The 72,089-nt window shown below is 37.7% G+C and overlaps 1 protein-coding gene and 5 pseudogenes across 1 annotated transcript; 3 read left to right on the top strand and 3 right to left on the bottom strand.

Moving 5' to 3' along the window:
* The first annotated feature begins 6,514 nt into the window (after positions 1-6,514).
* Positions 6,515-7,570, top strand: LOC102517842 (annotated as a pseudogene).
* A 7,392-nt stretch (positions 7,571-14,962) lies between these two features.
* On the bottom strand, positions 14,963-16,120 carry LOC102517593 (putative olfactory receptor 2B8). Its single transcript, XM_006193218.2, has one exon. It carries the CDS (start codon positions 16,045-16,047, stop codon positions 15,118-15,120), a length of 930 nt encoding a protein of 309 aa, XP_006193280.2. The 5' UTR covers positions 16,048-16,120; the 3' UTR covers positions 14,963-15,117.
* A 15,698-nt stretch (positions 16,121-31,818) lies between these two features.
* LOC116661794 lies at positions 31,819-33,007 on the top strand (annotated as a pseudogene).
* A 9,593-nt stretch (positions 33,008-42,600) lies between these two features.
* LOC102519193 lies at positions 42,601-43,975 on the top strand (annotated as a pseudogene).
* A 691-nt stretch (positions 43,976-44,666) lies between these two features.
* Positions 44,667-45,645, bottom strand: LOC102519431 (annotated as a pseudogene).
* Positions 45,646-54,512: 8,867 nt separating this feature from the next.
* On the bottom strand, positions 54,513-55,896 carry LOC116661687 (annotated as a pseudogene).
* Between the last annotated feature and the right edge of the window lie 16,193 nt (positions 55,897-72,089).

The following is a 72,089-nucleotide window of genomic DNA, read 5'->3' on the forward strand; positions in this document are numbered from 1 at the left end:
TGCCCATTTTTGGAATGGGTTATTTGGGTTTTTTTTTTTTTTTCTTGTTGTTATTAAGTTGTATGAGCTGTTTGTATATTCTGGAAATTAAGCCCTTGTCAGTTGCATCATTTGCAAATACTTTCTCCTATTCCATAGGCTGTCTTTTCCTTTCATTTATAATCTCCTTTGCTATGCAAAAGTTTATAAGCTTGATTAGGTACCACTTGTTTAGTTTTGCTTTTATCTCTATTGCCTTGGTAGGCTGACCAGGAGAACACTGCTGTGATTATATAAGAGAACGTTTTGCCTGTATTCCTTTCTAGGAGGTTTATGGTGTCTTGTCTTATGTTGAAGTCTTTAAGCCATTTTGAGTCTATTTTTTGCCAATTCTTAGATTGGCAAATATAGATAGTGAACTAGAGAGAGAACAGACAGATAAATTTAGATGAGAAATAAATACAAACATTTGGCAACAAACTTTATGGAAGACTGTGGGGAAATGGGCACTCTCATACACTGCCAGGGGAAAACTATAATATTAGCAAAGTTGCACATTAAATTTCCCTTTGACCTAACAATCCCACTTCTAGGAGCCCACTCACGTGATGTGCTGGTAAAAGTAGGAAAAAGCATATGCACTAGGCTACTTATTGTTGCATTATTTTCTTCCAATAGCAAAAGATCAGAACCAACTCAAATGTCTATCAACAGGATGCTTGATAAATAGGCAATGGTACAGCCACACAATGGGTTACTACGAAGCTGGAGATATGAGAGAATATCTATTTTAAATCAAGTTTGACTTGAAAACAAATTTTATTAATAAGAAAGTATGTAAATGTTATTAGAAATTAATTTTTCATCATAAAATGAGATTTGAGAATAAAATTAAAGAAGCTAGATTAGAAAACAAGATTCAACTATATACTGTCTAAAAGATTTCCTTAAGGACGCACACAGGCTAAATGTGAATAAATGGAAAAGTATTACAAAGATTTTTTATTAGCTTCTTTGATTTTATTTTTAATGTTTTCTTTTTGGATAAAAATTTATCTCAGGTCAAAAGAATTTCCAAATTAAGTGGCTTTTTAAAAAATTGTGTAAGAAGTAAGATTCTTAAAACCACTAATTTCCCTTTTTCTTTATACAATGGAGAGCTGAAACAAATTTATATGCCATCTCTTGAAATTAAAAAAGAATTAAAGCATGTAATCATGTTTTTGACATTTGAATCTTATCTTTCTTTCCTCCTGTTTTCTTTGTGAATATATACCAGGGGTAAAAAAATGGAATTTTCTGGAAAGCTGCCCTAGATCTCTTCCTGGGTAGGAGTCTTTGCCTTATGAGTGGCAGTCTTCTCGCCCTTCTTATCAAAGGAGACGCAGCATGAGCACCGTACTCAGACAGAAGAGTGTTTTCATTCTGAAACTATTAATGCTAAGTTGTGTGTCCTGGAAAAGTTAAACAATTCTCACTCATTCACTTAACCTATAAACCAATGAGTCATTCACTTCATCTGAAGCCAGAGGCAATACTGTTATCATCAGAAGACTCAGTTGATCACATGTGGAAAGTACCCCAAAAAGTCTCTGGTGAATAAGTGTTCCTTAAAAAAAATAGTAAATTAGTTTCATGGAGTCCCACTCATTCCTTTTCCTGCCCACCAAATCAGCCTCTCAAAAAAGATCAATCTCACTAGTTTTTGTTATGTGAAGTTTCAGTCCCTCATGACAGATTCTCTCAGGTTAAAACAGAATTTAACTTAAATGTCCATCAACAGATGACTGGATGAAGAAGTTGTGGTATATTTATACAATGGTATACCGCTCAGCCATAAAAAATGATAAAATATTGCCATTTGCAGCAACATGGATGGACCTGGAGAGTGTCATTCTAAGTGAAGTAAGCCAGAAATAGAAAGAAAAATACCATATGATATCACTCATATGTGGACTCTAAAAAAAAAAAAATATATATATATATACACACACACATATATATGTATAAACTATGAACTCATCTACAAAACAGAAATAGACTTGCAGACATAGTAAACAATCTTATGGTTACTGGGGAAAAGGGGTGGGAGGGGATAAATTGGGGAGTTTGAGATTTACATATGTTAGCCACTATATATAAAAATAGATTTTTAAAAAGTTTCTTCTGTATAACACAGGGAACTATGCTCAATATCTTGTAATAAACTTTAATGAAAAAAATATGAAAACAAATGTATGTACGTATATGCATGACTGGGACATTGTGCTGTACACCAGAAACTGATGCATTGTAATTGACTGTATTTCAATTAAAAAATATAGTTTAAATATGGCTACTCTATATAACATGGGAAGTATCATCATACTCTTTGAAAAAACTTCAGGCATCAGCAAGCAGACCTTTCTAAATTGCCACCAAAATCACACCATGAAGGCAGCTTTGGGCTTGTGAAAATAATGCATGCAGCACTCATTACTGACTCCACCATCACAACTAGAAGGGAGAAAAGAATTTCCTTCTTTTACCATTAAAATTGAAGAAAGTGAGAGTGAAACTCCTTAGGGGATGACAGTTCATCAAATCCTTGAGTCTCCTGTGAGTGCAGAAGTCATTGCATCACATTTTCTCTGGGGATGATTTGTGACTCTGAAGCTTAAATGCCTCCCACAAACAGAAGCAAAGGTGGGATGGGCAAGTGGCTCAGAGACAACTACTAGAGTGATTGACTGTCTTTGGATTCTTCTCAGAATATTTGTTCAGCACAGCACATTAAGAGAAGAGGAGACATTCGACCTCTCCCCAAAGGTGAAAAACAGGTCAGTATTTGGGCCAGAAAGAGAATGAGACATGATCTTCTGGCAGTGGAGCATTATTCTACCCAGTGCTCATTTGGGCATGGATTTCCCTGGCACCAGGCTCATACCATCTTAACATTTCAAAAACAGTCGTTGACCATGGGTTTGGCTTTTGGGTGTCTCATTATAAGTCAGAATTCAAAAATTGCTAGAATTGGAAATTATTATAGAGTGTTCATTGCCCCATTCATTTCACAGACAAGGAAGCTTCATCTCACATAGCAGTTCATCAAGTTGGAACAACTAATTTGTAGGAAAAATGGTACTATAATCAGGATTCCACACTCTTAAAGCCCCAGTATTATTCTCATATAAACATGCAAAAGCAGATAATATGTAGAAATCTAAAATATATTTGCCTATGTTTGCTTCTGTAAGACAATGTTTTTGCTGGTCTTTCTAAAATATTAGAGTTTATTATTAACCATAGAATATGTTTCTTTACTCACTGACCATTTCCTCAAGAGTCAGATCACTTGAACTTTAGTTACATGAGACTAAAAAGAAAAATACAGACATTTTCTTTTCTCTTCTTTTGTCTTAGCCAGCTTTGATTTTGAATTTTATAGCCTCATCACTACTTGTTTTATTATTCAATGGAAATGCTATAGAATTAAGGTCATACCTTTCCTAAAAGTTAAGACAGTCCATGATATATCACATTTATGAAATAAGCATTGAATCCTTTTATTTCAGGGAGTCATGAGTACACACTCATCTAATGAATTAAATCACCTTCACTTACACACAACTGCCAAACGTATTAGGCACTTAACACAAGTTACTAAATTCACACCATATGTATATATGTGTACGTGTGTGTGTGTATATAGAGATAATAAATATGTATATATAATATAACCATTTTGCATAAAGTTACTAATCTTATTTAACAAATGAAAAAACCAAGACTCCAAGAAGGTAAGTAGTGTGCTAGAAATTAATAGCAGAAAGTAGCAAAACCTGGATTTGTCTGTTCACTATGAGAAAACAAGCTGGGTACTTTATGATTGGTGAAACACCTTCTCACCCCCTTCATCACTTAACTGGAATATTGAATCTACAAGGGAGGAAAGAATGGTTTTGGAATCACATTTTCAAAATTGAGTGGAATTGCTCAGCCCTGGATCAGTCCTAACTCCCAGGGCTGTGTTCTTACCAGGCATCTCACCCTCCTCTAACTGCTACAGCCAGGGATCACCCTTGTATTTTGAATCTTGATGTCTAGGTCTATTTCCTCATTTATGAAATTATGAATCTGGACTAAAGGAATACTTCCAGTGTCAACAACAGGATTATTTTCCTTCTTGCTAAAGTGGAAGCACAAGTTGAGAGGGGAAGGACTATGGTAGATCCTTTTTATATTTTTCATGGTGAGTTATTTTTATATTCCTATGTGAAGCAGTTGGATGGTGGGGATGAACACAGTGCTATAGATGAAATTGGCAGGTTCTGATTCCACTGCTTGTTCTGCAACTAACTCACTGTGTGACTTCATGAGTTATCTCAGCCCAAGTTCTTGTTTCCTCATTAATATAACCTATGAAATAATGTATGCAATCACATGTGGTAAGAATGAGCTGAAATGAAGTTGAGATAGGTAGTTTGTTCTTTTCTAACAGTTTTATTGCGGTATACCTGATGTACAATACATAGTTTATATTTAAAGTATAAAATTTAATATATTTTAATATATATATATGCCCAGGAAACCATCATCATAATCAACATAGTAAGCTAATCCACCTTCCCTCAAAGTTTCCTTATGCCCCTTGGTAGTCCCTCCTTCCTGCTCCTTTTCCCACACACCTGTACCCCGGCAGTCACTGATCTATTTGTCACTATTGACTAGCATGCAGTTTCTAGATTTTTAGAAATGGAATCATATAAGGTACTCCTGTTTTGAGTTTCATCCCTTGTGTTGCAAGTATCAACTGTCAAGAGGTTTCCAAAGTGTTTGCACTATTTGACATTCCCACCAACAAGGATGAAATTTTCAGTCCTTCCATTTCCTTGTCAACGATCAGGATGACCCACATGTTTTTAATTTTAACCATTCTAACAAACGTGTAGGAATATCTCAGTTAGCAATAACCATTCTAATAAAAGTGTAGCAATAAATTTAATTTGTGTGCTCCTAATATGAATGATGAGAGCATTTTCATACATTTATTAGTCATTCATACATCTTCTTTGGTGGAGTGTCTGTTTAAACATTTGGCCCATTCTTTTGGGGTTATTTTCTTATTATTAAATTTAAAATTTTTCCTATATTGTGGTTACAAGTTCTTTATGAGAACTGTATTTTTTCAAATAATTTTCCCAAGGTTTGTTTTTTCATTCTCTGTTTCCTAATTGACCTAAGGTATGATGGAATGATGCACACATTCACAATATATTAAAAAAGAATTGAATAGGGATAAATATAAGTACTTTACAAATTATAAACTTTCAGACAAATGTATGGTTTTGATTATCCACTTTTAGAGCAGCTTCTCTGTTGCAGGTGCTTGGGTTCTGTGCAGAAACTTAAGGATGGGGGCACCACTATCAATCATCCCAGGATTTAAGATAGCCACGCCCCCATGAAAGATGCATTATACTACTCTGCTTTCTTGTCTTAAGCAGTAAGCCAATTAGAGAAGACACAGCATGACTTCTTCTTTCAGGTTTAGGTAGAGGATGCTACTTATTTCTAACTTACTCCATGTTTGGGTTTGGTTTGATTGGGTTTGGTTTGGTTTTGCTCACTTCCTTCTTAGAATTCTTCAATGGACCAGATATCCCTCCAATCAAAGAGAAAAAAAGTTTACCAAATCCATGCTTCTCTTGCCCACAGAGTTGGATAACACTTTCTCTATTTCTTCTGAGACAGGGACCCTTCAGTCTTAACCCCAAACTGAGCTGTGCAATGATCTGTTGGCTAGGCAGTAAGACTGTCCAAAGACACAGCTGTGTCTTCACCCTGATTATGCTTCAGGCCAAACTTCTGGGTGTTTCTAAAGATCAGGGAAACCAGAGACTAATTCTGTGTCCATGCATAAAAGGCAAGGCAGAAAAAAGGACAGACACAAAAATAAAGATACATCAACTCCATCAAATCACACATTCACAGAAGACAATGAAGTGAAGCAGTCTATACTCAGACAGACCCAGCTCAGCTGTTTATTGGCTGTTGACTGTGCTAAAGTTACTTAGTATCTAGCCTTGTTCATTTCAGATATAAGATGGAGATAATGCTGGCATTTACTTAATAGATTTATAGTGAGGATGAAATTATATAATGTGTGAAAGCACTAAAAATTCTGGCATATAGTTCACATTCAGTTAATTCCTGGTTTTTTAAAAATTATTATTATTCACTACTCTTTGTAATATTTCTCACCCTCTGCTCCAAGTATTTCTCTTTCTGTGTGTGTGTGAATGTGTGTGTGAGTGATATGTTACATGTTAAGACCCCTGTGTCTTTCCTTTTTTATGTGTGCCTATCTGCAGTGAGAGTTAATGTTTATCCATTATCTGCTTTGTTTTAGAAAGAAGAAAGAAGACACTCAAAACTGTTATTCTTTACTAATTAATTATAGAGATAATTGCACAGATCAGGTCAAACATTTGGTACCATGTGATAAATGACAACAGGGCACCAATTTCTTCAGAGAAATTGCTTATTTGACTGGATTGCTGGAGAAGACAAATGACCATCGCTCTTATCAAAGTCATTTGAGTTACCCTATGGGTCACAGAATCTAATTACTGGGAAGCTTTTTAAGAGTCACCCCGAATGATAAAGCAAACCGAGGCACACATAAAATTGGAAAGATGGATAAAGAAAACCACTCAGTGGTGACTGAGTTTATCTTTATGGGCATCACTCAAGACCCTCAGCTGCAGATCATCTTCTTTGTGGTCTTCCTCTTGGTCCACCTGGTCAACGTGGTGGGGAATGTTGGTATGATTACCCCGATCATAACAGACACCCAGCTTCACACACCCATGTACTTCTTCCTCTGCAACCTCTCCTTTGTCAACCCAGGCTGCTCCTCAGCCATTGCCCCCAGGATGCTGGCTGACTTCCTACCAAAGCACAGAATCATCTCCTTCTCCAGCTGTGCCACCCCGTTAGCTTTCTTTCTAGGTTTTGTGGATGCTGAGTGTTATGTCCTGGCTGCCATGGCCTATTACCATTTCATGGCTATCTGTCAACCCCTCCACTACAGCACTTTCATGTCCAAGCGAGTCTGCTTGGCTCTTCATGCTGGGTTCCTACCTGGCTGGTCTGGTGAGTTTAGTCACCCACACTTCCCTCACCTTCAGTTTGAGTTACTGTGGTTCCAGTATCATCAACCACTTCTGCAAAATCTCACCTCTTCTAGCCCTCTCTTGCTCAGACACCTACATCAGCGAGATCTTGCTCTTCAGTCTGTGCGGCTTCATTGAATTCAGCACCGTCCTCATCATCTTCATCTCCTATGCCTTCATCCTCATCGCCATCATCAGAATGCGCTCCGCTGAAGGAGACCTGTGGGTCTCACCTCACTGGCGTCACACTTTTTTATGGCACAGTCATGTTCATGTACCTGAGGCCAACATCCAGCTACTTCCTGGATCAAGACAAGTGGGCCTCTGTGTTCTACACTGTTATCATCCCCATGTTGAATCCTTTGATCTACAGTTTATGAAACAAGGATGTGAAAGCTGCTTTCAAAGAACTAATTAGAAAAAAACCTCAATAAAACAAAAAAGGGGAAAATCTGTTATTGCCACATGTAAAAAATAGTGGTAGATAGGTGGTGGCAGAAGGTGGAAAATGCAAATAACTTTCCAATAAACACTACTCAATGTACCAGCTACCTGCTTCATCAACCTTATTTTTTTTTTAACTGAGGTAGAGTTGATGTATCATATTGCATAATTTTTAAGTATACTGCATAGTGATTCAAAAATTTTAAAGGTTATACTTCATTTTTAGTTATTATAAAATGTTGGCTATATTCCTTGTGCTTGTGCAATATGTCCTTATAGCTTACTTACTCTGCTTTGTTACATTCATTAGTTGTATTTTTAGATTCCACATATAAGTGATATCATACAGTTTTTGCCTTTCTCTGTCTGACTTATTTCACTAAGCATAACACCCTGCAAGTCAATCTTAAATTCTGGAGGGTTTTCAGGAAACTTTAACTCTATGGTGTGAAGCAAATATAAATTAGTATTTCTGAAAGTCATGCAGAGCAAGATGTATTAGTTAATTTTTATTTTTAAATTAAAATTGGCTCATGTGTTGATAAGAAATGGAGACAAGACTTGAAAAGGGCAATAAGTAGCTAATCACTCTAAAGCATATTTGTTTTCAGGGTCATGAGGAATGACAGACACAAATGTTGAAAAGATATTTACTATGAAAGGGAGTCAGAGAAAATTTAATTAAACACGTGGGAATGGGGCTGGTGTGAGCGGTGACTTAATGTATCCCAGAATCCTATCACTCATGTACTCAGCAAAAACTTACAAATGCTAGATTTGTGCCTCCAGAGGACACAAACTTAAGACACACCTGTGCCAACTGACAGGAATTCGATGTGCTTCCAGTTACTCTGTTATCTCTCAGAAGATGCTGCCACCAATACAATCAGGAGACACGCAAAGCCCAAGAATAACAGCTGAGATTAGGCTCTGCTAACTAAGAGTGTGAGTATTGACAGCATCCTTTTTTATTCTGTCCTCAGTTTTCCCTTATGTCAGGTGGTTGGTTCCACCTAATAATCACTGGACCCTTTGGTCTATTCTAAAGGGGTGGGCATCTCATTTTTGTCCACCTCGCATACCTGACCTCCTCCCAGCCCTCAGGGAAGCCCTAGGATTCTAGGACTGTGGAACTTTTTGTAAGAAAGATATAGTTTAGATCCATCCCTAAGGCTAATTTTAGCAAGACTGTAATGTCTACAGGACTGATTGTCCTGATCAATCCCCAATCTCCCCTATGCCTTTCTCTCCCCCTCTTCTAATCTCAATTAAACCCTAGCCTTTTCTATGGCAGCTAAGCATCTTCATGCTTTCCACCATCATCCCCAGGCCCTTCTCAAAGCATAGTTTCGTTAACCCCTGATGTATCAATGACAACAGAGGAGGACATAACTCCTCTTTGCATGGTCTCAAGGCTATAACTCTTGAATTAAAAAACAGGACTGCCAGGTATCAACAGCAGTTAAAGGCAGCAGACTGAGATCTGAGGAGAGCTAAGGTTTTCTCAGAATGTGCTGAAAGTCCATCACACCATCTGTTTCAAATACTGACAATTAATAATGTTTTTGTCTCAGCCTTTCCTCTCGTGCAGTATAGTCAAGGGTCAGGGAAATGCAGTGGCTGGCCCTGAAGTATAAGAGCAACCTCATTCATCATGAAAGGTACTAAAGAGTTTTAGAGATAAAAGACTCAGGATTCACCACACTTTCTAAGTGGGTGTCATTATATATGAGTTGAAATTGACCTGGTTCAAAATCACTCAGTCATATTATGAATTCCTAAAAACATCCCTGATGTCACATTATGAAGAAAGTAAAGGGCTTAACAGACAGGTGTGTAGTGGGCAGTCCTGAAACTAGTCCAGAGATTTAGCCTTCAGGTTTTCAGGTTTTTTAAAAATATAATCCAATGTGTAAATCTATATGCTATGTGAAAAACAAAAAATTAGGGTAGGACTTTCCTTTTTCATTAACTACAAACCAAGTAGTCTATGTCCTAATTGAAAGGGCAGTTGCCTCAGGATAAGGAAGATCTTTGAATCTCACTTCTGTATCTCTACTCACTGACCTCGTTGCTAAAGGACTACTTTTTTTTTCTTAATTTATTGTTGTATCCAGTCAATAAACAAAACACTTTAAATCTGTTTAGGTTCTTACCACAATCATTAGATATAGGTATTATTCTCATTTTAAAGATGATAAAACTGACATAGAAAAGTCAACAACAAACTTGTCAAAGTTAAGTAGTAAAACCAAAAACTGACCCAGGGGCTGCACTCTCCACTCTGACTTATGACAAAACTCAGGCTTTGGACTATTTAGAAAGAAGCCCTCACTCAGATTCTGCTCTCTCTTTCTGTAGGACCTTGGGCAAGTTACTTAATCTCTATAAGCCTAAATTTCATCTTACAAATGGGAATAACTTACTTTTTAAGATTTTTCAAATGATATGCTGTAATCCTTGTAAAGAATCTGTCACATAAGAGACATTTAATAAACAGTAGCTCCTTCTATTTTTCCTTCATTTACATCTTAACTATCTGTCATCTTGGGTCAATGTGTTGTCATAAAATGAGGAAGCTTTTTTCCCCCATGTAATTGGTTTTAGAAGAACAAATATCAACTTAAAATGACAAGAGAAAAATGGATGGAAGTTGGATCACGTTAGTCCTTTGTCCCAGTCCTGCCAGTAATCATGTCGGATAAGTCCCATAATGTCTCTGTACTTTAATCTATTCATCAATGAAATAAGGGATATTATTTACACCTCATCTGTCCTTTTGGTTTGCTCAAATAAGCGGTAAATAAATGTCTGATGTTTGAAAAGGCCTGAATTCTCCTTTATACATTAAAAACTTTAGCCAGTACTAAAAACATAGCAAAAGTAGACATTTCAATCATACTCTCTACAAATAGACTGCAAAAATCTTATGAACTGCTGTTTTCTCTAATCAGAAATGAGCTGGTAACTACTGCACTAGGAGTTATAAAAGGCAAAAATCAGTGCAGATGTGGTTAAGATGGAAGGGATCAGAATGAGAAAAAGCTGAAATTAAATTCTGCTTTTTCCACACTCAAGAAAAATCTCAGGTGACATTTTTTTAAACAATCTGTGTTTAAGACTTAAGACTTGGTGGGTAGATTTATAGATGTAGATGTAGATATCAATGCAGATATAGATGTTCTGTCTTTACTGAGTTGACATGCATAGGGAGATAAATTAAATGCAAATATCATGTATTACAGGAAAACAAAACAATAAATATGAGAAGAGGACTGCAGACAAAGTGCTGTGGGAAGTCACACCTGAAAGGCAGCACCTCCTCTTGGGAGATCAGGGAATTTTATGGAGGAGGGGGTATGTGAGTTGTTTTTGAAGAAAGATCCAGAAATTAAACAAGAAAGAAAACCAATAGGGAATGCCAGAAGGAAGAAACATAGTGAAGAAAGGTACAGAGGCTGGAAACCATGGGACTGTTCCATGGGCCATTTTGGCCAGCTGTCCAGTGGGAAGGTTTGATGGCGAAGCTGGAATGTAGCTCAAGATCTGGCACCAATTTTAGGACATAGGAATTTGTAACTTTGGGAGTAGGGAGATTATCACTCATGAATTCTGGAGAAGATTCCTCTTTGCTACCTGAAGTCCTGCCACATATTCATCCACAGAAAGACCTTTGGAGAAACCAGTGTAGCAACACAGCCTTTAGGTGGGTAAATCCAAGTAGACATTGGCTACTTCAGATAGGTTTAGTGGCGATAAGATGGTATGCTTTTCTTAATAAAACTTGAATAAAACTCTTACCTTTAGCCATAATTATGTGTGGTCTTCTCCCAGGGGAGGAATGTAAGCTGAAGTCTCTCCCTTCAATCTCTGCCATAGAGAGGCTACCTGGAATAATTAGGGTCTAAGATTCCTTGTCCTATTCCACAGTTACCCCTATTCCCTAACACAGAAGCTATAAAATTGCCAAAGTCCTTTGCTTGGCACTCCAAGTCCTCTTCCTTAAACACCCATGGTATTATTTCTCCCTGATCTCTTTGTGCAACAAATTCTCCTATAAAACTATTTCTTGAATGGTCCTTGACATTTTTCTACCTCTGTATTTTTACCAGTTCTCTTCCTATTTCTACTCCCTGCTTCCCTGATTATCCCAACTCCATGTCTCAGAACATCCAAACTTGGCTATTCCTTCAAGGACCAGCTAAATACTACTCCTCCAGTTGCCCTCTTTCTCTGACCTACTGGGCTGGTAAAAAAAACTTACTCTTCTGAACAGCAAAATCATTTCATTTGTAACTTTCTTGTGATTGTGTGTGGATGTTATAGTTATGCACATACACGTGTAAATGCCTAAAATGCAGACACTGTGTGAGATGTACCTGGGTGTCCCTCTCACAACAATGAACACTTAAAGAATGTTTATGAAAAGAAAGGAGTGAGATGAAATGTTTGGTGTCTAGATTGCTTCAAACAACCAGACACCAAAAATGTGCAGCCAGTGAGGGGCTTTGGAAGCTGGTGTGTTGGTATCTGCGTGTTTAGCTCTGTTAGGGCAAAGTTAGTGAGAATAATGAGCCTTGTTCTGGAGACTGGAATGGGAGCCTATGATGAAATCAATACCATGAATGCCATCCATAGATGACATCTGAAATTCTACATTTTCAGCTTCATCTTAGTCATTTCCTTCCACATCCCACCTCCCAGAATTTCAAGTTATGTGCAAACTCAAGTACACCTCAAACTTCCTCCCTTTGCATACTTTCGCTTATACGAGTCTATGCTTCAAACACCACTAACCCACCTAGAAAACACGTGCTTCTGCTTTATGTCACAAATCAACCATCACTTCTTCTAGAAATCATTCCAGGTTGAACTCACTTTCCAGGTTTTCCCATCTGTAAAATGGATACCAGTAATGCCTACAACAGTGGGGTTTCTGTGAGAACTAACCAGCAGAGTGTTACCATGGCCAATGTGTCCCCCTTGCTCAGGAGTTTTTGCTCATTGTCCTGGGATAAGCATCAACAGTGCTACATTTCACTCTCAAAAGTGCTGTAATCCAGATATTAAAATATGAGAAAATCCTAAGGCATGTATTTAAGCGCTTTGGGGCTTAATTAATGGCAGCTGTCCCTTTGGGCTAGATTCACATGTAAATCCGCTATAACATTAAAACATATGCCCCTTATGAGTATGATAACTCACTTCTGCTGAGTCCTAGTCCAGTATTCTGTAAAACAGGGAAAGTGTGCAACATGGTAGAAAGTGGCAGGCACAACTAGAACTGGGGAAGTGATTAGGGAAGCTCTGTAAGTGTCTGGCCCATGGTCTGTGTTCAGTCATGATGTTTTGATTAGTCAGGACTTAGACGGTGTTGTGCTGTGAAGCACTTGATGGAAGACTCACATTGCCTGTGACTGTGGTGAGCTGATTCACAGCAAGTTCAAATAGCCTAAAAGGCACTATTATAGGAATAAATGAAGGCAAGAGGTAAAAGAGATGATAGCAAAGAAGCAGTTCAGCTTTCAGATTATGCTGGAAGAATAGTACTAATGAGAAATAATTAGCTTCACTGGGACATTCCTTCCTTTTCAATATTTTACAATCCTCATACTTACTAACTGGAATGCTGAATTAGTGTTTTTCACTTTAAAGGGAAAGACACCCATTAGGAAAGCTGGTAACATAATGTATGGTTAGAGTGTTTTTTATATCCTCTATACCTACAATGATGACATTAAAACAGTTTCAATATTGCATTATTGTCCTTAAAATTAATCAGCCACATCCAAAAAATGAAAGCAATTTCCAAAGAAATTCTGACAGGTTTATAATATGTAAATTTTATAATCAATTCATAATAAGTCTATTCTAGAGAGGATAGAGATATCTAGATAAAGACAGATGATTGATTACTTGCTTTTTACATTTTAAGTCAATTCTAAGCCAGTGATGTCTACATTACTTATCTCATCAAGGAGACTTCATTTATGTATTTGCTGACTGTATACAACCTTTGTATGTAGTTAGAAGAAATGGTATTTAATTATTGGATATCTACAAGAGGAAATATATTCTTTTTATTTTATTCTAAATCATGAAATAAACAAGTTGGAAAATTTTAGGAATTGCTTATGTCTAATGTAACAATTTAGTCAAAGGCCATATTTAAGCTTATTAAGTAGACTAATATAAAGTTATATTTTCTATTCTCTTAATTTGAAGAAGTAATTCTTTTCTAAAGATACCACTGGTTGAAAAGCTTCAAAACACAGGAAATATTTGTTTCCACCCATTTGTGAACACATATATGTATATCTTTCTCCCACACGGCATCCAGGAAAACCTCTCAAAAAAATAAGTGGTGTCATACCACCCTTCTTTTTAACACTTACACTTTGCTGAAAATACATCCCTGCTCCTGACCATAAGCAGCATTGCCCTGCATGGTGCATCTCCTGTCTGCCTCCCCAGACACACCTCCTGTTTCTCACTAGTTTCCTTTATCCCCTCAAATGAACAAACCATCTCACATTTCCAGTCTTTGTCCACAACCATGCTCCAAACAGAAGCTCCTCTCGATCTGACTCCTACCCCTCCTTCCTTTGTGTGCAGCCTCCTCAGAGAAGGTCATCCTTCCTATGGCTGTCACCACCCATTGATAATCATGCCCCTTATTCCATTCAGTACAATTTGTCAATGGAAGTGTGTATAGTATATGTTATTACAAATATCTATATATGAAGAAAGGAGTTATTTCTATTTTATTTGCAATTATAATCTATAGCCATTCAACAATGTGTAGTGAATGAATTAATTAATCTATTAATACTTGATCAAATCTTCCACTTCTGATCATTGCTATCCCCCTGTCCATACAATCAGCCTAAGACCACCGGGAATAGGCCTACAGTCACATAAAATCATATTTATTGATCCATTGCAAAGAAAAATACCACATACTAGGATTTGGGGGGAAGGGTGGAGTTAAGATAAAATTTAAATGAAGCAACATTTTGAGAGATTCATTGCAAAGCAGGGCTATATATAAAGGGGTCAAAATTAGGTTTAAACCACAAAGTAGATGCAGGGTCCTGTCTCCTTGGAAACTACAAAACTAAGATCGATGCAGAATGTTGCAACCAAAGACCCTTATGTGAAGTTCTGCACCTGAGTTGAATGTTGAGAATGCTTCTCCCCGCCAAAGTGTTTTACATCCTTCAGGCAGGAGTAAGATGTTTCTTCTTACTGATATAATTTGAAGCAATTAATTTCAGAGAGTCTGTGATTTTAGAGAACCAAGATTTCTCAAGGAGTGAGAAATTAGTAGTCACTCAATAAAGGATGTTGTTCTGAAAGTTATGGTTTGCCCTTAGGGGAGACATGTTTCTTGTTGAGTCTGCAGCTGGAACCAAGTGTCTTTTATGAATGATAGGGCAGATGCTAACTGTCCCAGCTATTTTATATTCTATCATTTCATATTGGAAAGTCCATTATCTTAGGTTAACAGTTAACCTCAGTGTCACACTAAGAGCTGTCATGTCCTCTGTTTCACAACAGCTCTCCTTAAAGCTCCTTTTACATCTTGGTTCCTTAGACTGTAGATCAAGGGGTTGAGCATGGGTGTGACCACAGTATAGAACACCGCAATGATCTTGCCCCCAGCCCTGGAGGACTTTGACTGGGGTCTCATGTACATGAAGATGGCAGTTCCATAGAATAAGGCCACCACTGTCAGATGAGAAGCACAGGTGGATAGTGCCTTGTGCCTTCCAGAGGCTGATCGCATCCTGAGGACTGATAGAAGGATTCTGGCATAGGAAACAACAATAAGGAGGAAAGGAATGAAGACAATGATGACACTGAAGATAAAGACAACCATCTCAGTAACTGAGGTGTCAGTGCAAGCCAACCTCAGGATGGAAGGAACTTCACAAAAAAGGTGATTCAGGACATCGGGCCCACAGTAGGGCAAACTCAAAGTGAGGATGTTGATGACCATGGAACTCAGGAAACTACTGGACCAAGAAATGGCTGCCAACTGGATGCAGGTGCTCTGGCCCATAGTGAGAGTATAATGAAGGGGATGACAAATAGCTACATATCTGTCATAAGCCATGACACCAAGAAGAACACACTCAGTCATCCCAAAGGAGAGGGAGAAGAACATCTGAGTAGCACAGCTGGAGAAGTGGATGGTCCTTTTCCCCACCATGTTGGACAGCATTTGTGGGACATTGGTGGATGTATAGCAGATGTCCAGAAAGGATAAATTAGTGAGGAAGAAGTACATGGGGGTTTGGAGAAATGGTTCTATCTGGATAATAAGGATAATAATAACATTCCCCACCACTGTTAACAAATAGAACAATAACATAATAAAAAGAATGAGCCTTATCGTTGGCTGAGATGAGAGCCCCAGTAACACAAATTCAGTCACAGTGAAGTTTGTTTTTATCAGATTCATTTCTTGGTCACCTCCCTCTCATAGAACCATTCACTCACCTAAAGAAAAAAAATCAAATGCCCTATACGTCACAGTGCTGAAAATTCAAGATAAAAATAAGATAGCGAGGAGATTATATCTTGAGTATCTGAGTTGTACTATCTATTGAAGTATCTATTGAAGGGGATATTCCAAAAGAATATTCAAACTCAAACACTGATTAAATTAAACAGATATTCTAGTCTTTACTCTGAGGGGAGGCCCTCTTGGCTGCTCATAATCTTTTCAAATCATATGCATTCTTCAAAGCCTTGCTCACGCTCACCTATTCAGAAAGATCTGATTATGTCTTTGTTCTACACCCAACACAGAACAACTCAAGTAAAAGCCAAAAAAGACACTGTTTGATGTGCTGTTCATGAACCTAAAAATAAAGGCCAGAACATTCGGCTTGCACTTCTGTATCACCCTGATGCAACTTTCTACTTTCTAGTGTTTAGACATCCTGAAGCCCTAAGAACAAAGACTGTGGACACCAACAACAAAACCCATGATGGGTCACACTAACTGCCAATTCTTCCAGCTTCACCACTTCCATGCAATGGGGGTCTTTGATGGGTTTATTATATTTACAATAAGAATAATGATGGAACCATTTTTTGAGGATTAAATTGAATAGTGTGTATAAAGAATTTAAGGCAATGCTTACACATAGGAAACAACCCACAAATAACAACTATTATTATAGCCCTAGTAACACACAGTATTCCTACCCTTAGCCAGAATTCACTTCTTTGATAAAAACCAATTCAGAGAAAAAAGATTATTAAAAAAGATCCAGACAAGTTACCAGGTCTAGTCACTGAGCACGTCTTAGCCCCCACCTTGTGATTGCTTATTTAGTTTAGGGGCAGAGTTAACGTGTTTGGTTAACTGGCTTTCAGCAGATGAAAGCAGGAAGTTAGAAGGACATGGGGTGAGGAAGAGTCCTGGAGGCAGGCAGAGCTGTAAGGGCAAAAAGAAGCTCCCAATCATTCATACATTCATTTGTTCATTCTTTTTTCTTTCTTTCTTCTTTTTATAAACTATATTTTTGGTAATCTAGTATGTACCATATGCTGAGCCTGTTCTATTAAACACAACAGACATTTTGATACTCTCATAAAACCTCACAGTCCAGTGGGAAGCTGAGATGAAGGAAGCATTCTGATTCCTGAAGGAACAGGGACTCTTATGAAGAAGATATTTGAAGAACCAAGTAGATGCAGGTCATGAAAAAGACTACTTCATGCAAAGCATCATTTTTCAAATACTATTAATTTGCATATAATATATTTTAGACAGCTTCCTTATCTTTTGACTTAAACAGGGATTTTTGAATCAAATAAATCATGAACTGGTAAACTAAGTGATCTAAAATATGAAGTCCAGGAGTAAAGGAGGGATGAGCCTGGAGACAGGAGAGAGGAGTTAAGTCACAGTCCTGTTTACACCAAGGGTAGGAAGGAAGGGTGGTTACAGAACTCCCTTCCAGGCCCTCCAAACAATGGCTAGAAAGTCCTGCTGAAAATAATAACTGTTTTGGTAACATTTAGGGGTGATTATGATGACAGCAAGGGACATCCACAGTGAGTTTCTGAGTTGACAACAAGGCGGCACACCATCAGATCATGGGACTAGTGGGGAAGCACGCAGAATCTGGAGAGCTGAAATCACATGCCTAGTTCCACCACATGCCAGCTGGGAGGCTTTCCTTGCTCAAGTCACACGGCCAGTCTGTGCTTAACTTTCTTTATCTGCAGGAAGGGGGCAAGAGTGACATCCTCATACGCAGAGCTGATGGTCGAGGTAAATGAGGTAATACATGTGAAGCCCAATAACCTAAAACTAAAGATCCCTTTCATTAGGGGATCTTTGTTACATGTGCAGAACAGGAATTATTGGCACTCCTCATCCCCTCCCCAGGCCAATGATGGAGACACTAAGACTTTAAGACAGTAAACAACTTGTCCAAAATCACTTGAAAAATTTCTGAATATATATGCAAGCACCCACAATAAACATGTATATAATATATCTATATTTATATCTATAGTAGTAAAACCAGGACAAAAATAAAGTCTTGGTTCCAGAGGCATGCATGCTTATGTAGAATTTGTTCCCATGAAGGAACATAAATTTATTGGTTCAACATTTAAACACTCTGTAGTTTGATGACTCAATCAAAAAGATAGTCTCATGGTTTCTTCAAATGCACAGTTTCCTCAAAGAGCATTTTTAGCCACTTTACAGCTGAAACTCCTCAAAGCCAGCTTGACTCTATTCAATTGTCAGTTTTTCAGGATATAAATCTGTTTTTGTTTCTATAAGAACACACAGAACTTCATCTCCCTCATAAAGACAAGAGGAATAAAGACACATATGTAAATAAATATAATGCCCATAGTACAAAGCAAACCCACCAAATTAAATATGGGTTTGCAGAAGCCCTGGATGTTTTGTAATTACCAGTAGATTCTATATAATCATCTCAATCAAACAGGAATCACTGAGTAAACTGTACACCCTCCATTTCACTTCACAAGATGAAAGCCACTGTTGCCACATGCCTTCTTGTCTGTCTGGAAAACTCCTAATGAATATTTTACATACTAAGCATGCATGACATCCTCTTTGAAACTCTCCCTCATTTAACTCACCCAGAGTTAATCAGAGTCTCCTCTGCTGAACCACTTCCATCCTTTAACATACTCCATTGTTGCACATGTGGGTGTATGTGTATGTGAATAAAAATGTATTAGCCGATCTTGCCAATTGACTTTGGGTTTCTAGGGATCCTGTAGGTCTTATTTATATTTTTTGCATTCCTTAGTACATAGTAAGCACTCTGGACAAGGACAATCAGAATATAATTCTGACTCCATCCGTTTCTCTGCTGGGTCAGTTTGTAAGTTTCCCAACTTCTCTAAGCCTCATTTTCTCACATGTGAAATGGGAACTCTATTAATCCACAGAATTATCTTGAGGATTACATTAGAAAGTACATCTAGTAATTTACCACAGTATCTGACACATAGTGAAAATATTATAGTAACAATATTACATAAATGTCACATTATGCAGTTTGCTAGAAATATACTTGTGCTCTAAGAGCAGAGGAATATTAGACACAATCACATCAGCAGTACTTGATGTATCACTGCAGAGGTGTTCAGAGCCTGCACAAACTCACACACTCCATATGCATATTTAGTATTGCCAAAGTTTGTGATTTCATTGGTTATCAGCTCATCAATCAATGAAACTTACTGTTTAAAAAATCAACGTAAGAACTAAGAAGTTTAAGGACTAAGAGTAAAGAGAGCATAGGGATGATTCTGCTCCCTCCCTTACTAAGGAAGAATAATTGGTAGGACTACCAGGAAGACCCTAAATATTTTTCTAATGAATCCACCTCTGAGTTATGAAAATATGCTAGAAAAGGGATGACCATTTGAAGAAAAATACCACTTACAGTGTTTATAAATTGCCAATGTTCATAGAAGCACTGTTTATAATAGCCAAGACATGGAAACAACCTGAATGTCCATCAACAGATGACTGGATAAAGAAGCTGTAGTATAGTTATATAATGGAATAAACTCAGCCATAAAAAAACAAAAATATAATAATATAATTTGCAGCAACATAGACGGATCTGGAAATTGTCATTCTAAGTGAAGTAAGCCAGAAAGAGAAAGAAAAAATATCATATAATATCACTTATATGTGGAATTAAAAAAAAAAAAAAGCCAAACTTATTTACAAAACAGAAACAAATTCACAGACATAGAAAACAAACTTATGTTTACCAGATGGGACGAGGGTGGGAAAGGATAAATTAGGAGTTTGAGATTTGCAGATGTTAACTAATATATATATAAAAGATAAACAACAATTTTATATTGTGTAAAACAGGGAACTATAGTCAATATCTTGTAGTAACTTCTGGTGAAAAAGTATATGAAAATGAATATATGTACGTTCATGTATGACTGAAGCATTGTTCTGTACACCAGAAATTGACACAATATTATAAGCTGACTAAATTTAAATAAAAAAAAATTAAATTGCACCGTAGATGATAATGTACCACTTACTGTGAATTAGTTTCACAAATCCTCTTGAACAAAAGATTGGGATCTGGTTTTAACAGCACATGGGAGAGAAAGAGGAAACTATGACAGCAGGGGCTCCTGGAAGGCCCTGCTCTAAGAGAGGCCAACAATGCCATGTAGCAAAACATAATAAAAGTTAATCAATTCTGATGCTTAGTAGAGACAATAAAATCATCTTTCCACCCTCTCGTCCCAAGAAAAAACCTTTCTCTGTGGAAAGGAAAAAAAAAAAGTCACTAAAAGAAATCAAATGCTACCTATTATAATTCTCTATTACATGACAAAGGTGTGTAAATACTTTGCTGGTAGTAAATCACATCTTTACAATGACTGCAATGTATTTATATCCATTTTAAATATGAGAAAATTGAAGATCCTAGAGATTATACACCTGTCTCAAAGTCAGGACACATGGCAAAGCCATAATTTCTACTTGAGTTGAACTTTTTCCAAAATGTCCTTTAGTTAAATAACTGATAGTTTTATTTTACTATTGCTGTTGTTTTTGTAATATTTTAGTAAGCAATTGTAATCATAGGCACAAGAGATAAAAAATACCCTAATGTCATAATGATGTGTAGAAATAATCTGTTTCATACCTGTCTTTACCATAGTCATGCAAAAAAAGCCCATGAAAGACAGAATAGACATGATATCCACATGCAAAAAATATATAATTTCATAGAGATACAAATAAATCTTCTCCTATAATAACCACAAATGAGATACTGCTATAATACAACTCAGCCCTTTTATAGATTAAAAAGAGAGTTAATGAATGCATACACAGTAAAATCCCTAAGTCACCTGAGTTTCCTCATTTTTGGATGTTAGGCTGAATTTTAGATTGCTGAGGGACAATGTCCCAGACCAGTAATTAAAATGTAATGAGTTGTTCTGAGGGATTCCTGGCTGATGTGGGTGTTACTTGCTCCCTCTCTTCTCCCTCCCGAGTGTGAACCTTCGCCATGATTAAACCATGCCTTCCAAGTGACCTCAGTGTTCTCATCCTGGAATGTAGAGATGTTTATGATCCTTGTATATATTCAATTGTCCACATAGCAAATTCAATCTCTAGGGTCTCTTCTCCCCAATCACAGCAAACTCTGGAACCATCTTCAACTGCATAGCTAGAAAACACAAACTTTTTATAAGGAAACAGTAAGGCCAGAAGGGGCACTACCAGTTTGGTGAGCTCAAACATATCATGTCACTTTCATAAGCCTCGGTTTATTCATTTTTCAAATGGGTGTTAAAGTATCTAGACCACTGCATTGCGCCCCTGTCGTGGAGCTCAAGGGAAGAAAAGGAGGAAGAAAGGAAGGGAATAAAAAGCAAAAGGTTAATATTAATTAAGTCTTTTCAATGTACAAAGAGGCAGCTGAGTCAAATAATGCATCCAAATGACAGTGTAACTTAATCTCAATATTCTAAAATCCTGGATGCAGTGGAGTTGGTTGCTGTCCCTTATTTATTTAATATCAATGCCCAGGACTTATTCTGAGTTAGAATCTCTGCAGACAGAACTCAGATATATGTATTTTCCCAAAGCTCCCCAGGGGAGCCCTTGAAACCTTATTTTCCCAATATTTCTACTGGAAAAGGACACAATTGTGGTTTTAGACAAACCTAAGACCCAAATCTGTATTCTTTTAAGGAGTTTCATGTTGTTACTTCCATTTTTTCCCTACCTTATTCCAACTTTTAAGAACTGTTGTGTGAAAACAATCTAAAATTTACAACCTCCACCAAAGCCTTTTTGGAACATCCAGTTCCACTTTGCCTTCTTCACGAAGCTGGGGACTCCAGGACTGGATCCCCACTGGGTGTCATCCCCCTGAGGCTGCACTGTAGTAGGAGCTGCTCAGTGGGCAAAGGAGAAACAGCACATGGCAGACATGGCATCCTGTAAGAGACGCTTTCTCACATGAGTCTCACAACTCCGGGAAACAAAGGGGGCTACGCTAGGATGAGATCTGATAGGAGCAGATGACTTGGCCTGTTCTGTGTCATTCATAAATCATGTGAAAAGCACATAAACACTGGTGAGATTGCCTTAAACTAAGAAAACATCTGCACATCTCAGACTACCCTTCTTCTGTGTTAAACGGAGATGACCCATTGCACTCCATGAGGTGCTGCAAGTGCAAATTTGGGTCCTTAATCTGTATCCCTAACACTACTCACCTAAAAGAATAAAACATTCTTGGAGGACAGCTCAATCCATGTTTTTAGAGTGAGAGGACAAATAGTATGTGCCTAAATATTCTGTTGTGTCTAGAAAACATGGATGCTTCTACAAATGATAGAGTCAGAAACAAAAGAAACTAACTTCAAGAGTCTCATGCTGGTGACCTTGTGACGTCCTGGAGATATATATATATATTATTAATTAATATATATATTAATCATGATAATAACCAAAATAATATTTTCAGTTGTAATATATTGAACCAAGAAAAAAAAAAAGCCAAGGATGTCTAGGATTCTCAAAAAATGAAAAATGTACACAGACAACATAAGAAAGGTAAATATAGTAGATCATTTCATTTTGATTGCATTTTTAAACATTTTTTATTGAGTTATAATCATTTTACAATGTTGTGTCAAATTCCAGTGTAGAGCACAATTTTTCAATTATACATGAACATACATATATTCATTGTCACATTTTCTTTTCACTGTGAGCTACCACAAGATCTTGTATATATTTCCCTGTTGACTGCATTTTAAAAGTGTGTTTTGACTAAATATATAGTGCATAGAAACAGAAACTCAAATAAATATAGATACATTAATTTTTTGGCATAAGCAGCAAATCATAAATATAAAGACCCATTTTCCAAGCAGTTCCAGTAAAATTGGAAGCTCTACAAAAAACAAGAACAGTCAGCACTGACAAATGCTACTACTAATAATAATCAGTAACGGTTGTCACACAGAAGAGCCTAGTTGAGACAAAGTTATTAGATAATAGTTGCTAAATGAAAGCTAATTATGCGGACTCAATTTCTGATATAATAGATGAAGATGGAATACACTTATTAATTAATTAGAATAATTAATTAATAAATTATTAGAATAAAGTTCTACAATTATAATAAAGTTATTACAAGATTAAATTATTCATGAGTAATTCTCATGTATTAAATTAATACAAAATAGTAACATAAAACAGGTTTCTTAATGTTGGCTGAGAAATAAAAAACAATTTTAGTGGGAGAAATCATTATTAAAAAAAAGCAAAATTTTGTTTAAAGTGGTGGATATAAAAGTCAGATTGACTTTATAATTTTATTTAAAAAAATTTAACCATTTGATATATTGCTCCTGTTTTATTTACTTTAGGAAGGCTGTTTGATTTTCCAAATAAGAAATCACTGCTAGCCTGTGAAGATTTTTACTCATTTTTATCTTGTAAGTTTACCTCAACTACAGGGAAGGTCCAAATAATATTACTAAAACACAAAAAGATTACAAATAAGCATATAAATATTCTTAGTAAACCACAACAGTAAATAGAGGCATAATGAAGAAATTAATTAAGCCTATGGTACTGATGTTATCCACATGTTTTGCCATCATTTCATCAGGGATATTTTTCTCTTCAGTCAGTATTAAACAGTTCAAAAGAATCAGTCAGACTGAATGCTTAATTGTAGTTCTTGAGGACACACAGTGAATTCCTGAATCTCACATGGGTGCACCTGTGTTGATAACCTTGGTTTGAATAATCCTTATATTTCATTCTCCTTGGTTTACCACTTTTAGAAGCCAATTGCATGCTTTCTAGATTCTTACTAATAGAGATTAATGAAATCTCATAACATTTTTTAGTGTGTATTTCCTCTAAGAGCAAGTATTTGATTTCATCATCTGGGCTAAGCAATACCCAGCTTTCACTACAGAGGCAATGTGGAGGGGTGAGGGTGGGTGCTGAGGAGAATCACGTGAGTTCATAAGGCAACTCCCTGAGTACAGTCATTAGAAGAGTTTTGTACAGAGAAAATCTGACTCTCTGAGGTGGGGGAAGCTAGGAACTGCCTCTTCAGGCAAAGATTTTTGTTTTTAGCTCCATTCTTGTCTGCCTCATGTCCCTAACCCATTATTTTATGACCTCAATTCTTCCCTCCATCAGTTCCTTTCCCTTACCATAAACCATGTGGTGATGTTTGGAGTTTGATTGGTATTGCTTGTCTGCAGTCCTTATAATCAAGCCCTGGCTTGGACCTCAATCATATCTTTCCTAAGGGACCTAAGGAGATGAGAAACTCCTTCAAACCTACTGCTGAGGCTTTCCAAGTGCCCTTTCATGTTCGCAGAAGGATAGTCACAGTTTTCAAGTTCAGAAGACCCCATAATTTCTACAACCAGTATTATGGTCACCATCAGTGCTACAACGAACTCATCTTTCAGTGATTGCTCTCCAGTTGCAGACATGCTATGACGTTACTAATGATCATTTAAATTATCATGATTCTACCACTTGCCAGGGCTCCCCAGTGTCCCATTTCTCTGGCAAGTGATATATTTGCTCATTCTTTAAATGTGCGAGCAAACTAATCCCAGAGACCCAGCTTAAAGGTTTGATTCCAGGGCTACAGCTAATGCTAATTATGTCACCAGTCAGAGGACCAAATGGCCCACTCAAATCGGGCAATCTGAGAATTTAATAAAGGGAATATCTATAAATATGTGAACAGAATATGGGAAAATGACAAAGGATAGACTCATTCTTTGACACAACATCATACTACATCTAGGCCTGAAGGGAGAAGGGGAAACAGCAGTTACCAGAGCCCAGAGAGAGAAGGAGAGTCTGCAGTGAGAGAGATCAGATAAAAGCCTGGGACGGTGGTCTAGGGATTAATGGGGCCATCACCACCTGTGCAGGACAGAGTCTGGAAATAAGTTTTCCAAACCCAGCGTTTTCTCTCATTTTAGTTCTCTCTCCATTGTCCATCTTAAGTAATACAGTTCATTTGGGTTGGTTTCCTGGAAACCAGAGAACAGGTTGGCAAAGGATGGCAGCTTATCTAGAAGGACAAATGGAAGATATCTAAGCACCTCACAGATATATTGATACCTATGTGTTTTTTAATATTCATTTATACATAGTGAACACATGCCTTCTATATACATATTTGGATTCAGCAAAACTCAATACAGAATGTGAAGGAAAATTATGGTTGAATATATCTGTCACTGGGGAAATCTCAGTCTCCAAACAAAATCTGTCTAAGTCTTATTAAGTAAGATTGACCTGACTTTGTCAATGCATAGTTTTGCTTTAATTGCCTTTTTGCCATTCCCCCAAGCTACAAAACCATGAGGAATTCCAAGAATGTAAAACCCTTGGGATCGACTGTTATCAAAGATTCTGGAACTCACCGATTTAAATATTAGAATGTCGGGATGAGGTCTTGCTACAAAGCCTGGTAAGTTGTGTGATTCAGATTTACTGTTGGCACAGAAATCTTTGTTTTACTCCCACAAAAACTCAACAGTCATTTCCATTCTGTTATGACAGGAGCCTCAAAGCTTCCTTTTTATACCTCACAATCATTCTATGGCAGTTTCTGAAACTGAGTAAAAAGGGAGACTGGGCTTTCCCAACTATTTGTGGTGAGAAATGACAACTTACATTAAGGGGAGGAATGAAAAATAAAACTATAATTGACACAAAAAATGCAAAAAAAACAATTGCCATTGAGAACTATTTACCACAGGAATAAGCTTTTGTGACTAACACAAGAGACCTAGGGGACAGCAAACTAAAGAAAGCCATCTACACTCAGGCTCAAAATAATGAAAAGTCCAATTAAAAAAAAAATTTATCCCAGGGGGATAGGAAGACAAAAGATGCATTTAAAATGAATGTTGGACAGCAGCTTAGCATTACTGCCAAGTGGTCATAGCCTTCCAGTTGAGACTGACTGGGAGAGAACTCCTTTCTTAAGGTAAAACTTTTAACCTGTGACTTAGCATCCATGTTTAAGCCTAAAGGGAAACACAGGTGAAAATGTGTGCACTGTTTCATTTGTGTGTGTTTTTGTTGTGGACTTGAGCATTTTCAGCTGAGATCCACAGAATTCAGGATTAGGGCCTGATGCTTAAGAAATCAAGGGTTATTTTCCCTTTCTCTTCAAGATGTGACTAACAGCAAAAATACCTAAAAGGAAGGAGGATTTAAGTCATGGAAAGGGAAAGGCTTAGGAGGGATTTGCTGTGGAAGAAAGAACATAGAACGTGGAGTCAGAGGCACCTTGTCTCAGACTCAGCCATGCCACTGATTTGGTTTATAATCGCTGGTGGCCACTTCGAGTCTCTAGGAGGGTGCCTCTTTCTTCATCGCCTAATCCTGACGTTGGCAGGAATGGAGTAGTGTGTTTAAGCACTCATTAATCAGGCTTGCTATGCACATGCTGATGCCCACAGTGGTAGCTGCCTCCCTAACGCCACCAAGATTTTAGCCACAGCCCCTGACACTTCAAGCATCTTAATGTTGGTCCAGGTGAAGACTTTGCCTTTGAGGATTTTGTGAATGTGGCATGAAAATACCTCTGAAGTCTCATCTAACATCATGCCAACAAATACTGCTGCATAATCCTGATGGATCTGATGGACTTTGACAGTTCCTCCAGCCTCCATTCCATTTCCAGTTTCAGTGCCTTGGCGGCTGTGCCTTTTGGCAGAAACGTCTTCCTCCGACGTGGTAACTGTCCATGCATCTTCAAACTTATAAACATGTTTCTCCCTCCTGTGAAAAATGTCTCATCACACACACACTTCCTTCTTTGCCCCTAGCAAGCTCTCCATCCTGGCCTGCCTCTCACTATCTGGTACAACAGGTAGTTCCACCATAACTTGTTGTATTTGTTTACAAAGATGTGGTGCCTCCCAATAAACTCCACCTTCTTAAGGCCATGCCCCATACTTCAGTTCTATCACTTTCCACAGTACCTGGCAGAGTATCTGGAACAGAGTAAATGCTGGATAACTAGGATGATCTGGGGACAGATGATTAGCACAGAAATAGATTTAATCTTCCCTGTACGAGTCTTACATTTTGTGACTTTGAACAATGCATGTAGAATCATTTCTATGTCTCATATAGCCCACATCTAAAATGGGCATAATGATCATATTTATTTCACAAGATTACTGTGAAAGTTAAAATGCAATGACTTTTAAGCACTCAGTGTGGTGTCTGATGCATACTGAGTACTCAATAAATATTACTTATATAAATAATGGAGAAACTTGACAAGTTGCTTTTAAGGACATTAGCCAATATGACAGGCTTCTTGCCATTTAAAAGTTGGGCAATGAGTTGAGGAAGAGTGAGGCCGGATATGCTTGGTGCAGAGCCTGTGTTTATAAACACTCGGGGTAAGTGCAGTCCGCTTTTGAAGCACTATTATCTCAGCTGAATGGAGACTCAAGCATTAAGTCTCTGAGGCACATTTGGTGTAAGGGGAAGACTATGAATTTTTTAATCAGATCACCTTGGGTTCAAACCCTGACTGCACTTCCCTGGGCAAGTTAATTAACTGACCTGATCTATTTCCTCGTCTGAAGTAGAAACGGCAATTCATTCTCCAATAGGTGTTTGACAACTAAATAAAGACCCCAGGAAGATGTTTTACAAAAAGTAGTTTCTCAAATGTAGTAATTAGCATCATCAATTTTTTAACGCATTCTCTTCATTGGCACTGAGGTTAACACACTTTTTGGTTAGTTGCCTTTCAGAGACTTTCCAAGCTATGAAACCCTGAGGTGCTTAAAGATCAAATACACTGGGGAACTTGAATAAAGATAAGTCATCCGGACCCATGGTGTCCTCCTTTGTTGGCTGTGACTACGACAACTGCCGGTAAGTGTCCCGGTCCAGGGAGAGGTGAACAGAATGTTTCTGTACTTATAGACAGGACTGGCGGTAAATGGAAGAGACACAGGACTCTGATGGGAGATCATTTGGAAGCCATGAGTAAGTGTTTATCTGATGCGACATGTGTGAGGTGCTTACCTGTGACAGCATGAGTCTCTCAGAATTATCCTACCGGTTTTTAGTTAGGGTGTTGTAACCAAAAAGAGAAGGACCCACGGAGCCCACAAACAACTGTTACTCTAATGTCAGATATTAAGGGAGGTGACTTAGTGGTTAAGCGCCAGGTCCCTGGAGTAAGACAACACCACTTACTAATTGTGTAATGACTAACTACTCATGAAAACTCAGTTTGGGCCTCTGTAAAATTATTTCTGTTAATCCTTAAATATACCCATGATGGACAAATAAAATAATGGGAATAAATAAACTAATGCCTATGAAACATTGAGCTCAGTACTTGACTCAGAGTAAAGTACTCAAAATGCTCAGATGTTATTTTTATGTGTGATAACATTCTAGCACAAATGCGAGAATCATAAAACAAATGGAAACAGAAGTTATTAAGTTTAAGGTTTGGTACAAGAGTTTTCAACTTTTTCTCACAGGAAACCCCTTTTAGTTCTCCTGGGTCCGTGTTTTCAAAGACTTCACTCCATCGCCAAACTATTCTCAGTTTGTATTGACGTTACTCAACTTAGAATAAACAGCCCACAAAACGTCATAGTAAATGTACAAATTTAAATGAGATAAACACTGAGCTGATACACATTTTGCATCAAAAGCAGGTGGGAAAGATGATATTCTACTGAAGGGGAAAGAGAATACATTGAATTAACAAGAAATATGTAATACTAGAGAGTGAGCAGCACTAGGGAGAGTAATAAAGTAGAAGGGGGTATAAGAACTTCAGGGAAGTGGAGTGCACCATGGTGATCAGGGAACACCTGGAAAGGGGTAATGCGAGTGGCAACTGACCCCTGAGAAAAGGGAGGGGATTCTCTATAAAGATACCGAGGAAGGGCATTCTATCCACGGGGAAGAGTAACTGTCAAGGGCTCTGAGTGAAACCAGTTTATTCTAGGAGTTGAAAGGAGGGCAGCATTGCTACTAGGGTGAAGTGGAGTGAACTGTGAAGGAGAGAACAGGAGGGGCTGGGAGCAGAAAGCTAAGAAGCTTGTACATCTCTGTAAGGATTTGGACTTTTACTCTGAATAAACTGTGAAGTCATTGGAGTGTTTGAAGAAGAAGAGTAACGTGATCTAACAGGTGTTCTCACAGGATCACTCTGGCAGTCTTGTTGAGAGACTCAGCAGGGTAAGGACGGAAGTGGGGAGGAAACAGGGAAGACCATCACGAAGCTCTGCAGTGATGCAGATGTGAGATAACAGTGGTTCAGTGCAGGGCTGAACCACTGGAGCTAGGGAAAGTGGGTCAGGTTCTGGGTATATTTTGAAGGTAGAATCAAGAAGTCACTGATTAGTCAACTACAGAGCAAAAGACAAACAAGGGTCAAAAATATCCACTGATTATCCTTAAACTGACACGATGCCACTTACTACAGTGGAGAAGTCTGAGAGCAAAGCAGTCTAGGATGGACTATTGGAAACTAATTTTTTCCTGACCTTCCCAGTGGACATCGTGTAAGAGATGTTAAGCAAGAATTTGGATCCATGAATCTGGAGTTCAGAGAAGAGGCATGGTCAGGAAGAAACAGATAGACACACACACACACACACACAAAGCAGGGGGAGGACCTCACATGTGAACAGCACTTAAAGTCATTAGACTAGATGGTCCACCAGAGTGACTGTGGATGGAAAAGAGGAGAGATTCAAGGGTTGATTCCGGGGCATTCCAAAATTCAAAGCTAGAGGCCATAACACCAAAGCTACTGGAAAACAAGTAGCTTTAGAAGTAGAAGAAAACCCGGGCAGGTCTGATGACCTGGAAACCAAGTGAAGAGAGTGTTCCTAGCAGGAAGAATGGATAAAGCACGTCAAAAACTGCTAGTAGATCAAGTCAGATGAGAACCAAAGCACCAACACTGAATTCAGCTGTGTGTGATTTTGAACCCACACAGGGACCTTTAGAAGAGAAGTGGTAGCAAAGGCCTCAGAGGGACAGTCTGATAGAGTCCTACATTTTACTCAGAAGTAGGTTATAGTAACACTAATACTGAGTCTTGGACAAACAGTGTTTTTATAAGTTCAAGATGGCAAGCATACACATCACTGTCATATTCACTGAAAATTTTGTTTATTTAGCTACAAAACAACTTTGGTTGGTGGGAAGTCAGTGTGACTGAACTGTTCCTTCAATGCATGGATGCACAGACACTAGATGTATTCCTGTCTATCCACTTCAAGAGCACAGCTGGAGTCTAGTGTGCAGGGAATCCTGAAGAAAGTGAGCACATTTCTGTGTCATTGGATGGAATGCTGAGTCTTGTGGTCATATCCTAAGATATGTAATTTTTTGCCTAATTGTTATTAATATAAAAATTCTTGATAAAAACATTATAGTGCATTAAAAGTTTTAAATAACTTGTAAGTTAATTCTCCTATAATGCTTACGTACTACATATGAATTGCTTACATCTAAAGTTGACTATTTACATACAAATAAAAATAGATTTCAAAAAAGGTTATTCTGTATAGCACAGGTAACTATATTCAATATCTTGTAATCATCTTTAATGAAAACTGTGAAAATGAATATATGTATGTATATGCATGACTGAGGCACTATGCTGTACACTGGAAATTGACACACTGTAACTGACTGCTTCAATAAATATTTTTAATAAAATAAAATAAAACTGGCTATTTAGATTATTGTCAAATATATTTTTATTGATAGAATAAGGAAAAAATAGTTAATCCTTTGCCTTTTATAATCCCATCTTTGTATATTATTTTCCTGCATACATTTCCTCCACCAAATTGTATACATTCACTTTATATTCTTATAATCTGAGTATTCTCTTATCCCTATAATTATTATTATGACAAGAATTTATAGGGATTCAGGGTGTCACAATATGCAGAAGTGCTAAAAGAAAAATGCTTGATTTTTTACAAAATACATTAAAAATAGGCGATGTTCAGAGTTCCAGATACAAACAAGTAACACTTTAAGCTAAGAAATCACACATTTAGCAGTAAAGTAGACTGGCATGATGAAGAAGGCTAAAATACAAGAAAATAGAAATTATAAGTACATCCTTCCTTTATTTGAACAATCATTCCTAAGGTGGAGGGGGGAACATTAACCAACTTCAGACTTTTGGAATTGCATATCTAAAGTCATTAAACAAGTGAGCCATCAGACTGAGGTGGCTCTTATTTATATCTTGATAATGATTGTAAGCAAAATAAAACATTAAGCCAGAGTTAAGGACCTTGAATCCCAGAAGATGAAACTTAAGAAGCACCAATCACAAAGAGCCAGCTAGGGTTTCCCAAACTTGTCAACCACTTAATCTATGGCCAATCAAATGATTGTTTTGCTTTGATCTGTGTCTTTTCTGTAAAAATATCTCTCCTAGCTTTTCTCCTGGGGTACTCAGAATTAATTTGATAGCTGCCTGATTCAAATAGGTGTTGGCTCAAATAAACAATTGAAACATTAATGTACCTAAATTTATCATTTAACAATATATATAATTGCAAAGTCTAAGTGGTTTATTACAAAATGAAAATGCTTTCTAAAATGAAAAATTACACTGTAGGTCATAGATTATTTCACATATTTTCTATGTATACAGGACAGTGATTTAAACTGAATTCTCATTTTTTCTCTTCTTAGGTGAGATTCCAATAACCATGGAGAGAAGCAATGACACAGTGACTGAGTTCATCCTGCTGGGCTTCACAACAGACCCTGTGATGCAGCTGGTCCTCTTTGTGGTGTTCATTGGTGTCTACTTTGTGACCCTGGTGGGAAACATGATCCTCATGGTGTTGATCTGTAATGACTCAAGGCTGCACACACCCATGTACTTTTTCTTTGGGAATCTGTCTTTCCTAGATCTCTGGTATTCGTCTGTCTACACTCCAAAGATCCTAGTGACCTGCATCTCTGAAGACAAGAGCATCTCCTTTGCTGGCTGTGCAGCTCAGTTCTTCTTCTCTGCTGGGCTGGCGTACAGTGAGTGTTACCTGTTGGCTGCCATGGCTTATGACCATTATGTGGCCATCTCAAAGCCACTGCTTTACTCTCAGGCCATGCCCATTAGGCTGTGTGCATTCTTGGTAGCAGCCTCATACCTCGGTGGCTTTATTAACTCTTCCATCATTACCAAAAGAACTTTTACCATGGACTTCTGTAATGACAACATCATTGATGAATATTTTTTTGTGATCTGCTTCCCCTGGTGAAGCTGGCTTGTGGCAGGAAGGATGGCTACCAGGCTGTGCTGTACTTTGTCCTGGCCTCCAATGTCATCACACCTTCTGTGCTCATACTGGCTTCCTACCTCTTCATCATCACCACCATCTTGAAGATCCACTCCACCCCGGGTTAGCTCAAAGCCTTCTCCACCTGCTCCTCCCACCTGGCCTCTGTCAACCTTGTACTATGGCTCCATTCTCTACATCTATGCTCGTCCACTGATTGAGCTATTCTTTGGACAGGGACAAAATAGTTTCTACATTTTACACTGTGTTGTTTCCCATGTTGAATCCCATGATCTATAGCCTGAGGAATAAGGATGTGAGAGAGGCTCTGAATAAACTCCTCAAATAAATCAAGATCCAGTCCTTTTAATGAGATGCAAAGACAATTTTTCATCAGGTAATTATATTTCAAGAAGTGCAGCCATGACGTTCCATCATGCTCAAGAATTCTCACCATGACTGTTAAAGAATTTGCACCCTTGATACCTGGCCATTCAAGACACCTAAGTGAGAAAATTAAGGCAATTTGGAGGATAAAATTTAAATATAGAAATATAAGGATTTTAATTAAATTTCATGTTACTGTAGACTAGACACAAAGAACTTGAAACCAAAACCTACTTTCTATCTTACTACAGTGAGAAAACAGCACACTCCTTTAGCATATGAAGGTTTTTGACTGGCTGGTAATATTTAGATAGTTTTTCCTAGAAACAGAAAAAGAATGCTGAATTAAATTTTCAGTTTTTTCTATGAATATTAAGTAGTGGAAATCATCAGTTTCCATACCCATAACTAAATTTCTTAAGCATTTTATATAATTTTTCCCCCAGAATCATTAAGACAAAGATCCAGAGTCATCCATGAAATAATCAGTACAACTAGACTTAGCAAGCATGACCTCTTCAATCTACATCTCTTACCCATGTTGCTCAATTAAGGGAAAAAATCAATCAAGTTCCCATAGATACGATTTTTGTGAATCACTGTGTAACCCACTGGGCTATTCTTTTATTTTATAGTAGTGAATCTACATGGACTTCTTCCAAATTGTGACTCTTTGAGCATCAAACACAATAATTTTAATAAATAATAATAATAACTACAATGAGGTGAAAGAACTTGAGAAATAAAAGTCTATGTGTACACATTATTCTAAAGAGAAAAATTTTATAGGGAATATGTAAAGGGAGTGATTAGGCAAGTGAGGAAATATGATGAGATGCATACAATTTTGATTTTTAAAACTGAAACAATGTTAATGTAATGCATTTCAATAATCCTGAAAATGTCCTTATTTCTATAGGTATAAGCAGTTTTAAAAATGCAAGAAAGTAAAATGTCAGCAAGTAGTTCCCCAAAATGTAGCAACTCCACTCAGAGCAGGAAAGACTAATCAGCACAGGCAGGGATATATATTAAACTGAAATTTAAATCCAACATATATCATCACTACTGGTTGTAACACGAAGTAATCCAACAGAAGCTAGGCCCAACAGTATAACCCTGAGATGCTTGATTTAGACAACGTTCTGAAACCAAAAGCTATTTATGCAGACTCTCATTTTCTAAAAGATATCTATTACCTACTAATAATAAAAAACTTTCTATAAAATATATTCTAACTACATCATTCTATGGGGAAGTGTCAGTAACAAAAAGTTACGTTGGTGTAAAAAACCTATTCTTGAAACATCCTAGCATTGTAAATCTTGATATTTAACTACAATGAAGATACTCAAACTACTTGTCAAGATCTCCTACTTAAATCCTTTCAAAAGAACAAACCAAGTCCCGTTCTCCAAATAATTTTCAATATACCCAGATATGGTAAATTTCATTGACCTAAGTGTACAGCCGTAGTATTTTGTATATGAAAAAGTAATCTCAACTCCAAAACCAAGTCTAAATAGCATTACCAGATCCCAGTAAGATGATAAGATACAGATAATGATGATCCTAGGAAGACATTAAAAAAAAATGAGAAAGTAATAAAGCTTTAATTAAATATATGGCATTAGTGTTTTAGAGAATGTTTTATAATATGTTTAAGTGTAAATTTGGCAGTCAGCTTTTTTTACTGACTGTTGGGAATGTTGCATGTGCAGCTTATGGTTGTAAAGCATTCAGAAGAATCTTCAACATTAATTTGAAATTACAGCATATATTTCTAAGAGACTTTTATTACTCAAATTACAAATGAAGTTCGAAGTCTTAAATGAAAGTAGTTTCTAATCTGTGTCTTTTAGATATATGAGCTTTAATAAACATTTTTCTAAGTACAAATGTTTGTGAGTATACTTCAGCATGCAAAAATTTCCTTGGATTTCCATGTGCTATTTTAAAAAATTGATACTTATGGTCTTTCACAGCAAGTGATGGCCAGTAGATATTTCTGGAAAGCAGGACTTTTGGTATCCCCAAAATCACACTATATAGGGTTTTTTAAATTCACATTCAGAGTTGTATCTGGTGAAAAAAAAAAGGAGGTGGGCAATAGGATCCATATGGCTAAAATTTACTTTAACTTCCCATTGTAATAATTACAAAGCAAACCTCCCTCTTTACCTCCCTTCTTGCATGGCTGTGGTCCCTTCACGTTTTCTCAGCCCCTCAGTTGAATGAAAGTTATCTGGTAAGTTGTCCAAATTATCTTACTGTTAGAACTGGGTCTTTGATTGTCTTGTTTTTATTTGTTTGTGGTACTTTTCCTTTGAAAGAGAAGGCTAAGGAGATGCTAGGAAATGCACTACTAAATCCCCTGGGTTCCAGCCATGATACTTCTTGATCGTATTTTACAGCCTCCAATAATTTTTCTCTGGTGACTGGCATCAATCACCCTGCCCAGCAGAGTGGCCCCTATCAGTTCAATGCAGGAGGAGCCCAGCACAACCAGGGTACTTCCTGGATTCCAAAGGGTCAGAGCACCTGAGGGTGTTTTTCTGGGGAAGCATTCCGTCATTGTTCACTCATGTCCTCCCCTTTGAAGACCCTCAATCCTTTTCCCTCAGACAAAGAGAGGAGTTCAATGTGAGGGACTGAGATCCCTAACCTGGCATCTTCAAGTTTTGATGAAAGCACTAATATCAGCACTTGCCCCCAGGGAGGCTACACTGCATTTTGTATACTGCCTTAGCTGAGGAGATCTAGGGGAAGCAATTACAGGAATTTCTACTTGAACTCCCAACAACGGTAATCCTCATTCCATGGGTCAGGGACAGGGAGCTAAAATGAGGGTTTTGTTGTATTGTATGTAGCTGTACCCAATATGATGTCTGGGTCTGGGTAAAAATAATCATCTACATATCTGTTCTGACTGGGCTCAATGAGAGATGCATGCAAGCCAAAACTATCTTTAAATTATTTTACAAGACCCACTGTTAAGTGTGTACCCCTGATGTTTTTCCATCACTGGAGATTAGTGTTAATTCAGAGTCAATATCCAATAACCCACAGAAGATCTAGATATTTACCTTTTCCCCATATAAGATTACTCTCATAAATGGTAGCTAGCCATTCACAAGAAGCCTTGGAATAAGATGTATAGTGTACACATTGGCTAAGTTTCAAGATTCTTCCTCAAAGGATCCATGTTTCCCCATCGGTTCAAGTTTTCAGTGGCTGTAAACTAGCTCAGCCTGGAGAATTATCAATGAGTGGCATTTCCCTACTGGACCATCTTGAGCTAGTTTTTATCCAAGTAAAGACAGATATTTTTTCCTTACAAGAAAAATATCACCTTTGTTGTTTTCTTAGCTACTTCATTCCATAAGAATCACCTAATCCATGAGACATTGCCATGAGTATCTGAACAACAAAATATTTGGTTATGATCTAGGGTTTGTGGCACATTGGGAAATTGCTCCCTTCTTGTCTCTGTAAGTTAAATATTGCAATACGGCTTTCTGCCTGCCTGTTTCTTTTCTTCCATTGGATAGTCCAGATTTAAATTTCAACAAAAGCCAACTTACCAAAAGATATGTATAATTTCTATTTGTATCCCAAGAAATAGTGTACTAACCCTAGAACTAATAACTTTGGAGATTGTTACTTCTCTATTCTTGATGGTGTAAGAACAGAGTGAGGTTATACGCTCTGGAGAGAGAGCTTGGAAATGGGTCACTTGGCAGGAGCTATGGTCTATTTCCAGGGATGCAGACATCTGTAGTATCTTTGCAAACAAAGAGGACAGAGAAAAATCACTCTGACCTCACTTACTTCCTCGCTAGTGACAACCACTGGTTAAACCCATTAAGCAGAGAGAGCACAAAGGAACCTACTGGTACAGTTAAGACAGCTGATCATCCTGAAGCAAAGAGCAGGTTAAAAGTGTAGAGAATGGATTTGGAAAGACAAAAGAAAGGTATTCAACAGATAATAAAGATATCAGCATTACTGAATGTATATGCTTTAATATGCAAATATATGCATATAAATGTATAGTATACACAAGCGTGTGCACATATGTTTATTTTGCCTTCTACATAACTAGAGAGAATGGCAATGGAAATTTTGACATTACATTTCACCAGGGAATTGTAGTCTCAAAAAATACATATTTCCCATCATTGAATAATACCCACTTTGTCAACATGCAATGTTATTTAATTGTCCTGTTAGTTATTAACAAAGCCTAGGAAAGCCTAAGGGGCTGCAGGAAGTACAACCCTGGGTATTCAGAAACTGGCATAAAAGATTCTGGGACAGGCAGATTTGAACCCTGTTGAGGTGATGATGTTGCTGATAATTTTAGGTAAGTTGACCAATTCAGATGCTACAGTTAGATGGAAAATGTTACCTGTTCCTCACAACCTGTCTTAAGATCATTCACATACTAAGATACAATATGTGCTAATGAAAGGGCATCTTTTGAAATATCTTCACCATCTTCCTACTGAAGTTTCTGAAACTTCTGGGAGCTCACAAGAAGAAGTAGCACTTTTCATTATTAGAGACAAAAATATCCATTAATACTACAGAAAAAGACAAGGGATGAAAGAAAAATAATAATAATGACATAATTACACCAGAAAAACAACAAGCAAGCTACTATCAGGAACCACTTACAAAAGAAGCAGCATTGTTAATATCTCAAGGGCAACTGAGGTAACTGGATGAAGCAGCAGTGATTACTAGAGGTTATTTTTCTAAAGGCCAAAAAACATTCAAAAAAGTTCAAATTTCTTTCAGTTTAATATCCTTTAAGATAGCAAAAAGGCATATGGCATTTTTGAGAAGAATTCCAGCTAAGAGAAGCTTCTCTCAAAATATAAAAGGTTATATTTTAATCGTTTTGAAAGAAAAGTGCATTGTTTAATTTGACACAGAAATATATCCTTAGTTAGGAAGCAGAACACGTCAGATGGTTAGCAAACACAGCTGGCTTGTCACAGTGTTCTGGCTCTGGTTAACAAACACAGAACTCAGTTCTTTGAGTCAGTCCCTGCCCAGGGAAATGTGTGCCCCATCTTCTCCTGTGTTGGTGTCAGGATTCAAAGTAGCTCTGTCTGTAGCTTCCCTTTTAAAATGTGAACATGTGACACATCTTTGCATTTGTTAACTCTTTTGAGTCTTCACAACATTCAAATGGAGGTAGGACTCCTGATATGAAGAAAAACAAGGAAACAACTGATATTTATTCCAGCATCTCTCAGACTTGATCCGCAGACAAGCCCTCGGGCTGCTTCAGTGGAAGCTGGTTCCTGGGCCCCACCACCAGCCTGCTGAGTTAGGAGCTCTGGGCTGGGCCAGGTGAATGCCATGGGCATGACATTTGAGAACCACTGGTTACCTGAGTGTCTATGATGTACCAGGCACTGAAATTAGTCCTCCCTTGAGTTATCTCAGTAACAACACACTGTAGGAGGGATAAGTTATCCTTGCTTCTCATATAAAGAAATTGAGCCTTTACAATGTTGACTAGTGATGGAGAAGTGGAATCCTTGTTAATTGCCTGAAAGTCAATTTTTTTCATGGTATCCAAGCTGTCTCTGGTTTAAACAGTCAGCTCTGATTTCTAGAGCAGGCTTCCTATATCCATCGTGGCATATAATGACAGAAAGTCTGTTGCTGACCTGAAAAGCTTCTCTTACACTGTTGACTGAAATAAAAAAAGCACAATGTGAGAGCCGTGATTTTCAGTTTTATTTGGGGACTTAGGACTATTGCCTGAGAGACACAAGGGACACCCTCTTAGATGTCTCTGAGGAACTGCTCTGAAGACACCAGAGGGGAGGTCAGCATATACATGGTTTTAGAGGCATCGTGCAATCAAGCACACACCTTGATAGAAGGTTGCTGCTGGTCACAAGACCCAGACGTCTTAGTGATCTTAGTGCTTCTCTTCCTAAGGGAAGATGCAGGAAATTGCATTCATAGAATTTCCTCCTGGAAATATCTATTTGAAGGCCTGTCCTGACAGTTTTCCCAGAGCACAGTGTCTCATTCCTCATCTCCAGCCTGAACTCTTTTCAGGGTGTGTTGAAGGTCGGCAAATTCAGTGGCTAATGACTTAACCCCCGTAGGGCCAGATGGTGACATTCTTTAGCTGACAACACAGACTCAGTCCATTTGGACAAAGAAATATTTGGTAAGGATATTTTGTAGGCAGATTTCTTTGTTTCTCCCTATTCCTTTCTGCAGGCAACACAACTGGCCAAGGGTTACTCGCACCAGAAAATACATAGAAGATTTCAAACAATTCTGTTGATAGTCAAAGGATAAAATGACATCATTAGAAGCCGCCCAGAAAACTGATACTATGGACTTGTTTCTCTTGCAACTCATTCATTCATTCACTCATTCATTCATTAAATATGTATGTGTGTCTACTATATGCCTGGTAATATTCTAGGTACCAGGTGTACAGCAATGAACAAAACAGAAAAAAATTTCTACTGTCTTTGAGTTTGTTTCCTAGTGGGCTCACATCTCTGCATGACCCCAGAGACCCAGTAGACTCATGAAAAGGTGAACTGGGCACAATATCATCGCAAGTAATCTTACCCCTCAGGGATATTCTCCAGCTGTCTTTTTAGTCCTTCACATAACTCCTAGATAAAATGTTTCTCTGAGTTCTGGGAGTTGCTCTGGGAATTTAATCAAACTCAAGTTGGGGGCTTCTGGAAACCTCTGATTTATAGAAGGTTGTTCAGAAATACAGGTAACAACCTGGGCTTGCAACTGGTATCTGAAGTTGGGAGAAGGAGCAGTCTTGTGGGACTGAGCCCTTTTCCTGTAAAATCCAATGCTATCTCAGGGTAGATAATGTCAGAATTGTGTTGAATTCTTGGACACCCTGCTGGTGTCCAAGAGTATTGTTTGTTTTATGTGTGGGAGAACAACTGCCAAATGGGATTTTGGGTCTCAGAGGACCAAAATGTTATATTAACTATAAATTTCATTTTAGCACCATAAAAAAAAACATTAAAAAATGTTTGTTGTAAAGTGGAAGTTTTTGAATGTGATAGAACTGAGAACTACCACTAACAGATGGGATCAAACTGGGATGTGTCCTTTGTAGAACTGTACATGGCTAGTTATAAAAACTGGAAAACAGTGCTAAATCCTAGGCTTTTAGACCCCAAAAGAGCTTACAATTACTTTTTTTTTTTTTACTTGCCATAACCAGATGGATAATTTGCAGGTCTCCACTGTGACAGTTCACTCTAATGCTCAGTTTGATTCTCTATCTGGGATTTATGATAAATGTGCCAAAGGATCCTGCAGAATAACTGAGGGGAGAATTTCCTCTATGATTGTGGAGGAAAACTGTGTAGGGGAGGCAAAATTTTACTTTAGGGTCTGGGCCTGAAAATTAGACTGACATAAGACAAATTAACAGGAGAAAAGCATACACATTTATTTAGTATAAGTTTTATATCACAGGGAAGCCCTCATGAAGAAATAAAGACCCAAAGAAGTGGCAAAATCTAAATGATTTCTACAAGTTGAACAAAGAGAAGCAATTGTGAAACAGTGACTAAGAATATATGTGTAGGCAAAAGGAAGCTAAGAATTGTTGCAAAAGGAAGGACAGAGCTGGAGGGCTCAGACATCTCAATTTAAAAACTTACTACAAGCTACAGGAATTAAAACAGTGAGGCACTGGCATAAAGGCAGACACAGAGATCAGAGGAATAGAATAGAGAGTCCAGGAAAAAAAAAAAATGCTACAATTGTGGTTTTGGTAGGTAGGATAATGCCTTCCAAAACATTCATATTCTAATCCCTGGAACATGTGAATATATTTGGTTACAAAGGAAGTGGAAAGTAAGGTTGCTAATCAAGTGACTTTAAAATAGATTATACTGGATTATAGGCTGGACCTAACATAATCACAAGGATCCTTAAACATTGAAAACAGAGGCAGAAGGAGTCAGGGGGGATGTGATTGTTAAAGAATGGTCATAGAGACACAATGGTGCTGACTTTGAAGATGGAGGAGAGGGATCGTGAGCCATGGAATGTGGGCAGCGTCTAGAGGCTGAAAGAGGCAAGGAAAGGGTTTTCCCTGAGAGTCTCCTGGAAGGAACACAGCCCTGCCGACACCTTGATTTCAGCCCTGTCGGAACCATGTTGAGCCCACCTTCTAACCCTAACGAACTATAAGATAAGTATGAAGTAACTTGTTACAGGGACAACAGGAAACTGAAACAATAATCAACTGATTTTTGACAAGGGTGCCAAGATAATTCAGTTGGGAAAGAATAATCTTTTCAACAATTGGTGTTGGAACAACTAGATATTTACACTCAAAACAGTGAAGTTGGTTCCCAGTCTCACACCATATACAGAAAACAACTCAAAATGGGTCATAGGTCTACATTTAAGAACTAAAACTATAAAAATCTTAGAACAAAAAGAGCAAATCTTTGTGACCATGGGTTTAGGCTATTGGGCTAGATTATTTCTTAGATAAGACACCAAAAACAAGCAAGGAAAAAATACATAAATTGGACCTTATCAGATTTAAAACCCTTTGTTCATGAAAGTACATCACCAAGAAAGTGAAAAGATAATCCAAAGTGGGAGATAATATTTGCGAGTCATATTGCTGATAAGAGACTTGTATCCAGAATATATAAGAACTCTTACAATTGAACAATAAAAAGACAAAAAACCTAATTAAAAATGGGCCAAAGATTTGAATAGATATTATTCCAAAGAAGAAAAACAAATGGCTGATAAGCACATGAAAAAATGATCAACATTACTAGTCATTAGGAAAATGTAAATAAAAATCACAGTATTATAACACTTCAGAAACACTAGCATTGCTAACATTACAAAGGCAGACAACTTGTTTTGGTGAAAATAAGAAAAAATTAGAACCCTCACACCATGCTGGTGGGATTGAAAAATGGTGCAGCTAATGTGAAAGACAGTCTGGCAGTTCTTAAAAATGTTAAATATAGATTTACTGTGTGACTATGCAATTCTGCTCCTAGATTTCTACTCAAAATTTCTTCATAGCAGCATTGTTCATAATTGCCAAAAGGAAAAACTTAAGTATCTGTCAATTGATGAATGGGTAAACAAAATATAGTTTATCTATATAAAGGAATATTGCTAGGCAATAAAAAAGAATAAAATAATGATACATGCTACAACATGGAAGAAAAAGAAAAAAAGAATTATTTTAACAAGGTCTCTTTGTGCAGAATTCTTCTGGTCTCAACTTCCTGTCTTTGATAATAAGAATGTTTCTTTTCTCCTGGTATTGGGAGGGTGGCTCTCACATGAGAGTTTTTACTCTTGTTTTAAGGAAGTAAAGGGGAGATCAAACTGTACTTGGGTATCTACTGTTTTTTTTTTTAATGCCATTAGTTTAAAATAATTCTTACGCCAAATTGGCATATTGGGATGATATATTCTACCACCCTTCATCTGTCACTACCTTCTAAACCACAGGTCCTTTCCCACATCTCACAGGCTTTGAATTACTTGTCCATTTGTAGCTGGGAAATGGGAAACAGTTTTTTTCCCTCAGTGGTTGAATTTAATTAGCTCCACTCCCAGTTCCTCTTCACTTCATGAGCCAGTTTAATTTTCTTAATATCATCTAGCATTAACTAAAAATATTTCTATACTTTTTTGTTTATGTATTATGTATCTCTCCCTTCTAAATGAAGACTCCATAAGGGTCAACCTTATCAACCTCACTGCTGTATTTCAATGCCTAGACAGCACCAAGGGCTCAAGAAATATTTTCTTAATACAAGAATAAATGGCCAAACAGCATTAAGGCTTCCTAATACTAAATTCATTTTAAAGACATAAATATGTTGTGGCTCAGAAAGTTTCCATCACTTGCCCAACCCAGCCAAGATTCCTGCTCAGATCTTCCTTACTCCAATAACCATGGCCTTGACCATATCTCACAGATTTGTAACAGAGAATGACCTCCTTTGGCACTGGTTGCCGTAAACATCTCACTCTTTCATTTGTAGGTGAGGTCTCCTTAAAGCATGGAGAGAAGTAATCACACGGTCACTGAGTTCATCCTGGTGGGCTTCATGACAGACCCTGTGATGCAGCTGGTCCTCTTTGTGATGTTCCTTGGTGTCTACTCGGTGACCCTGGTAGGAAATACCACTCTCACGGTGTTGATCTGTAATGACTCAAGGCTGTACACACCCATGTACTTTTTCATTGGGAATCTGTCTTTACTGGATCTCTGGTATTCCTCTGTCTACACCCCAAAGATCCTCATGACCTGCATCTCTGAAGACAAGAGCATCTCCTTTCCTGGCTGTGCAGCTCAGTTCTTCTCTGCTGGGCTCAGGTACAGTGAGTGTTACCAATTGGCTGCCATGGCTTATGACTGCTATGTGGCCATCTCCAACCACCTTCTGTATGCTCAGGCCATACCAAGGAGACGGTGCATCTGCTTGGTTATCTACTCCTACACTGGAGGTTTTGTCAATGCAATAATACACACCAGCAACACACTCAATTTGAGTTTTTGTGGTGACAATGTTGTTGATGACTTTTTCTGTGATGTCCCACTTCTGGTGAAGTTGGCATGTGATGTGGAAGAGACCTACCAGGATGTGCTGTACTTTCTCCTGGCCTCCAATGTCATCACACCAGCTCTGCTCATCCTGGCCTCCTGCCTCTTCATCATCGCTGCCATCCCGAGGATCCGCTCTCCCCAGGGCCGCTTTAAAAGCCTTCTCCACCTGCTCCTCCGACTGGCCTCTGTCACCTTGTACTGTGGCTCCACTCTCTACATCTACTCTCACCCAGCTAGTCCCTCGAGAGGGACAAATTGGTGCCCACATTTTACACTGTGCTGTTCCCCATGCTGAACCCCATGCTCTACAGTCTGAGGAATAAAGACGTGAAAGAAACTCTGAAGAAACCCTTCAAGGTAACATAATGTGAAGTCTAAATTACATACATTTCTCAAATCAGTGCTCAGTGCAAATAAATTGCTTCAGGAGAGGCATATGGAGAGGCATTAATAAAACATTTGTTTATCTAGTCAAAAAAATCCAGTGAAAAATATTTTCTTTTGTTGCATTGCTTTGTTTTACTTTAATGATCATGCTATAATCTATTCTACAAAAGATGGATTCAATGTAGTATTAGTGTATTTTTCAAAGAACAACATCAAGGTTTAATGTGATATAGAATATTATGTATTGCTTCTGGAATCCCAAATGGTTGAATGTTAATTTACTATCTCCCCTGAGATAGATCCAATTTTTTCCACCTACTTAATGAGGTATGAAGGAAATGTGAAGAAAATATTAAATTGATTCTTGAGATTTGTGGACTATACCCCAGATCCTTCTTGTTCAGTACCCACAGAGTGTCTGTGGTAATGGAAAAGAAAGGAATGTGAAGAATATTGTGATGGAAAAAGAGAGGGCAGTGGCGTGTTATTTAAAAGCTCTGCTAAGATTCAAAGTCAAAGTATGTGCGTGAAACCCTACCAACTCCTCTTTTCTCTTTCTAAAACCTCTCACAGATAATCCAGCTGATAACTTGTATGAAAATCGAGTACTGCCAAGAAGCAAAATACAACACTGTAGAACATCAAACAGCTTGGTATTTTGGATTTAAAATAGTTTAATCACAACAAAATAATTAAAAATGGTTTGATCACAATGTTTCATCTTTTAAGTATAACCTATTGTATTTACTTGAAATGTTGCAACATTTACAAACATGTTTATAAGCCAGTAATGTAGAAAGTGCAATGAGAGCATGCTGCCAAAAGATAAACTTCATCTCTGGCAACTTCTGGTCTGTGTTGCTTTCCAGAAGGCCTCCTTGACATCTTTGTTTCTCAGGCTACAGATGAGAGGGTTGAGCAGTGGGTTGACCACAGTGTAGAACAGGGCAGCCACTTTGTCTTTCCCCAGGGAGTAGGTGGAACTTGGCCTTGAATACATGAAGAGCAAGGATCCATAGAAGAGCATGACCAAGATGAGGTGTGACACACAGGTGGAGAAGGCTTTGCGCCTTCCTGAGGCTGTGTGGATCCTCAGAATAGCCAGGAGGAGGTTGAAATAGGAAATCAGGATGGCAAGAATGTTGGAGAGGACAGTGAAGCCCACCACTCCCAGGATGACCTTTTCATAGACCTGGGTGTCTGTACAAGACATTTTCACCAATGGTGGTGCATCACAGATGTGGTCGATGATATTTTTGCCACAGAACCTCAGTCAAAATGTGTTGGTGGCATGGGTGATGGCATTCAAGAAGCCTCCTGTGTAGGAGCCAGCAATGAGTCTGGTACAGAGAGCTAGCTGGACATAGTGCCTGAGTAGAGTAACGGGTTACAGATGGCCGAGTGGCGGTCGTAGGCCACGGCCACTAGGAGATGGCACTCACTGTAAGTCGCAACACAGGAAAAGAACAGCTGGGCTCCACACCCAGCCAGGGAAATGTGCTTATCTTCTGAGACACAATTGGCCAGGATTTGGGAGTATGCACAGAAGTGTACCAGAAATCCAAAAAAGACAGATTGCCAATGAAAAAATACATAAGTGTGTGCAGGGCGGGAGGCCGACCTGGATCAAGATAACTAGGGTCATGTTCCCTGACAAGGTGGTCAGGTAGAGCACCAGGAATATTCCAAATAGAATCAGCTGCCACTAGGGGTCTGAAGAGAGACCAGTAAGATGAACTCAGTCAGGACAGTGTGATTTCCTATTTCCATGTCCACAGAGGGGAAAGTCCTGATAACGGTCATGAGGAAAAAAAAAAAACTAGTGATTTTTGTTTTGAAAGAATTAAAAGTATATGGATCAAGTCAACAATTCATGAACCCCTACTGTCTAGATAAAATGGTAAAAAATTCAGTCTGTGACTTGGAAATACCACTGGAATGGGAGTCGGGATCTGATTTTGAAATTAGGGCTTTTACTTACTAATTGTTTCATGCAGGGCAAGTCCCTTAGTCTCATCCAGCAGGTGAGAAAAATGATAGCTATGACAGGTGGTCTGATGGAGTTAAGGAGACATAAAGGAAAGCATCCAGCCAAATGTCAGGCCCACGGTGAGCACCCAGCATGTGAGTGTCCCGTGTGTGTCAGTGAGTGTTTACTGTGTCAGGCACATGCTTGGTCGCTTTACAAATGCCAGTTCATTGTGCTACTCCTGCCACTGTTAATACAAACAGACTAGTACAAACATGACTCACTGTGCTCAGAGTATCCTCAGTTCTATACTTAACCACCTTAATTCTTTCCACAATGTATATGGTAAGTATTATTATAATCCTCACACAATTTAAGAAACATTTCCAAGGTCCCAGAACTAGTCAACAGCAGCTGATATTTGAACCTCAAATTTTCTTTATGAAAAGTATGTGCTTTCAGCTTTTAAGCCACTTGCCTCTCTTATTAGTAAATATATTGTTTCTCTTGTTCCCCAATTAAGGCAATCCTATAATCCTCTGACAACCTGAATTTCTTCACCTATGAAAATAGATTTTTTTTAAAAGTGTTTTTATTCCATGTTTTTCTCTAGTTAACGTGAGATTTATATACATATATATATATACACACACACATACATATATGTATATATGGTTTAAACATTTTTTGATACAGTAGGTGGTGAATAGTAGGAAGAACCAAATTTTTGGTGTTAAAGATATATTGAGAAACCATGAATCCTTCAAAGTTTGTATCTTGAACTTGCATGGCTCTCAGAGAGAAGCTAAGAGAAGGTATCTAATGTCAAACACTATAGAATTAGTGCTAATGCCCCAGTGACCAGCTTACTTCCCCCCAGGCAGAGACGCAGTGAGAGCAAACTAAAATTAAGAAGATTGTGCTTTACTTAAATGTTAAAACACTTATCTTTGAGCTAAGCCAGAAACAGTGTTATGAGCTAGAATGCAAATCCAAGTTTCCTACTTCAAGTTCTATTGTTTTCACTTGTTACTTTGTGAGATATCTCTCAGAGATTGGGTATCCTAACCTTTCAAATGTAGCTAATAGGTTCAGAGAGGATGTGACTTGACTGATGACACTGTGGTTAAAGAGGACCATTCCGTTTCTTTACAGTATCTAATGGATCACGTCTCATGAACACACAAAGCACAGATGCTCTAGTCATACATCCAAGGTTCTAGAAAGTGGCTTTAACTTAAACCTCTACAAATCTCTTCCTCACCACTTGTTTTCACCTACTAGGAACTTCCACCAAACTACATCACTCACATGATTGATTCCCACACATCCCAGGAGCTCCCCAGTTACAGTACTATGTTGTTATTTATTTGTACAACTTCCTTCTGAATATGCTCAAGCTTGAGTAGAATTATCTTGGCAGGAATTTTTGGTTATTAAATTGGTAGCAGATAAAATGGTGGGTCATGGACACCACCTCAATGGTTACTATAAACTATTTCTGCTATGTTATCACTTGTCTAAGGAATTTTTTAAAAATCTGGAACTTCTGAGGCTCATTTTTAATACAATATAATTTGGGGTGGGAACCTAAAATATCTGGACAGAGCCAATTACTACTGTAGTAGTAGTAGACTACTGACTTAGACAAATAACTGAAAAAAAATTAATGTTCTGGGTTTATGTGCATATATATCTAAGCTTAAAGTCTTCTCAGAAGAAAAGATGTATAAATTTGATCTGAAAAATGAACACAATACAGCCCATTGTTGGGGGGAATGAGAAGGGAGAGCACATCCATGAGAAGGAAAAACATGTATCAGATCCCTTACATGAGAGAGTCTGGAGAGTTGAAGATGCTGACAGGGGCTAAATAAAGATGGCAAGGAAAGAGGAACCAGAATGAGCCATAGAGTTATCAGCTCACAAAATTCACTGGAATCCAGATTAGGGATTTTGGCCTTAAAACCAGCACAAACAGTAGTCATCACCATTATGAGAAAGGGACACAAGCTGGTTAACATTTTCAAGGTTTACTCTTGCCTCAGATCATAGAATGGATTAAAAGAGAGGAAAATTGGTGGGAATATAGTTTGGTGCAGCCATTATGGAAAACAGCATGGAGATTTCTCCAAAAACTAAAAATAGATTTACCATATGATCCAGCAATCCCACTTCTGTGTGTATATCCAGAGTGAACTCTAATTAGAAAAGACACATGCACCCCAAAGTTCACAGCAGCACTAGTCACAATAGCCAAGATATGGAAGCAGCCTAAGTGTCCATCAGCAGATGACTGGGTAAAGAATTTGTGGTATATTTACATAGTGGAATACTACTCAGCCATAAAAAATGAAATCATGCCATTTGCAGCAACATGGATGGACCTGGAGATCATCATTCTAAGTGAAGTAAGCCAGAAAGAGAAAGAAAAATACCATATGATGTCACTTATATGTGGAACCTTAAAAAAAAAAGACACAAATGAATTTATTTACTAAACAGAAACAGACTCACAGACATAATAAACAAACTTATGGTTACTAGGGGGATGGGGTGGGGAGGGATAAATTGGGAATTTGGGATTTGTAGATACTAACTACTATATATGACTACTATATATAAAATAGATAAACAACAAGTTCCTACTGTATAGCACTGGGCACTATATTCAGTATCTTGTTGTAACTTATAATGAAAAAGAATATGAAAATGAATATATGTATGTATATGTATGATTGAAACATTATGCTATACACCAGAGATTGACACAACATTGTAAATTGACTATACTTCCACTAAATTTTTTAAAATTAAAAAAATAGCTAAATTAAGAAAAAAATAAAAGAGAAGAAAAATCCCCTCTTACATACAGAACTTCTCTGAAATCCTTCATCTCCATGACCTGTTGAGGCCAGTTTCTGATAAAGGTAGGACAGATGTACTCAAACTCATTGAATTACTAGGGATTATGTAAACTGGGAGCTTATCCTGATAAACAAGACTCAAAGATTCTCAATCTCAATTTCTCTTCTAACCAGGAATGTGTATTTATACAGTAATTTAACGTTATACTAGAAAAATATTAAAGACAAGATCCCTTCAAAGGATTGGTTGGTAATGAAAGCATCCCCTGTGTATTTTGGTAAGAAAACTACAAGAAACTACAAAATCTTGAAAAGAGTGGATAAATAAAATTGATATGCCTTAGAACATTCTATTAAAAGCCTGAATCGTAGTCACCATTCTGACTTCTGTGTGAAACATAACTGTATCACAAATTAATCATATTATATTTGGTACCAAACCTCTAATATGGAAAAGAAGAAGTGATAAATTAACCACAAACCAATGATCTACATGATACATACTTCTTAAGTGACTGCAATTCTTCACTGATTTCATGATATAAGGGGTAGATTCTGTTATGCTTCCTTTCAATCTGGGATGGCCTTGTGACTTGTTTTGGCCTGATTTCATGATATAAGGGGTAGATTCTGTTATGCTACCTTTCAATCTGGGATGGCCTTGTGACTTGCTTTGGCCACCAGTTGACAACATAGGCAGCACCATGAAGATGCCAGGCCTCAATCTCAAGAGACACTGAAAGCTTCTCTTCTCACTTTTGGAATTCTGCTACCACTATGTAAGTAAGCCTCAGTTTACTTGCTGAATAATGACACTTATGGCTGCATCCTTTTTGGGACCCCAGCAGACAGCAAGCTGGACATGTGACATGAGAGTAGGGCCATTCCATTCTTTGTAATCCAGCCTTCACTGACCTTATGGCTAAACACAGACATAGCAGCAAGCCCAGCTGAGAGCAGACAGGGCTGCACTAGGCAGCCTTGCAGGGCTGACGGGGCTGGGATAAGCAGCATCCCATGACTGCATAATTGAAAAGGCACCTGAGTTCAAATCCTGATTCTGTTCCTTGGTAGCTCTGTCACCTTGGGAAAGTCCTTAACAGCCCCCAACCCACATTTCTTCACCTTTAAAAAAGGTAAGAGAACTATCAGAGCTATGGATGTAACATGCTTGGGCTTGTGTGTCACCAGAAAGTATACCTAACTTATAGTAGCTATTTTTATTCTGAGAAAAATGAATTACATCTGATTTACTTTTAAAATCTGAGCTCAAGAAAAAACAAAACAAAACAAAAGGCCAAGTTTCCACCAAGAGACAGTTTAAGCCAAAATAGCAGTGTCCTTCATAATCTTTCTGCAATCCTGAAAGGTTTTTTTTGTTTGTTTGTTTGTTTGTTTTTTTGCTCACCTACTCACATGCATTTCACAAGGAATTGACAGGCTTGGAAGTGCAAATTCGATCTGCCTTGGACTGAGGAGTCCTGTGATAGGGACAGAGCTAATCACCTGTGTGTTTTCTTTCCTTTTTTTTTTTATTGAAGTGTAGTTGCTTTACAGTATTGGTTAGTTTCAGGTGTACAGCATAGAGATTCAGTTACTTTTTCTGATTAGATTCCATTGTAGGTTGTTACAAGATAATTTCCTGTGCTATACAGTAAACCCTTATTGCTTATCTATTAGAAGTATGGATTAACAGCTACAAACCTGTATGCTTTTAAGAGTGCCACCTGTCTTCCCTGGAACACAGTCTTACCCACATGCCAAAGTGACTGATCCCTTTCCAGCATCCACCTTCTATGACTTCAATTTGTTAAAGCCTCTTAGAGAATCTATCATAAATATAAGAATAGATAACCTCACCTACAACAATACAGTGTGTGGAAGAGATTAATGACCCTCATACATGCATGCATCTTTGGAGACATCAGACATCTTGGTTGAAGTTAGAGAGGAAGTGTATCTTATTTTAACACCACGATTTGCATTGTCATCCTTGTTTCCATAAAAATCAATCATGTGAGCTGTGTACATACCTTAACCTCTTTACCAGGAAAATCATTAATTGCTCTGAAACTTTTCTACTGCTGGATCTCTTTGAAAACCTCACAAAAGCAATACATCTTCCCCCCAACATCCAAAACTGCACATAGGCTTAAGCACACAAAATTTTAGATGGTTCAATAAATCCCCAAAATTCTATCCATAATTTCTGTGGTTATGATTTGCAATTAAAATTTCTACCACTATAAGATGCCCAAGTTAAATTCTATAACTATAAGAGATAAGTAATAAATACTTCTAACTTGACACATTTACATCTGAACTGTTAATCTTCAGTCCCCCAAACTGATCTATCTGCTCATTTCTCATATTAAGTAAGAAATTTTACTCTTCTTGTTTCTCAAGCCACTAACTGGGAATCAATCAACTCTCTTTTTCTCCCACCTTCTCTTCAAACTTCCAAAAAACCCTGGTGCCCTTACCTTCAGAACATATCCTGAATCTTAGCACTTTTCATCATCTCCACTGATACAACTGTGGTCCAAACTACTACCATTTTTGCCAAGAACATTGCAAAATCCTTCTAGCTGGTTTGTACGCTCATTCCTCTGTAGTCTATTTTCAATATAATAGTCCATGCAGTCCTTTACAAACACACAAACAAAAAGTAAGTCATGTCACTTCTGCTCTTAAAACAACCCTACAAATCTATCAATTTATTCTAAGTTAAAGTTAAATTCCATACAGTGGCCTCAAGTTCCTCTATGAGCAAACCCTCTATTACCTACAAGCCCTTATCTCCTAAGACTCCCCCATCCTTCAGTCTCTTCAAGCCTTGCTGACTTTCTGTTTATCAAAAACAGCAGCCCTGCCCCAGCATCAAAGATATTTGAACTGTCTTTTCCCCTGAGACACTCTTCCCCAGATATTTGCCAGGTTCACACTCTCAGCTCTTGCAAGTCCCAACCAAATGTCATTTTCTGACATTTCTGCCCACTCTCATCACCCTATTTTAAATTCCATATCCTCTTCCCACCAACCATCTGCATCTTTATTTTCTGCTCAGACCCTGCTCTGTTTTCCCCAAGACCTATAGTAATCTTCTAACTCTTGTTTATTAAGTTGTATATTATTTTTCCCCACTAGAATGCATTAACCACGGACCAAAAAGATTGCTTTGCTGACTGCTGAACACCAAAGTATAAAACTGTTCCTAACATCCAATTGGCATTTAATTAATATTTCTAAAGTTAATTAATGGTTAATTACTTTTATCACTTGAGGCTCATTTTCCCTGAAGTATCATCTACTTCTATCCTAGCTCCAACTGTTCAGGACAAACCTTCCTTCAAGTGGTCACCCTGGGTCAGTGTATGACATTGCCAACACACTAATAAGAAGGGAGAGTAAATAACAGAGAGGACTCATAACCACTAAGATGGGAAGATGGGCTAAAATAATTCTTGAATTTGAAATGAATTGGAATTAAAAAGTGAATAAAATAAATGACAAAGAAGATGTCAGAGCCAGTCATGCTAAAGCATGCCATATAGAATGACGTCTCAAGTCATGTGTCCCCTTCAGAAATGCTGTTCCTTGCTCCCTCCACTGGAGCACTTAAAATTCTAGGGGAGAGTGTGTCCCTCTAGTACCAGAAAATCAGCACCAAGAAGTGAATATGACACACTAGCAGCTTGGACAGCTCAGAGGACCAGAACCACTAGTCAAAAAGCACGTCACCATTTTTGTTCTCTTGTTTTCTCCACTGTGTAAGGAAGTACATGATGTCCTAGGGTTAACTACCGGACTGAGTTTGAATTCTAGGTGAGGGTTATATATATCATTAATGGAATTCTTATTAGAAGACTCTGTGTGTGTGTGTGTGTGTGTGTGTGTGTGTGTGTGTGTGTGTGTGTGTGTTTGGTATAAGAACAACCCTTTGAGAGCCAGGCCAGATTCTGTCTGAGGTCACAACTCAGATCACAGAGAAGCCAAACCACTTAGCTGCCCCTGAGCCCAGCTGCTTACCTTGGTCAGGAAGGACACTCCAGGAAGTGACACCCTATGCCCCCTCTTCTGATGTCTTGGCCTGCTCTGTTGGACCCAATATATGTATTTCCTCAGCAGCCCTTGGGGACCCCTCCCACAGAATAGCCCAGAAACAGACACCTCAGTCTCCAAAGACACAATTAAAGTTCATTTGGAGTATGGGGATAATATAGTAATTAGGATATAATGAAATGAGGAGTATTTCATTAAAAGTGGACTCACAACATGGACCTAAGTCACAGTGTAATCATATATGTAGTCACATGTATCTGACAATAGAAACTCCAAATTGTGCTAATTAGACTTTTCTAGGGATTATCTGGGGAGCCATAAGGTTTTCCCTGCCATATGCGCCTCTGTCTGTCCAGGCCATGCTGCCCTGTCTCACTTTTCAGGAAACCCCTATCAACCTTTGGTGCTACAGCCTCCGTTGTAACCCTCCAAAATCCTCATGTCAAAGCCCTACCCTCCAGTGGCCTGGGAGGTGACTGCATCTGGGGACAGAGCCTTTACAAAGGTAACTGGCTTAAAATGAGGTGGTTAGGATAAGCCCTAGTCCCATCTGAGTGGTGTCTTTACAAAAACAAAGATCAGAAACTTGGACACACAGAGAAATACCAGGGATTCTTGTGCACAGAAAAAGGACCCTGTGAGAATCAAACCAGTAGGTGGCTGTGTGAGTGCAGCGGGGAGAGGCGTCAAAACAGATTGGCCCTGACGGCCCCTCATCCTGGCCTTTTAGCCTCCAGAACTGTGAGGAGTAGAGTTCCTCTGTTTATGACACCAGCCTGCGGCGTTTTGTTATGGCAGCCTTAGCAAAATGATGTACAGCTTATCAGCATCAGGGCCTGTTTATGTTGGTAAACTCCACATTTTATATGTATAAAGACTACTGGAATTAGGAAATGTGATCCATCAAAATAAAGCATCCTTTAATTTTTCATTAAGTCATACATAAACTGAACAAAGAAATCCAAACATTCAGGTGACCTTGTATCAATGATTGGTTTAGCTCATAGAGAGTTTCACTCTGAATTCTCTCTTCGATGTAAAGCTTTTTGAAGTCTGTCTCTCTGCTCATCTGTCTCTATCTATATGTCCATTTCTGCCTGTTTCATACAGCAGTTCTTTTGCCCTTGGTTCTTTTAATTCTTGGTGAAAATATTCTTTTATTGGAATCCTTCAGTGACTCTAAATAAAGATGTTTGTTCTTTCCTATGTACATTGTCAAGGAAATCTTTGTATCATAGCAAGCAAAAATATGAAGATAAGAAAAGAAAAAATAAGTGTATTTTGCAGGGCATTTTAAAGTAGGTAGTTTACTTATGACCTCATAAGTACCTCTCCCTCCTAATGAATAACTACATGCCTCTGGAGCCAGAAGCCCTGGGTTTGCTTCTTGTCTTCTCACCCATGAGTTGCTTGACTAGAAGCAAGCCATTTCATCCACCTAAACATGACAGTGAGTCCATAACTAGAATCAGTATTCCATATAAGAGATTGAAATATTATACTCACAAGCAGCTTACAAACTGTCAAGTAATATTAAAAACTGGAAAAAAAGAACCTTTCAACTTTCCCAGAATCCCAGTAGTACTACAGACTGTTCCCAGCTAGCATGCATAGCAGTTTTCCAGCAGTTGCTTATTTTATTTATTTCTGAGACCACAGGCTCTTATCAATGACATAAAGAATATCCTAAAAAAAAAATAAAAAAAAAATAATAATAATAACAATAGTACAGCCTTAGTTTACCAAAGCCTTTGTTTGAGAAACTCAGCTCTATCTATCATTTCCCTCAGGGCATCTTTAATGTCTTTATTTCCTAAGCTACAGATTGAGGGATTCAACATGGGAATCACCACCGTGTAGAACACTGACACTGCTTGATCCCTTTCCAGGGCATAGCTAGTACTTGGCTGGGAGTAAATGAAGAGAATGGAACCATAGTACAAGGTGACAGCTGTCAGGTTGAGAGCCACAGATGGAGAAGGCCTTGAGGCAGCCTTGGGTGGGGTGGATCTTCAGGATGGCAGCAATGATGAAGAGACAGCAGGCCAGGATGAGCACAGAGGGAGTGATGACATTGGAGGCAAGTATAAAATAGAGCACCGCCTGGTAACTCTCCTCCACATCACAAGCCAACTTGACAAGTGGAGGCAAATCACAGAAAAAAATCATCAATGAGGTTGTCCCCACAGAAGCTCAGGGTAAATGTTTCACTGGTTATGATGGCTGAGTTCAGAAAGCCACCAAAGTATGAAGCTGCAATGAGACTGGCACATAACCGTGGGGACATCACCTGGGAATAAAGCAAGGGGTTGGAGATGGCCACATAGTGGTCATAAGCCATGGCGGCCAACAGATAACACTCACTGTAGGTGAGACCAGCTGAGAAGAACTGAGCTGCACAGCCAGCAAAGGAGATGCTTTTGTCATCAGAAATGCAGGTTACCAGGATTTTGGGGGCATAGACAGAAGCATAACAGAGATCCAGGAATGAAAGGTTTCCAATGAAGAAATACATGGGCATATGGAGCTGAGAATCAGCACAGATCAGATAAATCAGGGTGATATTCCCTAAGAGACTGAAGATGTAAATGATGAGGAAGATGCCAAAGAGAACTCTCTGTAACCAGGGATCTGTCGTGAACCCTAAAAGCATGAACTCCTTCACTGTGGTGGTTTCTCTCATCCATTGATTTTGGGTCTCTTTGGTTCCTTCCTGTGAAAAGATTAGTTAACATGTCATGATTTAAGATACAGCTATGTCAGTTCCCCATCATCTGCCATTGTAGATCACTGAAGAACTCAACTGCTGCAAACACATTTTTCATTATAGGACATGTTTATACTGAGCTGGGTGTCATTTTTGTCAGATAACTGAGGATTATTCTATGCTGTCTTGAAAGATATAGTCATTATGCACAGAACATTGTATGTGTCAAGCATGTATTTTTAATCTAATTGTCCTCCTTTTGAGAGATGGTGACTTGTTCATCTTCTCTTCTGTTTGCACTTAGGGTGATTGGGGACCATGTGGAAGATATCAAAAAGGGACTTTGTTTCCTCTTCACATCCTTGAATCTTTTGTCTTTACTAGAGAATTACATGGAGAAGCATACTTTTATTATTCTAAACATATTCTGGAATATCCTTGGAAGTACATTTACTATAATTTTCTTGAAGACAACACTTATATTTTATTCAATATTTTCTCCACAAAGTCAAGAAGACAGCTATACATAAAGTCAAAAAAAAATGTGTAACTTGATAATAGATTTTCTTAGATTATAGGAATTTGAGACCATAGCCACCAGTATGACACTCAAATGTATGCTGAAAGGAAGCAAAAATATTAATCCATGGATAATTGTGTTCAAAATGTTGTTGAATTGCCAATAGAATCAGAGGTTTAAAATAAAATAAAATAAAATAAACTGGCCAAACTGAATGATTTAGGGGAATATGGTAGGCTGTATATGATCCATAAAGATATTCAAGTTCTTTTTTTAAATTGAAGTACAATTGATTTACAATGTTATATTAATTTAAGATGTACAACATAGTGATTCAGTATTTTTAAAGTTTATACTCTATTAAAAGTTATGACAAGACATTTGCTATAATTCTCTGCTGTATAATATATCCTTGTTGATAATCTATTTTATATATAGTAGTTTTTGTCTCAATCTCATAACCCTAATTTACCCCTCCTCTTTCCTTTTCCCTGTTGGTAACCATCAGCTTGTTTCCTGTACCTGTGAGTCTATCTCTGTTTTGCATTATATTTACTTGCATTATTTTTTTAAATTCCACATATAAGTGATCTCATACAGTATTTGTATCTCTCTGTCTGACTTAGTTCACTAAGCATAATATTCTCTAGGTCCATCTACATTGCCGCAAATGGCAGAATTTCATTCTTTTTTATGGTTGAGTAGTAGTCCATTGTGTGTGTGTGTGTGTGTGTGTGCACGTGCACACACGTGCATGCAAGCATGTGTATACATCTTTTATCGATTCATCTGTTGATGGGCACTTAGGGTGTTTCCACATCATGACTAAACAATGCTGCTATGAACACTGGGGTGCACGTATCTTTTCAAGTCCATATTTTCCTAATTCCTGGAATCTAGGGCTGTTACTTAATGGAGAGAGTTATTAAGTTAAAAAATAAGAGTTTTGAGATAAGAATATTATCAGGGTGAGCCCTGAATACAGCTGTAAATGTCCCTGTAAGCAGGAGGGAAGAGGGAGTTCTGACTTCAGACGCCAGAGAAGGAAGCAGTGTGACCACAGACATGGAGACTCGGTGACACAACCACGAGGAATGCCAGCCCCCACAGAAAGCTTGAGAGGGAAGAGGAGGGTTCTCCTGTAGAGCCTCTGGGTAGAGTGGGATCCTGCCAACACCTTGGTTTTAGCCCCTGATACTGAGTTCTAACTTCCAGAACTGTGAGGGAATAAATTTTTGTTGCTTTAAGCCACCAAGTTTATGGCAGTTTGTTAATACAGGATATATGGAATTCAACCTCTAACCGTCTTCCTTCCTTCAAAATTAGAAGCAGGAGACTGGACTGTTGCCTGCAATGGAGGAAGTACCATCTCTGCTTGTCTATGTCACAACCCACAGGGACCGTCCGGCCACCCAGCACAATCAAAAAAGGAGTAAATTACAATTGTCAGGGTTTTGAATATAATATTTCTGCTATTAGATCCAAGGCTTTCAAAATCTCTTATGATTGGGGAGAAAGAAAATATTCTTTTTACGTGATAGACTTAAAAGTAAGCTAGAAAAATAAAGGATTGTTCTCTTGGAACTTATCTGTTTGATGGATGGAATCTATAACTTTTAGCTTTAAAATAAATGTCAATGCTACATTTATTATCAAAGTAGAAATGATTCATAATAAGCAAAAGAAGACTGGAATAAGTAGTGTTTCAAACCTTAGACTTTCAAGGCTGTCAGGGGCTAAGACCTTTTTTAATGAAGCACATTCTTAGAGGCAGCTTAAGATCTGGAGTCAATAGACCCAAGTTCTCATCTGAGTCAGATGCTGTCAATTTTAAATAAAATTATAACCTCTAAAACTTTATTTTCTTACCTACCTTGCTTAGTTCAGTGAGACTTTTATGAGATCACCAATGTGATTATGCACTTTGAAAACTGGAAGTTAAAACTACATATTGCATTCTCTATAACTTCATGATTTCTTCATCTCTGTAACCTATCATTCAGCTCTATATACTTTACCTTCCAAGGATTTCCAACTATATCGATGCTACATCTCCCTAGTTTCATGTGGTCTTATGCAGAATCTCCCTCTTCTTTAATGCATGGCTTTTGTGCAAGCTGGGAAAATGCTGAGCTCACTTGCAGAACTGCAATTGGGAATGTAAACTGCAAAAGATATTTTTTACCTAATCTGTCTCATTTTCCTCTACAGGTATTAAAACATGAAATAGACATACATGTGAATGTCTACATGTGTGGCATCTCTATCAATGCTTTTACAAATAAAAAAGGGTTGAAGATGTCTTAATACAAGACACAGGGCATAGATAAATAGCGTAAATTTTAAAAAATGGAAAAAGAAAAACAAGCTCCAAACATAGTGTTAAGGCAAGGATAAAACTTACTGAACACCATCAGGTCCTACCCACTGCTCTGTGCAAGCCACAAATCTGCCTTGAAACTTTCTAGCAGCCCATGTACACAATTAGTAGCATTCAAAAGGCAAGCAAATCGACCAAAAGGTTGCTGTTCTTGATACCAACTTTGAAATCATTTCTTCCAAGGATCCTTGTAAAGAGAATGATCAAAATGTAATGAATAATATAATATATTCAATGGTAGTCTTATATATGTAGACACCAAAAAAAGAGGTTTTTTGAGCTACCTTTACTTGCCATTCATTCACAGATTTAAAGCTGGCTGCATGCCTTGTTAGATTCAAGAGACACTCAGAGATCCTCTCCCCACAGAAGATCTCTCCTCTTCATCTCTGAAACATCTCCCTTCATCAGGAGAACTTTTTAAGAGGTAGATGCTACTAGGACTGGTCATCCAAAAGGACCTGATGTCTTAGTGATCTCTCAATCCTCTCCAGGCTTGAAGGACCTGCTGTCTGTGTCATTCTGTTTGATACTTAATCAGATACTTCTTGAGTTATATATTAAGCATAATAGTACAGTATGACCCCAAGGACATAGCTATATATAAAATCTATCTATATCTATATTTTATATGCAAATCTTAGGTGTTAAAAAGTGACCTGTATAGACAGAAATACAACTGCAGAGATATATTATATACTGAAATAGATACAGATACTTAAATATATGCAAATAGAGACATAGAGATAAATAGATATAGATTAGTGGAGATACAATTGTACTCCTTCTCTTAAAGAGCCCTATCCCACTCATTTCTTAACACAGAAAAAGAAATATTTCAAAGTCATGAAAATATTGACCCATACCAACATTTCCACACTCTGACCAACCCTTAAGGACGAATAAGTTTGCGGCAAGATAACAGGAGGGGAAACAGTGGGCCACGCAGAGAGCTACACGTAACTACAGAGGGTTTGTGAGACTGAAAACATCTATCAAGTACACATCTAATTGTCTGTTTCACTGAAAAGGAGGATAAGAACGGAACAAAATACATTTGGAGACATTTCAGCTTTCTCCATCAAATATAATCACAGGAGAGAAAACCTTATTGTATTTCATGAAGTAGAATTATGTTATGGTTGGGTTATACTAAAAAATGTTTTGGTTTTGTCCATATGGTGATTTATTGGCCTTTTACACCAGGTTAATTATTAACGTAGTACTTACCTCATGAACATAAACAGTTATTTTATTTGAATTTCAACTCAAGTTCAGATTTTCACACAGTACCTTAGAATAAAAAGTGCCTTCTAAAAGAACCACAAAAATCCTATTTCCAAAGGCAACAATACTGGGAGAAAATATAAACCTGAGCATCCCGCTGGGATATGCTGCTAAAAGCAAAGATCTCCATGAGCTACTCTGGTGCCAAGTGACCAGTTATAATGCTTAGTTACCTTTCTGGAATGAAGTAGAGACAGATCATTCATCATGAATATAATTGGTCCAATTAACCTGTAAAGTCCTTTGGCTTTGAGTTTCATTCATGCATTAGTGATAAAAGAGAATTCGGCAGAAGGGAATAACCCACAGAATATCAGCACACAAGAGATGCTCAGGAATTATTTGCAGCCCATAAGGATAATGATAGTGATAATGATAAAGACCACACCACATCTCTCTCTGCTTCTAGGTCCAAAGACAGTCCTATCCAAGCAGGACCCAGGTGGAGAGCAAAAGGGCTGCCCTGGGAGGGCACGTGCACACACCTGAGGTGCAGTGGGACCGTGCAAAATTTCACTGCAAGGTCTGGGAAGTTTGCCAGGAAGGCAGACTAAGGAAGTTGAATAAAGATGGATAAACCAGGAAATAATAGCAACAGAAGTCCACAGTCAATACAGCTGAGATGCAAGACCGTCCTTTACACACTGTAAAGGAAGGAGTCTAAAGCTTGGGGAGGCAGGAATGGTGATGTAGTTTAAGTGTGTGCAACCTATTCAATCATCAGCTAAAACTGTGATTCTCAAAACTTTTGACCTAAGCCACCATTTACACTCTTAAAAAAATTACTGAGGACCCCAAAGAGATGTTGTTTATGTAGGTATTATCAATCAATATTTACCATTTCAGATATAAAAATAAGAAATGTTTTATTAATTAATTAAAAATAAAGAATATACCCATTTGCATATTAACATAAAATAGATTAATAAATACAGATAACTATATTCCCATACCAAGAAAATAATGGTGAGCAGAGTTTTATATTTCTAATGATATTATATTATAATTATATTATATTTATAAATGTCTGGCTTTAACAAGACAGCTGAATTCATATATATGTTTTCAATTCAGTGTACAGTTGATCCTAGAACAACACAGATGTTAGGGATACCCACCCTCCCTGGAGTCAAAAATCCACATGTAATTTATAGTCAGCCCTCCATATACATGGCACCTTTGTATCTGCAGTTTCGTGTTGTGGATTCAAACAGGGGACTGGATTGTAGCATTTACTATTGAAAACAACCCACATAGAAGTGGACCCACACAGTTCAAACACCTGCTGTTCAAGGGTCAACTGTCTCAATGTACGTTGTTTGGGTTGAAGCATATGAAGAAAATTAAGTCTTAAACACACAGGCAATTAGAAAAGGGGAGGATATTTAAATTGTCTCCAGACAATTGTGATACTCTTTTCTGACACTATAACAAAACCCAAATAGTATTCTTTAAGTTAACTTCAATGTAAAATATACAGCCAGTATCTGTAAAATCACAGGCTCTGATGAAAATACTGAGCGTATGGACTCCATGAAAGTGTAAGACCACCCCACCCCCCGCAGCAAGTTCCCTAATCTGCACTCTGAGAACCTGTCATGAAATAAGCACAGGAAATGTGTGAGAGATGTAATTATAGATTTATGTAAAATGTACAGTGAGAGGAAAGTGAGAGAGTCAGCATCAGATTTATAAGGGAAATAAAATAGTGCAATAGTCTGACAAGGTTTGTATAAAGGAAGAGAGATTAATTTGTGTTGAAACATCATAAACACTGATTGACTAGTAAGCTATTGCTTCTCAGCTTCAAGCCCACTTGCATACTGCGCTTCAGGATGCTTTCACTGGGACACTGCAAACCGCAAGGCAGAGGGAGGCTGGAGGCCTGGAGAGGAGGAACAGACTTGCTCCTTTCTGCTTTCACTTTCCGTTCCATCAGTGTCACCCTAGAGAAGCTTCTTCACCCCAGTATAGCAATGTTGTTCCTGCAGTAGCATTTGACATCAGCTTGCAGTCTTTCCAACACCTTGTTACAGCACCTCAAAGACAAACACTTCAAATATATGGGACTCAAGATCATGTGGCAGGTGAGGAGTGGAGGGCCCCTGAACCTCCCTGAAGAGCTACAATTTCTCTGAGGTAGGTGTTTTAGCTTTTCAGGCTCTTCAAATTTTTTAAGTTTTAATAATCTCAACTTTTCCCCCTTTTTTTGCCCCAGCCCTACATGCTGTAGCTGCTTCCTAAAGTTGCTACTTCTTTCATACTCAAGTTTTCTTCTTGGTCTTTTCAGTGCTTCAGCCATTCGAATAGCAATTCTTTTCATTTAAATTTTCTCTGTCAATATAATTGCTGGGGTTTCTGTCTCCTGGTAAGACCCTCACTGATACAAATTTTTTTTTTAACAAGAAAACCATAAATGCAAAGACTTGGAAGTATGCAAAAAATTAACTCATGAATGAATGAATTATAATACATTGAGTCCTTGTAATACATGAGTCCTTTTCCTCAAAACCCTTAAAGTTTATCGGAGAGAAGACTTGTTTCAAAACCTGCTCTATTTTGTTAAATTTCTTAGCACATTCTATCTTTTATTCCCCTGATTGGCTCCCGCACAAATTAAGTCCAGAAAGCCCTAACTTGAGGCAGGCATGGTCATAACCATTCCTAATCTCATTTATCCTCCCTAGAATCCCATATCTACCACTATCTCCATGTACAGGTAGGAGACTGGTTTAGGAAGCTTAGATCAGTTACCTGAGGCACCCAGATGGCAGGAGCTGGAACTGGGGATTTAAATTAGGCCCTCTGTCTGCAGGCACTCCAAATAAAGGAAAACAAAATCTTCCTTGGAGATTGCTTTCATCATTGCAATAACAGTTTGTAATAAAATATGAAAAATTTTAAAATGGAACTACATTTACTTTCACTCCCCCAACTAAGAGGGATGCTGCTGGCAGGCTGATCCAATACCCCACTTCACACACACCAGACAGACTATTCACATGAAGACAGCAGGTCTTGTCTGATTTTCCCCCAGAGGTTTATCTTGGGTTTACCAGTTTTCAGTTCCTGTAACCCTTGCTGAACCTGCTGCAATGCATTATCTCGAAAACGTCAGCCCCATCTGGCTGCCACCCTTCCGTGTTTAGACTCCTGTGCCATCAGTGGACTTCTGGCCACTGGTTCCTCCTGCTTTCCATCCTGCCTCCACACAGCTGCTCTGATGATTCTCCAATAACTTTTACCATATTTTTACTCTAGTATCTTAAGACCTATCCTACTGGTTCCCCATTTTCTACAAAATTGAAACAGTTCTGTATATGGGTGAGCTTAAGCTGTGGGCCTGTTTTAATTCAAGTTATTTCAGGGGCCATAAGGATAGACACAAGTGTGGGTGCATAAATGTAAATTTACACACAGAACCAAGGAGCTTCCTTGGGCAGCGCTCAGCCTGGGGAAAAAGGAGTCCAGTTGTGCAGACTTCATCCAGGAGCATGGGGGCAGAGGTTATTTGTGGAACACTGTGGACTAAGTTGTTATTCAGCCATCAAAGAGAAGGAAACCTTTCTATTTGTGAAAACATGGACAAACCTGGAGGACACGTTGCTGAGTATTCTGAGGCAGAAAGAAAAATACTGCAGGAACTCACCGATGTGTTAAGTCAAAAAAGTCAAACTCCTAGAAGAGAGTAGGATGGTAGTTGCTGTGGCTGGGCAGTGGGAGAAATGGGGAAATGTTGGTCTAAGGGTACAAACTTTCAGTTTTAAGATTAAGTTCTGGGGGTATAACCTACAATGTGATGACTGTAATAAATAATACTGTATTGTACACTTGAAATCATCTAAGTGCTCTTACAAAAAATTATGGTAAATACATGAAGTGATGTATGTGCTAATTAGCTTAATAATCACAATCATTTCACAATGCATATTGAAGTATCATGTCGTACATCTTAAATATATAAAATGTTTTGTTTGTAAATTTCAAAAGCATTGCCTTTTGATGGAGTATGCAAGGATTCATATCTGAACCTTGGAAAGAAAAGGAAGAAATGATAGTATGTCGGTCAAAGTGCTGTATCTTAGAATCTCTGTAAAATCTACAAATCACTCCTGCACCATGACTTCAAGTCTTTCATCACTACAGGTGGGATAGGAGAGCACTAAATACAATTAGTGACACTGTGCACGAATGATATGTTTACAGATTTTACTTTTCTATATAATTATTTATGTCCACATGTGCACAGTCAAAAAGTACATTCCAACTTCATCCTAGCAAGGAAAGACACTTTCCTTGGAGAACTTTTGCCACCTTGTGGTGTGTAAGAATAACGTCACGTGCAGAGTATTTGTACAAGAGGCACCTTCCACCAGCCAGGCTCTGCCACTCCAAATACTCACAGAATCCAAGTCCTTCCAAGTGTCCATGACCAAGAACCCCAATCTCGTAGCCCTTATCATGCTGAACAATTTACATGTATTTGCAGCTGTCTGTTTCCCTGCCTCTTCCCTAAACCACAACCCCCAAGAAAGCTGGGTCAAAATTTACCTTTGCTCACCAGTGCATTATACCCCTGCCCTATCCTGGCCCCCTGCACAGCACCCAGCATGGGAGCATGTGATAAATTCATGCTGAGTGAGTGAGTTAGTTAATATGCTGAAACATATTCATCTCTGAGTTATTGTTTAAGTTAAAAAAAATAAACAATGCCACAGTGTGTACAGTATCTTCCCATCTGCCAGGGTATGCAAAGATATATCCATACATATTCCTGTAAATGGATACAAATCCTCTGAGAGGAAACACAGAACTGTTTATACTGACCCATGTCAGACAGGGAAGTGGGAGGTCTGGGCTGCAACCATCACTTCTTATCATGTGCTCATTTGCATAACTTATTGGAATATTTACCGTGTGTATATTATTTTTAATGTAAATGCATAAACAATAAATAGTATAGTGACTGCTGAATGTAGACAACAAATTACTCATACTTTTTTATGATGTGAAAGGGAGAAACTAAACCTCCACATTCTTCTTTTATTTTTTTACCTGTATATAGTTAAGGTGTATAACGTGATGTGCAGTATACATATACACAGTGAGATAATTATTACAGTCCAGCTGATGAACATATCCATCTCCTCACATTATTATCATTTTTGGGGTATGGTGAGAACACCTGAGATCCATTCTCTTTGCAAATTTCCAGTATAATATGAAGCAACTATTAACTAGGGTCACCATGCCTTACGTTCAATTTCTAAAACTTATTCTTCCTTACACAACTGAAACCTTGCACGCTCTGACATCCCCCTATTTCCCCCATATCTCTGCCCCCAGTAACCTCTGTCCTACCCTCTACCCATATGGATTTGACCTTTTTAGATTTCACATGTAAGTGAGATCATACAATATTTGTCTAAGTCTGGCTTATTTCACTTAAGATAATATTCTCCAGATTCATCCATGTTATTGCAAAACACAGGATCTCCCTCATTTTTAAAGCAGATTATATAGACATAGATATATAGATATAATCACTATTTCTTTACCCATTTATCCATCAAGGACATTTAGATTATTCAAGGTATTGCTTTTATTTTCTTTGGTTGTGTACTGAGGAGTGGGATTACTGGATCACATGGTAGCTCTATTTTTAGAGGAACCCCCATACTCTTCCATAATGCCTGCAACAATTTACATTTCCATCAAAAGTGCACAGGGTTTGCTTTTATTCACACTTAGACTACACTTATCTTTTGTCGCTTTGGTAATAGTCATCCCAACAGGTTTGAGGTGATATCTCACTGTGGGTTTAATTTGCATTTTCCTGATGACTAGTGATGCTGAGCATATTTTTATACACCTATTGGTCATTTGTATGTCTTCTTTGGGAAAAAATGTCTATTCAAGTCTTCTGTCCATTTTACAGTAAGATTCTTTCTTTTTGTTGTTGTTGTTTATTTATTTATTTATTTATTTATTTATTTATTTATTTATTTATTTACTATTAAGATGTTTGAGTTCCTTACTATTTTGAATATTAACTCATTATCAGATCTATGATTTGCAAATATTTTCTCCCAACACATATGCTGTCTTTACATTATGTTGATTGTCTTCTTTGCTGTGCAGAAGCATCTTAATTTGCTATAGTCCATTTTAGCTTTTGTTCATTTTAGCTTTTGTTTTCTGGGCTTCGGTGCCATATTCAAAAAACCATTGCCAACACCAGTGTCAAGGATCTTTCCCCTACATTTTCTTCTAGTTTTTACAGTTTCAAGTCTTACATTTAAATCTTTAATTGATTTTGAGTTGATTAGTACATATGCTGTAAGACCAGGGTCCCCCATCTCTCTTTTGCATAAGGACACATGCCTTTTTATTGCAAACTTCTCATTTTTATCTTAAACCTTAGCACTGTAATGTCTATTTGGACATATGTCATCATTTCAGGACCCCCCTCCAAGCTAGTTTAAGGTTTGCTCTGTCACATGTTTGCTCTACTTAGTGTGTGTATGTGTGTGCATAGTATGTATGTGTGTATATATATGTCTGCACATGCCTTGCATTGGCTAAACTACATTTTCTGCATTTTTTTAACTTTTGAGTCAGAAGCATCTGACCAATAAGTATAAATGTTATATATATCATTATGAAAATAATATTGCTGTGAGGTAATAAGCCATATGTGAATGTTGTATTCAGCTTTAGGGTTTGCATTTAATTTTAAAGTGTTCACCTCCTTTCACATTTATTTAAACTATATTCCTATTTACTAAGTGGGGAGGGGGCTTTTTCACATAGCATTTCATTGTTAATAAGTCAATACCTGTTCTGTTTCTGGGACGTTCTTTTTGTGAATTTTTTTTTTAATTTGAAAGACATAAATATTACCTATATTAAAAAAATAAAATATATTTGCATAGCTATATCCATTAAAAATATTATATCAATCAAATATATTACAGAGGAAAGATTCATTTAAAAAATTTGGGTAGAAAAGAGAACAAAGTAGAGGTAATAGAGAATAAGTGTCATTATGTCATTATTATCCTGAGTGCTTGAAACTATTTTCTTCCCTTTATTGGCTTCATCAGAAAGGACCAGGATGCACTGACTTTCTTTTCAAAAATTCTTTTTAAATGCTCTATCATAAAATTCTAAAATTCCACAAAGACATGATTATCTTTTTTTTTTTAATAGAAGTTCCTTTGGGAACAGTCATGAGTTAATCATAAAATCTTTCATATTCCCTTTCAGTGTGATTAGCTATTTGAGTTTTCCTTCCTTCTTTCTTTCCTCTCTTGTTTTATGAGCAGGTACCATGTACCCTACAAGGAATGATTGCTCTAAATATCAGGAGGACCAGGTTCTTAACCAGACTGAGCTTCCAGCTAACCCCATGACTCTGAGCAGATCAATTCTTTACTTCTTAGCAGATCATCTCTAAGGTAGTTTTCACTTCTAACATTTCTGTGACTCCAAAAACAAAAAAAAAAACCAACACCCTATACTTGAGTTTGGAACCTGAGCATTCAGTAGTTAACTCTTCAGAGAAATAATTAGAGCAAAAAGCTGAAGTAAAATATGCCAATGTGAGACTAAGGCTGCAAGACCCAACATTTTTACTGATCTTTCTAACAAGATGCCTTGGGCATTATTAAGACTGATTGGGTGCTCAGAGATGGGCAGTTACTAAACTTGAAAGAAATTATTTGCCTCACTCCTAAACAAGTTTCAGAGGAACTAATTAATGAAGACACTTCAAAGTAAGAAAACTTCTTGGGTGATAATTGCTCTTCAGCATCAAAGTTAGCTCCTGGGGCCTGATACAAGTCAGACAACAAAGCACTGGCCTTGGGGATAGGCAATGCCTTTGTAAATTGATGCAAGGCAGGAAGGCGGCTTTCTAACAGTATCAGCTCATTGATCACTATCCTGGCTTCTTGGATTAGATCTTTTGCCCTACAAAACAAACAAAAGAAAACTTCATTCCAATTTAGAAAAAAGTGGCAAACCCAGAAGATTAAATTAATTGGTAAAAATCAGAAGATGGAGACAAGGCTGTAATTCAAAATCTTCCTACGTTGAAGAACATGTGTCTTGATCTGAAAGGGCTATATATTTTATTTTCTCCATTACATGACATTTCAGAAAAGGCAAAAAAACAGACAGAGAAAAATATCAGTGATTGCCAGGGGTTCAGAGGACAATGGATATGCTGAGCAGGTGAAGCACGAGAGATGTTACCATGGAAAATTAGGTAAAGGATACATGTGATCTCTCTGTATTATTTCTTACTGTTGCATGTGAGTCTACAATTATCTCAAAATAAAAAAGCTTAATTAAAACAGAACAAAACAAAGTAACGTGTGTCTAAATTGGAATACCAGCTCTTGATCTCAAGCAAGTTATTTAAACCTCTTCAGCTTCAGTTTCTTCAACTGTAGCAACAGGTTAAATAATGGTGCCTGCAATGAAGAATTAAAGGAGGCTGTGCGTATAGTGTGCCTGTGTCACAGTAAGAACTCAGTTAACATTCATCGTCATTTTATTGTTTAATCATCACTCTTATTCTCACTCAGGCTGTTGTACTAGTTCCTCCCAGGTCCGCTCCCCTCTACCCACTCTTCATCCCTGACCATCCTACACAAAGCCACCTCTCCGACTGAGTAGCCCTGCATGTTAGAAATGTTGACCTCTTCCTGGAAAAGGAAGAATATCCCAACTCCCCAAACTAATTAGACCATAATCTGACTCCATCCTTTTTGCCTTTCACACGCCACACTTTATGTCACAGTTCCTATAATCCCAGTGACCCCTTACTTGTCATCATTATGCCCTTCCATGTGCCATTCCTTCCACCTGGTATGCTCCTCACCTTTGCCAGATGTCCACATCCTACTGTCACTGCCAATCTCAAGGGTCACCTCCTCCACCATGGTTAGTCACCGCCTAGTCTGATATGAAGTTTCCTTGTTTCCTTCCTTCCCTCCTTACTTCCTTTAAGTCGTCATCACTGTTTCCTTCTTATGACACTTACATTCCATCATGAATTTTAGTTGTACATTAGCTGTGCTTTATTGGGGTGGGAATTTACTAAGGATACAGACTTTTTTTTTGGTTATTTTTATTAATAGTAAAAGCAAATGCCAACAAATCATAAAGTATTTTAGCCTTCATAAATTATCCTTAGTTTGTTCCTCAGAAATGGCTGTAATTCTGTTCTATAAATGAGAAAATGAGGCCTTCCTAGGAGCGAGGTAGCTTCTGGAGATCACAGATAAAATGAGTGACAAAGTTAAGCCTTAAACTACTCTGTGACTTCCTATGCAGTCATCTTCCCAAGCCAGTATTTTCTTAATCTTATGTGTACAAGGTCAAGGGTCCTGTATCAGTGTTGTCAATGGTCTTATGCCCTCAGGCTTCCCACATAAACATATATCTGCCAGGGTATTAGTTGGATCTCAATTTTACAAAATTATGCAAAAATTATAGGCATTTAACTTTCCCAATCCTCTCCTCTCTCCCCACTTTCTGCTCCTTCCCTCTCCCCACAGTGTTTCCCACCAGCGGGTCTACAGGCCCAGAACCTCCTAAGAGCCTTTAGAAGAACCTCATCATGACACTGGGGCCTCAAGTTTAAAACCAGGTAAATCAAAATGTGGAGCAGAGTAGAGAATGTATCTTTTACACGAGGAAATGATAATAAATCAAATATCTGAAGCCTGTACTCTGGCAAGGCAACATTTAAAACAGTGTTATTGACTGATAATGAGTAATAAATAGATTAGCCAGGCTTATTCTCAAATTCCAGCCTAAACCAAAACTAAATAAAAGGAGAGTTACTACCCATGAAAAGGACAGTGGTGAATTAAGTAGACATTCTGAAGAGAATTTCAGGGTCCTTTTTAAGTAGATATTATTAAAACACTCTCATTCTAGAAAGCTTAAACAATAATGACACAGAGAGAAAAAGTTTTAAAGTCATATGTGATCTCATTATACAAATAAAACTGCTACTAATTTAGATGGCTCATTTTTTTTTCTTTTTTTTAATCTTTCTTCCTTGTTTAGTGTTTTGAAAATAGGTATATAACATTTTATTTTTATTTCTTATTTAACCAGGTAACAAATAATACCTTCATGGTTTTGTAGACACTTGGTTGAGACTGGTAATAGCTAAATCATATTTCTTTATAAAGGACATAATGCTCTAGTTCACTGGGCTTAAATGTTCAACAGAGGGAAATAACTATTTTAGTAGTTCATTGTCCCATCTGTCACTCGGAGCATCTGGGCCTGCAACTTTTACTTTCAAGGATGAAAGTCATAAAAAGACATTTTCAAATCATTATGAAGTTCCCTTTTTTTTTTTTTTTTTTTTTTTTTACAAAAAATAGAGACTTGGATACTTCTTTAAGGCAGAGTATATTCCCTTAGTCTACATAAATCCTGTCAGTTTTTTTTAATCATCATAAAATATGTACAACATAAAATTTATCATTTTAACCATTCAGGTGTATAATTCGGTGATTCGGTGACATTAAGTAAATTCACACTGCCCCACAATCACCACTACCATCATCTCCAGAATTATTTTTTCACCATCCCAAACCGAAATGCTGCATCTGTCATCAATAACTCCATAATATCCCTTCCCCCACCCCGGTGACCACAGCTCTACTTGCTGTCTGTATGAACTTGACTACTCTTAGAACCTCTTCTAAGTGGAATCGTACAGTATTTGTCCTGGCTTGTTTCACTTAGCTTAATGTCTTAAACTCCATCTGTGGTGTAGCACGTGTCAGAATTGCATTCCTTTTAAGGTTGAATCATATTCCATTGTATGGATATACATTTGATTATCTATTTTTTTGTCAGTGGGTATTTGGATTGTTTCCACATTTTCGACTACAGTGAATAGTATTACTATCAGTATCAGTCACCTTTTTAGACATGCAAAGACAAACCAAGGATTTTCTGCTGAGATAAGGATGATCACATAAATATTAGTCATTTATAAACACTCATTCAAAAAATAGTCTTAAGCAACTACTCTGTAGCATAGGAATGATAGTGAACAAAAAGAGCTTTTCAATAGATGTACCATTTTCATTATAAGGAGAAATCTCAACATTGCATTTGTCAAAAAGAGAAAATGAACAGCTTTAACATCATGTCTTTCAATTTAATGTCAGGTCTTTAAATATTTAAGTGAAGTAAAAATTAAATTTTAAATTATTACTAAAAATTATTCTTCATGCTGTACACCAGAAATTAACACAACATTGGAAATATACTATAATTCAATTTTAAAAAAATTAAGTATTCCTCAGACATTGTGCACAGTCATTTCAACCAAAATCTTAAGGTAAAACTGTTGGAAGCAAACTCAAGTTTTCCATTCAAAATTTTGGAAAAAAAATTATTTATAGCTTTTATATAAATTCAAAACATATTCTCATCATTTTGTATATTATTATTATATATTTTAAAATAATAAAATATCTGAACAAGTCCTCTCCCACTGTCTTCAGGGTGCTGAAGAGTTACCATTTTTCTTTCTTGTACTGTGACATGGACTATGTTGAGCACTGCCATGATTAATTTCATATGTTAATGTGGCTGAAACGCAGTGCCCACATATGTGGTCAAACATTATTTTGGATGTTTCTATGAGGGTGTTTTTGGATAAGATTAACATTTAAGTGAACTTGGAGTAAAATTAATCACACTACATAATGTGGGTAGGACTCATCCAATAAGGTGAAGGCTTGAATAGAATAAAAGACTGATCTTTCCTGAGCAAGAGGGAAACCTGCCACAGATGGCTTCTTTCAGATCTGAACTACAGCATTGGATCTTCCTGGGTCTTTAGCCTGATGGTCAGACTTGAACTGTCTCATGGACTCTTCCCTGCACCTCCAGTCTGCTGTCCACACTGCAGCTCCTCCAGCATCTTGAGTTAATTCCTTAAAGGAAATCTCACTCTACCTTTACACCCACCTCATATTGGTTCTGTTTCTCTAGAGGACCCTGACAAACACAAACATCAGTGATAATAGCAAACAACTAGTGCTCATTACCTACCAAGGCACCATTCTGGTCGTTTTACAAAAATAACTATGTAACTATGGTTATCATCATCCCCACTCTATATATGTGGTTATAGAAGCTCAGAGAGGTTAAGTAACTTGCTCAGGTTCACACAGCTGGTAGGTGCCACAGACAAAATATGAACCCATGTTTGGCTATTATCTAATATTTAATATACTGCCTCTCTAGAGCTAAATGAGAATACCACTTTTCAAACTGCAACTGAAGCCCTATTAATGGAAATGTTCATAAAATCACTTTAGTAGGTCATGACCAACATTGTTTAAAGGAATAGAATAGAATAAAGCAAGAGT

Source organism: Camelus ferus, chromosome 36 (genome assembly GCF_009834535.1).
Source record: "Camelus ferus isolate YT-003-E chromosome 36, BCGSAC_Cfer_1.0, whole genome shotgun sequence".
NCBI classification, from domain to species: Eukaryota; Metazoa; Chordata; class Mammalia; order Artiodactyla; family Camelidae; genus Camelus; species Camelus ferus.

Excerpts from the sequence above, each read along its gene's own strand:
- LOC102517593 (XM_006193218.2), bottom strand. The coding sequence starts at position 16,047 with ATGAATCTGATAAAAACAAACTTCACTGTGACTGAATTTGTGTTACTG.